A 72,089-nucleotide genomic window follows, 5' to 3' on the forward strand; every position below is an offset into this window, starting at 1 on the left:
CAAGGGCATTCCAACATATAAACTACGTTCTCTGTTGTACATGTGATGAACGTATCAATAGGGTAACTCTTATGTGTAACTCTAGAGCAGAAGGATAGAACCTTTCGTTCCTTAATGGCATTTGTTCTGCAGACCACGCACCGCCTACAGGGGAAAAATCCCTTAATTTCAGGAAAGAGGTGAGTGGTCCTAACAGGGGGATCCACAATATTGGGCGCCACCCTGAGTCTCAGTGGCGGAGCGCCCTTGAACACCACTGTGGGACGTTCTCCAACCACAGGGGCCAATACCCTGTCGTTCCTCAATACACTCCAGTGTCGGTTGAAGATCTTTCTAATATCCCGAAACTGGTGAGTGCATGAGGTCACGAAGGCAGTGGTAAATCCTGTATTTGGCTCCCTGTTTTCCCTGGAACCTAATAACATGCTTGTTCTATCTAGGTCAGCCACTTCCTGAATGGCTAGATCAAGTTCTGAATTGGAATACCCTTTATCCAGGAACCTCCCTTTGAGGACTTGTGCTTGTTGAAAATAATCGTCAATTAGGGTACAATTCCTACGAATCCTCGTAAACTGGCTTTTGGGCACCGACTTAAGCCACGAAGGGTGATGGTAACTGTCGGTGCCAATATAGCCATTACGATCCGTGGCTTTAAAAAAGGTTGTAGTCACCAGTTTATTGTCTTTAACTGTAATGTTGAGGTCGAGGAAGTGTATATTGGACGCGCTCGCCTCATGTTGCAAGCGTATCCCAAAGATGTTAATATTCAGCTCCTCGAAAAACCGGGATAGGGACTCAGCGGTGCCATTCCAAATGAGGAGGACATCGTCGATGTACCTTTTCCACATCACTAACTCATCCCGTTGGTCCCTAAAGATGAAATCCTCCTCCCACTTTGCCATGAACAAGTTCGCCATGCTAGGGGCAAACTTAGCACCCATAGCAACACCCCTGGTCTGGAGGTAGTAAGTGCCCCCAAACCAGAAGTAGTTGTGGGTCATGGCAAAGGAGAGGAGGTCCAGGACCAACTCCCTTTGGGCTGGGGTGAGTAGTGGGTCCCTTTGTAGGAAGGAAGAAACCGCCTGGTGACCATGCTCGTGGGAAATGACAGTGTAGAGGGAGGCAACATCCGCGGTGGCCAGCAGATAGCCTTCCCTCCACACTATCTCATCCAGGAGTCGAATCACCTGCGTTGAATCCCTCAGAAAGGTGGGAGTGGAGACCACCAATGGCTGTAGGTACCCGTCAATGTACTTACCAACCCTTGAGGTCACAGAATCTATCCCACTAATGATGGGACGGCCCGGTGGGTTAACAGGATTCTTGTGAACCTTAGGGAGGTAGTACATGACGGGTACCCTTGGGGCCATGGGAATCAGAAATAATTTCTCCTTCTTATTGAGAATATTATCCTCAAAGGCTTTCTCTACTATCGTAGTAAGCTCTTTTTTGTACTTGCGGGTGGGATTGGATCTTAGAAGAGAATAAGTATCTCGATCTGACAGAATATTGGACATTTCTGCCAGATATGCTGCCTTATCCAAGACCACAATCCCCCCTCCTTTATCTGCTGGTCTAACCACCAGATCATCTCTGGACTGCAGAGATTTTAATCCAACATCAAACCTCTTATCTGCATACATGCGCTTGACCTCCAGTTTTTCTAAGTCCTTGATCACCAGGTCCTTGAACATACCCAATGAAGGGGCCAAGGGACCAGGGGGGTTAAACAAAGAAGCATTGGAAAGATTTGAGTGTCTGATGCCTTCTCTAATCTGAGTGGAATTTCTAACCGGGTTAGAAAGAATATAGCGTTTAACATTGAGTTTACGCATATATTTTTGGACGTCCATAAATGCACTGAACTTGTCCAGGGGCTTGAATGGAACGTGCTTCAAACCTTGATCGAGGACAAATAATTCGTCCTCTGTGAGTGAGGCCGAACTCAAATTAAAGATGCCCGCTCCTAGTTTGTTCTTTTTCTTTTCTTTCCTGCTCCTTCTGCCTCCCCTGGTTCCTCGACTCGTCCTGCTGGACGGTCGTAGTCGTACCTGTTCCTCAGGAAAAAATCTGGGTATCTTTGAGGGTACTGAGGTCCCCTAGGTGAATCATATCCACGTTCCCTGGGATAGTTGTTCCTCTGAGGGGCCGGTAAGGGATGCCTAGTGATGAATCTATCATCATAGTGATCAAAATACTCCTGATGATTCTCCAGAGGCGCATAGGAGTTATAGGTGGAGGTATAGTACTGGTTATTTTGGGGCTTTTTCTGTTTTTTCTTTTTGTTCTTGTTCTTATTCTTTGGGGGTCTCGTTGGAGTATTACCATTAAATGGTCTCGAAGTATTAGACCCAGAAGGTATTTGGTTACCCCTAGGGCCAGAAGCTCTAACCGACGAGGGTGTGCCAGGCGCAAAACGGTAAGGAGTACCACCAGAGACCATACGTGGTGGTCTACTGTCGGTAATCCCACCAGTTGAAGTGCTAGCACCTTGGTTGGTTTCCATCTCAGATCCCAACAATTCTGAAGGTGGCACATCCCCATCAGCTGCCTCTGCTCTCCTTTTCTGCCATTTAAACACGAGATCACTCCCATAGTCACTAGCATCCCTGAAGTATTTTTTCCTTTTCTTATACTTCTGTTCGGACTCCTCCTTCTCCAATAACCTCTGAAGGTCTTCAGATCTGTTCTTAAATTCAGGAGTGTCCTTATATGGGATTAGTGACTTTTTTAAGATGGTGAGCTCCTCATCCAATCTGGTAAGTTTCAACTTTTTCCGAGTGATGAGGAACCTCAACATATTGAGGCCTGCATCATTAAAAAACTTAAACCAGAGGGTGAGGTCTTTTTCATTGTCTTGGTGATTGACCTCCCATCTCAGGCTACGTGGTACAAAGCCCTCCTCCAGATATTTCTCGAGGAGAGCTATGTCCCAATTGGTATGGGTCTCCGTAACCATGATATTACGCACCCTCATAAATAAACCACCAATATCAGACCTATCAGGGTCTGGAGAGCCCTCAAAGGCATCCTTATAATTGGAGGCGGAATTTTTCCTGAACGGGAAAATATCCATGTTGTAGTGAGAATTAACCACTAATTGGCTGCAGCTCACAGATGATAAATCAGATAATGCAATAATGGGAAGAAAGCTGCGCACAAAGAAATTGATAGGCTAAAAAAGGCTGCTCGTACAAGGTATATCAGACCATGAATAAATGAAGGGAAGGTACAGCGCCACTAGATTAAATAACTAACTAACTGAACTTGCAGAGGTATAACACTCTACTCATTAGCTGAGACAGCAGCACTAGCCATTGGCTCCTACTGCTGTCAATCACAGCCAGTGAGCCAATGAGGAGAAAGCTGGGGGGACGGGACCAAGCCGCGGCTCTGTCTGTCTTATGGACACATAGAGCAGGGCTTAGGAGCAAACACTAACAGCTTGCTGTTGGGGGCACGGGTAAAGGAGGAGGAGCCAGGAGCACTGGCCCGTGAAGAGGAGGATCAGGGCTGCTCTGTGCAAAACCATTACACAGTGCAGGTAAGTATGACATGTTTGTTATTACCGCTTTAAGAATGGCTTTGCAGAGCTCCCTGTACACACTGCTCTTAGGGCACTTCCACATGGGTGGCCAGAGGGCTGCAAAATATAAACTTGCCATTTAGCAAGAAAGGATCAAATTGGGAAAAAAAAGTGTCAGAATATGGCAGAACGCCAGAATAGCCGCTGCTATACCACCCTCCGAGAAGAAATTCACCACATATTGCTTTTCAGAGGACAGTAAGCCAATCAAAGGTAAACCTGTTGTGTCTCCTATGGGTAATCGCGAATTACCCCTTTCACATGTGTGAATGGGGTCCAATACATGCTGAAGCCTATGTGAATAGGACCTGAGAGTTTATCTTCATTCATAAATTCCTCCCTCTGCTGGTCTAAAGTAATACTGCGACAAAATAAATTCTGCCCCCGACCACTTCATCATTGTGTGTCTGTTTGTAGCACTGTGTCATCTCCAATGGTAAATGTGCTGTTAGGGCTCATTCACACAGCGCCAGACGCTAAAACCAGGCTGCGTTCAGTTCAGTGGAAGTGCGATGCGCGTTTAAGCGTAGCACGCTGTAGTGAAGAACTCCCGCAAGCTGCACATCGCTGCAAATCCTAATGAAATAGTATGTGGCAGTGTCAGCTTGGGCTCTGGCTAGGCCACGCCCCCAACACATTTTACTTCACAGCCATGGTAGGAACTGTACCCCTGCTGGGCATAGTGCCCGCTGAGCAAAACCCATTCAAATGAATGGGACCGCTCTGTAAGCTCCCTTCAACTGCATGCAGTGCGCGGTCCAAGACGTTAAAATGTGGTGAGGAGGCGATACATTTTCTCCTCACCGCCTGTCAAATACTCTCTGAAGAGCGATCAGAAAGCAAATCAGTCCTCAGAGGCCAAAGAAAGTGTGAATGAGCCCTTAGATCATGTTACATGCTATTCCCATATTTAGGGTGCATTAACCACTTCAGCTCCGGAAGGTTTTACTCCCCTTAATGACCAGGCCGTTTTTCACGATACGGCACTGCGTTCCTTTGACTGACAATTGCGCAATCGTACCCAAATAAACTTGATGTTTTTTCCCCTCACAAATAGCGCTTTCTTTTGGTGGTATTTGATCACCTCTGCGGTTTTTAATTTTTGCGCTATAAACAAAATGTCATCAATTTAGGCCAATATGTATTCTGCTACATATTTTTGGTAAAGAAAATCCTAATAAGTGTATATTGATTGGTTTGTACAAAAGTTATAGCGTCTTAAAACTATGGTATATATTTTTTTTTTTTTTTTATTGTTTTTACCAGTAATGGCTAATCAGCAATTTTTAGCGGGACTGCAACATTGTGGCGGATAAATCCGACACTAACTGACTCTTTTTGGGGACCAGTGACACCAATACAGTGATTAGTGCTAAAAATGCACTTTTACTGTATAAATGACACTGGCAGGGGAGGGGTTAACATCAGGGGTGATCAAGGGGTTAAGTGTGCTCCTAGGGAGTGCTTTCTAACTGTGGGGGAGTGGATGTACTATAGGAAAAGAGAGATTTGTATTTCAGCTTAGCAGAAACACAAGATCTCTCTTTTCCTCCCTGACAGTATGGCATGTAACGGTATTTAACCACTTTACCACCGGAGGATTTTGCTGTCTTCCGTCCAGGCCACTTTTTGCGATTCGGCGCTGTGCGACTTTAACTGACAATTGCCCGGTCGTGCGATGCCGTACCCAAACGAAATTTACGTCCTTTTTTTCCCACAAACAGAGCTTTCTTTTGGTGGTATTTGATCACCTGTGCGATTTTTACTTTTTGCGCTATAAACCAAAAAAGAGCGTTTATTTTGAAAAAATAACAATATTTTTAACATTTTTCTATATGAAATTCCCCCCCCAAAAAATTTAAAAATCAAATTTTTTAAAAATTTTTGGCCAATTTGTTTTCTGCTACCTATGTTTGGTAAAAAAAATCGCAATAAGCGTATTTTGATTGGTTTGCGCAAAAGTTATTGCGTTTACTAACTAAGGGAAAGATTTCTGTCATTTTTGGTGTTTTTTTTTTAACGCGTAATGGCGGTGATCTGCAATTTTTTTTGCGGGACTGCGACATTGCGGTGGACAGATCGGACCCTTGACTGACATTTTTGACACTTTTGGGGGTACCAGTGACATTACTGCAGTAATCAGTGCTATACATATGCACTGTTATTGTAAAAATGACACTGGCAGTGAAGGGGTTAATTTTATTGGAGAGGGAGGGGTTAATGTATGCCTGGTGCTTACTGACGTGTGGGGGGGGGAGGTGACTTTGTGAGACAGGGACAGATCGGATGTCCAGCTATGCTGAACACTCCGATCTGTCACTCCCTGTCACTATGGAGATCCGCCCGCTCTGTTTACACAGGCGGGCGGATCTCCTCACTCGATTCCCCGACGATCGGGGCAGAGCATCGGCGATCGCCGCTGCTCCTCCCCTGGCCCGACTCCCGCTGTGAATGAAAACAGCGGGAGCGAGCCTCCGGCGGCGCGCGAGCGCCGCCTACAGGGGGAGGAGTCCAGCGACGTAGGTCTACGTCACTGGAAGGGATCGTGCCACTTTGCCGCAGTACGCTCCATGTGAGCGGTGGGCAAGTGGTTAAACAAGGCAGACGGACGTTCTGTCATTCCTCCAAACGATCTGCGGGTCCTGGCTGCCGAAACTGAGCTGATTGGCTCTCGCTGTGTACAATCACAGCAGAAGCGGCGCTCTGATGGCACGTGCGCGCTTCTTACATCTCCTGCACAAAATCACGTATATGTATGTGATTTTGTGCAGCCAGGCCGCCCTGCCGCAGTATATATGCGGTGGGCGGTCTGGAACTGGTTAATTATGTTTTTGCAAGAGTTAAAGTATAACTAAAGGTAAAACTTTTTTGGGGGGTTTTGGATAGTGTGAAGAGGGATTAGAACACCTGCCAGGTTTTTATTGCTGTCTATGTCCCTTTTAGGGATATTCACTCACTTTATTTAACATGTTTACCGTTAAAGAAGCCTACCGTGTGTGTGAATGTGAGTTAGGGACCTTAGATTGTAAGCTCCATGAGGGCAGGGACTGATGTGAATGTACAATGTATATGTAAAGCGCTGCGTAAATTGACAGCGCTATATAAGTACCTGAAAATAATAATAATAATCACCAAAAGTAAAAGTGATGAAAAATCACAAGTTTTGGGTTGTCAACAGATCAGAAATAGAGGGGAATCTTCCAAAGGGGACACCAGTTCTGGTGACAACCAGAGACTCCCTTACTTTGGATGGATTTCTTCTCACTTCCTGTTTTGGCTTTGGGACAGGAAGTGAAGGGAAATCTCCCCAATTGGGCACAGATGACAAAAAAAAAGTGGTTATGACCTTCCCTTACTCAAACCAAATTAAAGTAGAACTAAACACAATTTTTTTTTTTTTTTTTTTTTAAAGTTGACTGCTCAGGATTCCGGGGGTTGAAAATGCACAAAATATCCTCTCACATATAGGCCCCTTTCACACATACGGTCGTTCAGTTCATCAGTTCAGTAACGTCAAAATGTATCAGTTTTCCATCTGTTTTTCATCCATTTTCATCCGTTTTTCATCCGTTTTTCGTCCAATCCGTTTTTTTGACGGATGAAAAATAGGGCATTCATTATGGGCTCTTTCACACGGTCCGCCTCCGTAGGCGGATCCGTGCTGCTCAGCCGGGATCGATCCGCCGATCCCTGCTGAGCCAGCGGATGACAGCTCCGTCTCCGCTTGCAGTGCGGAGAGGGAGGTGTCACAGCTCCCGCTGCACTCTATGGGGGATCGGATGAGAGCGGACCGCCTGCCCGCTCTCATCCGATCCCATCCGATCTGATCCCCAGGACGGATGGAAAATAGGGTTTCCATCCGTCCGGATTTCACGGACAGGATCGCATGCGGATGGCAGCGGGTGTCAGCGGAGGTGTCTCCGCTGACATCCGCTGCTCCATAGGGCTGAATGGGCATCCGATCAGATCCGCCTAAAAAACTGATAGGCGGATCTGATCGGAACGCCCGTGTGAAAGAGCCCTATCCGTTCAAAAAAAACAGACATTGACGGAAGCGAATGAAAACGGATGTTAAGGCCCCTTTCACACAGGTGGACCGTTCAGATCCGCCTGTCCGTTTTTTTGGCGGATCTGAATGGTCCCCCCATGCATCTCTATGGGGGATCGGATGTCAGCGGAGACATGTCCACTGACACCCGATCCGATCCGTCAAATCTAGACGGATGGAAACCCTATTTTCCATCCGTCCAGTGGATCGGATGGGATCGGATGAGAACAGACCGACGGTCCGTTCCCATCTGATTTCCCCCATAGAGATGCATGGGAAACTGACAGCTGTGTCTCCGCACACAGCGCTGAGACACAGCTGTCATCCTCCTGCTCAGCGGGGGATCGGCGGCTCGATCCCCCGTTGAGAAAAACGGGATCCGTCCGACGGACGGATAGTTTGAAAGGAGCCTTAAGGCCCGTACACACGTGCAGATTGTCAGCCGAAAAGCTTCGGCCGACGACCGATCGGCCGATTGTAGGCTTGTTATGCCCCGTACACACGTGCAGATCGTCGGCCGAACGATCGGCCGTCTTTTGTCCAGGGCTGTCGGTGTCTGTTGAAAACTGCAAAAGACTGCACAAGAATTTTGTCCACCGACTACAGCCGACTGCAGAAGTGATGTCATGTGATGGTTAACTTTCCGTGTGTTTTTTCTTTTCTGAGCATGCCCAGTCTTGCAAATCTGCTGTCTGTCGGCCGAATTCTGTATTGACTGGCGAACAATCGGCTGCTCTGGTGTCGGCATACAAAAATTTTAATGCTTGCACGACAGATTCTTTTCGGCTGAAAGTGCGCTGTCGGCTGTCGGAAGCATCATACTAACAAGCCGAAAATCGGCCGAACATTTTCGGCTGACAATCTGCACGTGTGTACGAGGCATTAGTATGATGCTTCCGACAGCCGACAGCGCACTTTCGGCCGAAAAGAATCTGTCTTGCAAGCATAAAAATTTTTGTATGCCGACACCAGAACGGCCGATTGTTCGCCAGTCAATACAGAATTCGGCCGACAGACAGCAGATTTGCAAGACTGGGCATGCTCAGAAAAGAAAAAACACAGGGAAAGTTAACCATCACATGACATCAGTCGGCTGTAGTCGGCGGACAAAATTCTTGCGGCCGACGATCTGCACGTGTGTACGGGGCATTACTGATGATCATCTGTTGTCATTCGTTTTTACATAGAGATACATTGATGTCCGTTTTTCATCCGTCAATGGATGGATGAAAAACGGACAAACGGACAGCATGTGTGAAAGGGGCCATACTTTGCTAAATGATAAGCAGTCTGAATTGCAAATGTGTGGCTAATTTTCTTGATAAAGTTCCCCTGAGATTGTATCAGGTGATTATAATGAAGGTGAACCCTCCCAATCAGAGATCAGTGTGTTGGGTGATCTCCATATATAAGAAGGAGCTCAGATTGTTGGGCTCACATGCACTGATCACCACCGATCTTTATTCAGCGCTGCACTGAGGCTTTACATTGTAAGTATATGGAAGAATCCTTTTGTAGTGTCTTTTTTATACTGTAGAATGTAAATTCTAGGTGTTGGACATGAACAAATTATTCATCTGTTTAGTTTTGGTATTTTACATGGATTTGTTCATGGGCACTCTTGTATAGTAGGAGTAGAGCCAATATGTTTTTATGTTTACTTCATCTGCTTGCACTCTATTAGACAAGTGTGTCCTGGCTTCTGTCTGACTCTTGTAGAATCCACAAGGTAAGGCCTAGATGTGGGAACTGCCATTACTATATTGTTGTGGGTAACCAGTGGTGTCTGCAAAACTCTTGTTTCTATTCAGAGATCTTGGGACAAACCAACCTACACATAGCTATTTTCACTAGGCTGTCCATGCTCTGGCCACATATGCACCATTATTGCTTTTGGAGGCCATCAGTATATTGATGGAGCACAAAGGCTAGGATAACCCCGTGGAGAGTTGGGAGCCCACAGTTTTGCCCCAGTCCCCCCCAAATAATGCCAGTAACTTGTAGCAACCAATCAGCATTCTCTCTTGTACTGGTCTGGCGTTAGCAAAGTGACTTCTTCTGATTGTGCACATGTATAAACAAAAAGGAAACCTCCTCTGGGGAAAATGTGTAGCTTGCCAGTGCTAAGCTTCTAATGAAAATGCCAGTTGCCTGGCGCTTTCTAGTGTCTGTGCCACTGACTGCAGATCAGATTGTAGTTGTGTCTGAGATCTACCCACACTGTGTTTTCAGTTGTATGGCACCTACAATTGTTTACTTTTTGTAAGCCAAGGACACTCCTTTTGCCATTGCGTGTTTCATAAATGAATGCACAAATGGTTTAATGTAACACCTTTCATGGACCCATGCTAAAAGGGTTTAAGGATATGTAACTGTGGAAGTTCTATATGAGTTCTGAAAGATCACAACAGATCTGGGGAAAAATATGGACTCTCCTAAAGACCATAGCATACAATCAAAATGTTGGGGGGTCGAGTTCATGTTTGCATTCCCTTCCTTTACACCTCTTGCAACTCAGTAGCTGACACTTATTAGAACTACAAATGATGTAGATTTTCCTCTGCCAAGTGCTTTGATAGTCTGAACAAGGAACATATAGCCATGTAATACTCAACAACTGTCACTGACTGGGGGGTTCCAAATAGGGGGGGTAATATCACTACAGCCTAGCATACTGTAATGGCCTGGGAATATATACCCCATTTACCAGCCCTGTCCTCCCCTCTAACCAGAGTCATAGTACAAACCCCCCCCCCCCAAAAAAGGGTGGGTGTCACATGGTTAATGGGTACATCTTGTTTCATAATTCTTGTGTTCTTCCTTCCAGCATCTCAGCTATGATTGTCCCGAAGAGCAAAAGCAAAGCAGATTTTTTGGGCATGGACAAGTATTACTATATCATCCGGCCAGACCTTAATTCTTACATGAGATCAACAGACTTTAATAATGGAAAAGATCTGGAGATCTTCAGCTTGCACCCATCCTACAGGAATGGAGATCATTACTTGGCCCATAAGGATGAACACTTCTACATCATCAAGTCAGACCATTACCATCGAGTTACAAAGATGACCAAAGATGCAAGTGCGACCAGTGCAAGTGCGACCAGTGCAAGTGCGACCAGTGATGCAAGTGTGCTCAAAGATGAAAGTGCAAGTGTTTATTCCCTACACCCCAACTGTCAAGGTGGCGATCATTATTTTTCGGCTTTTGGATACTTCTATATCATTTTTCAGGACCGAGGAGTCTATCGCCAAACAAAGAACATGAACAAAGATGAAGAGTCTGAAGAATTCACACTACACCCAGAATGCAGAAATGGGCTTTACTATTTTGGTGTGAAGGATTACTACTATTTTGTGAACCCAGAGGACAAGCAGGGAGGGATTAAGTACACAAGATGTACCAACTTAAACAAAAATGAGGGTGCTGAAACCTTCTCGTTCCATCCCAGCATCTATAGCTTTCTGCCTGGAGGTCTGGCTCTTGCCAAGGGCCCGTCTTTTGGTGAATGGACATGCATAAAGACCGTCAACAATGACTCCCAGACCTCCCTTGAATGGAAGAATGGTGTTGCCAAGAAGGTTGGATATGAGAAGATGTCCAATATAGAGCACAACTGGAAAGTGTCAGCAGCTGTCTCAGATGAGACAGGAGGATTGAGTGCTTTGATTGCTAAGGTCCAATTTTCCCTTCCGGCTGAATATGGTGGATCTAGTACAAACACAGAGAAGGAGAATTGGAATGAGGCCACTGAAGTTGAAGAGACAATAACACTTGCTGTGAAGCCACAACAAAAAGTCTACATCTATGTCTACCAGATGGGCTTTGGAAAAAAGCCTGTGCTATATTGCCAGGATATGAGAATTCTTGACAACCCTACTCCACCTACTGATAACCCCCTGCCACATGCATGAAAGTTTATTTCTGGATATCAAATGTTGATGTGGTTTCAGTCACTCTTATTAGCACTGTATCATTAAAATGAACCTGTTTTCTGAGCAATGTAAGGCTTTCACAGAAGTCTTTGGCCAGCTTTTACTTGCTTTCCCTTTGATCAATGCTCTGCCATACCATACAATTTGAGATTCCTGTTTTTGGTGTTTACCCACCTGGGCATCAAGCACTTTTTACTGTGGGGAGGCAAATGTTCTAACTTGCCACACCAATCTCCTGTTACTAGGTTACCAGTACCAGAATAATACCATGGTTCACTTTAAAGTATAATTTTAAAATGGAAAACCCTTGGCAGTCAGACTGGTGACCATTGCATTTGTACCCTAATTCAGTTTAATAAAAATGCTTTGAAATTGCATGTTATTTGTCTTGCTTTTAATTTAAGAAATTCCTTAAAACACAGCTGCATTGATATACAAAGTTTTTAATGATGTAACTTTTAGTGCAGTTACTCATGGTTTAGAAAAATGGCACATTACCCTGGTTCAGCAATATCTTGGCGGTCTGTCAGAATATTATTCTGCCATTTTAATTGGGCCAAAATGACAAGGGGTCGGCCTTTGCTTTTCTCAGTTTTGTGCTATTAAAACTGATTAACCGGTGAGAGCAAATGGCTCCCTATGAGGTAAGCTATAATAGTATTAGCATCTTTTGGTGGTCTGACACATGATGGGACATGTGTTCACATGAGAGTAATTGATCCTACAGGTGTGGCTTACTGCATAAGTAGCCAGGTGGCAACTATCGTGCAATACTTGAACCTTGCGCAATTGATCACTTCAAGATGCCACTTGAGTAAGCAAGTCAGATTGTTTAGTGATCAGTAGTTTCTAGTTAGGAGCACGACTGAGCTACTAAAATCTCCTGTTCTTGCTAAATGGTGATACTCCCAAGAAATGGCAGGGGGGTTAATGCAGTTTAATTTTGCAATAAGGAGAACTGTTTAGGAGAGGGGAGAAATGAAAATCTGGTTGATGCTGTCCTGCCAGCATAAAAAAAAAAAAAACGAATTTGCTAGGTTTGCCCTCATATTTATATGGTTTTGGTACATTTTAAGGAACTTTTTTTTTTTTTTTTTTGAGTTCACTACCACTGTTTGCCCATTCGGGAGATAGGTAGACAGCGATCTGCTGACCTCAGGTACAATACTCTTTAGGCTTTATTTATTTTTTTTCTCATCCTTTTAATTCAGACGCCTATACTTTGCTCATCAGTACTTGACCAAAAACTTTTGTATGCAGCATGTGGCTACAAATGTAGGATGGACTCGGAATGGCGTGGCTTGGTCCACATGGTTATCTTTGTCCAGCAATTTTAAGAGGGATTCAGTGGTGGGTCTCTGGCCTTTTTTGGAGGAGCATAGTTGCCTAGCAAGCAAAGCTGCACTCTAATTCATCCACAGCTGACCCCCCCCCCCCCCCCACCCTAACCAAAATGAAACCCACTGCCTTTAAGTATCTGGGGGAGATGGCAGTATGAATGAGATCAGTATTGTTGGAGCAGCGGTGCCTTTTCAGATGTTTGCCGGACCATTCAGGGCACTTTGCAGGGATGAACATGGCAGCTTCTGGCTGTCAATTGCTGCTTGCATGAGCTGTGTCTTTAAACGACTGATGGCACCTGGGCAGAGGCGGCTCTAGGCTTTGTGAGGCCTAAGGCAAAACTTGGACATGAGGCCCCACTCACGCCCATAATGGGAAAAATAATTCAAACGATAAAAGTTAACTGTATAAATTGCATATATTAAGAGCCTTAACCTTTTGTACTATGAATTCACAGTTTCTAGAATTTTCTCTAACCAATTCTTCTTTAATCAAAGATCATTCCCTGAACTCTCCTTACATCAGAGTTTCCAGCATTCCCCCTTAAATCGGGGTTCCCAGAACTCCCCTTACATCAGAGTCTCCAGAGTTTCCCCCTTACACTGTAAGAGGGAACTTTGAAGACTCTGAAGTAAGGGGAGTTCTGGGAACCCCGATTTAAGGAGGAATGCTGGAAACTGATGTAAGGAGAGTTCTGGGAACCCTGATTTGAGGGGGAAAGCTGGGGACTCTGGTGTAGAAGGGAAATCTGTGGTCACCAAAGCTCCCCCTTGCATCAGAGTTTCCAGAGACCCCCTTACACTTCCCTTCCTTAGTCCGCCACAGTCTAGGGCACGACAAGTCCCACTGCAGAAGGCTGCCATACCTGAGTCCCCACAGAGGGCACTGTAAATTCCAGTATAGTGCACTGCCATTCCTCCCTGAGGAATGGAAGCCTGCTATGCTTGGACTCGTACTGCTCTCTGTAGGGAACTGAGGAACTACTGCCTGCTATGCTAAGACTTGTAGTGCCCTCTGTGGGGACTAAGCCAAGGCAGCCTGCTATTCTGGAACTTGTGGATTCCTCAGTCCTCCACATTCTAGGGCACTATAAGTCCCAGCATAGTGGGCTGTCATTCCTCAGTCCCTCATAGCTGGGGGGGACTGAAACTACCAATAATGTACAGAGTCCATATGCTATATAATGTCACAGCCCCGCTACCCCTCACCTTCCCCCTTGGGTGCTGTCATTGTGTAGGGCAAAGGGCTCCAGCTCCACCTTGTTTGGCTTTGATGTCAGATATGCAGGATTGGCTCAGCTCCACTCTCTTCCTGGCAACTGACTCTGGCGTCAGGGGGGGCCTCTCCTTATCCTCCAGCCACCCAGGGGCCCTTTCCTTCTCCCCCAGCCACCCAGGGGCCCCTCCCCTTTTCCTCCAGCCACCCAGGGGCCCCTCCCCTTTTCCTCCAGCCACCCAGGGGCCCCTCCCCTTTTCCTCCAGCCACCCAGGGGCCCCTCCCCTTTTCCTCCAGCCACCCAGGGGCCCCTCTCCTTTTCCTCCAGCCACTCAGGGGCCCTCTCCTTCTCCAGCCACTCAGGGGCCCTCTCCTTCTCCAGCCACTCAGGGGCCCTCTCCTTCTCCAGCCACTCAGGGGCCCTCTCCTTCTCCAGCCACTCAGGGGCCCTCTCCTTCTTCTCCTCCAGCCACCCAGGGGCCCTCTTCTTCATCTCCTCAAGCCACCCAGGGGCCCTCTTCTTCATCTCCTGCAGCCACCCAGGGTCCCTTTCCTCCTCCCTCAGCCACCCAGGGTCCCTTTCCTCCTCCCTCAGCCACCCAGGGTCCCTTTCCTCCTCCCTCAGCCACCCAGGGGCCCTCTCCTCTTCCCTTAGCCACCCAGGGGCCCTCTCCTCCTCCCTTAGCCACCCAGGGGCCCTCTCCTCCTCCCTTAGCCACCCAGGGGCCCTCTCCTCCTCCCTTAGCCACCCAGGGGCCCTCTCCTTTTCCCCTAGCCACCCAGGGGCCCTCTCCTTTTCCCCTAGCCACCCAGGGGCCCTCTCCTTTTCCCCTAGCCACCCAGGGGCCCTCTCCTTTTCCCCTAGCCACCCAGGGGCCCTCTCCTTTTCCCCTAGCCACCCAGGGGCCCTCTCCTTTTCCCCTAGCCACCCAGGGGCCCTCTCCTTTTCCCCTAGCCACCCAGGGACCCTCTCCTTTTCCCCTAGCCACCCAGGGACCCTCTCCTTTTCCCCTAGCCACCCAGGGCCTTCTTCTTCTTCTCCTCCTCCACCAACCATTCTAAGACTCTTCCAACTTCCCTGGGGCTACTCACCCCCTTTGCGTAGTAGACACCACAAATCTATGACCAGCCTGCAGAGTGACATGTCGGGGGCCTGGTTACCTGTATGTTCCTGGGCCAAGGCAGAGCTCTCCTCCCAGAGCAACAACCGATGATAGCAGAGTGAGCTGACCGGGCAGTCACTTCCTACTGATGCAAGTACACGCCCACCGATTCCTCCACATCTTAGGATTACATGATCAGACGGCCAATCCCCAGGCACAGAAGGTGGGGTGAGTGCCAGCGGACAACAGACACCTGGCAGCCGCAGTGAAGGGACTGCAGCACACTGCTGCAATTTTTATATCCGAGGATTTAAAACAATCTTTTACTTGGGAGATTTCCCTGACTGCGCCCTTCTAAATGTTGTCGCTCCACCACAGGCCGTGAGGCCCCTTGAGGTGCGAGGCCTTAGGCGACCGCCTAATTTGCCTAATTAGAGAGCCGCCTATGCACCTGGGCCTATTCACTTGGCTGGGATTCCTGACCACAAACAAGTGGACAGAGAATGGTGTGTTACAACATTGCATGTTTGGGAAATAGGTTACCCCCCCTTTTTTTTTTTTTCTTTTTTTTTTTTCCCCCCCCTTCCAGAAATTGCTACAGCTAAACCCACAGTTTTTGCTGGCTACATACAAAAGACAGTCCCTCCTACAAAACATATACTTGGTCTTTGGGGTCTGGTTTACAAACCAAAAACAGATGCGAGAGGCCAGCGATTTAAAAACTCATTTCAGTAAATGTCAGGAGTAAGTAACACATTGCCCCATTTACTCCCACCCACCCTCTGCCACCACTGCTCACCTTTTGCACCCTCTCTCCACAACTGCACCGCCAGCACTCCTGAATACCTCTTTCGACACTGTCTCCCATGAGCAGATATTCCCTCTCTGCACTGCTCTGCTACCACGGTTTCTTCCCCAATACCTTTGCACAATTGTGCCCACCTTGCACCCCTCTGATAACACTATACCCCCCCCACACGTTTTGCCACCAATGTTCCCAAGCACACTTCTGTACTCCCCCCCCCCCCCCCCCCAAAAAAAAAACACTTCCGCTACCACTCTACTCCCTCACACCTCTGCCAGGAATGTTTCCCTCACACACCCTATACAATTAAAACACCACCTCCACTACTGTACTGTTTCCACACACATCATCAACCACAGAAAAGGAAATAGAGGTTTGATCAATTAAAAGATAATGCCCACATCCCAACTATGGAGAAGAATGGAACTTTAATGGTCAATTGTACAGGTGACCCAAAGGTCAAGTAGAAAATATCAGCGTATAAAATGCAATATCACTTCATTACAATAGATTAAAATTCAAAACATGATAGAGCTGGCATGGTAGGTGAAGGTGCAGAACTATTGAAGACAGACATGGCAAAGCACACAAATCTCAAATAGACACTGTATACTCCAACCCCCCTATTGCCAACATCTGATGCGTTTCAGATTTCTCCTTCCTCAGGGGTACAGGGTGCAAATGGGACACAGTGTCTATTCAATAGATTGCACAACCAAAAACAAGAGGAGCCAGCTCAAACCATAAAAACAGACCCTGTCGTCCCTTGCGCTTGCTCAGTCAGAAGTAGTACTGCAGCCAAAGAATACATTTGCAGTAGATAAATGGGAACCAAATCTGGTCCAATGATCATTGGATTTGAACAAGACTTTAATGGCCAATTGTACAGGTGACACAAGGGTCAAGTAGAAAAAATAGCTGTCCTGGCCTTATCTACTTGCTATCCAGCACTGTATACTTCGGTAAAATTTCAAGTACTCATATCTGGTATGTCCATCACTCCTGTACCTCTTGTATTGGTCTTGTTCAAATCCAATGACCATTGGACCAGATTTGGTTCCCATTTATCTACTGCAAATGTATTCTTTGGCTGCAGTACTACTTCTGACTGAGCAAACGCACGGGACTCCAATGTTTCTGTTTTTATGGTTTGAGCTGGCCCCTCTTGTTTTTTTGGTTGTGCAATCTATTGAATAGACACTGCCCCATTTGCACCCTCCTACGCCTGAGGAAGGAGAAATCTGAAATGCGTTGGCAATAGGGGTTGGATTGAGTATACAGCGTCTATTTGAGATATTTGTGCTTTTCCATCTATGTATGTCTTCAATAGTTCTGCAACTTCACCTACCATGTCAGCTCTTTCATGTATCATGTTTTGAATTACAATATCACTTTATGGCAATAGATTATATTTCATACGCTTTGATGCTTTCTACAGTTTTTTTTTTTTCTACTTGACCTTTTGTGTCACCTGTACAATTGGCCAAAGTCCCCTCCAGAGGCATTCCTTCCGTTCTACATCATCAACCACTGTTGTCTCATACACCTACCCCCCCCCCCAAAAAAAAAAAAAAGGTATAGTTGTGTCACGCCAACAGTAAAGCATCATGAGACCAGTCATGTGTGGGTTTGCTCACAGTTTTGCCTAAGAACACAGCCACAAATAAAGAATGGTATGGAAAAAAAAAATCATCCTCTGAGAGCAACTTCTCTCAACCATCCAAGAACAGTTTGGTGAGGAACAATGCCTTTTCCAGCATGATGGAGCCCCTTGCCATAAGGCAAAAGTGACAACTAAATGGCTTGGGGGGACAAAACATTGACATTTTGGGTCTATGGCCAGAAAACTCCCCAGACCTTATTCCCACTGGGAACTTTTGGAACAAAAACCCCCAAAAAGTCTAACAAACTTCAAGCATTGATTATGCAAGAATGGTCTGCCATTAGTTAGGATGAGGCCCAGAAGTTTATCGACAGCATGCCAGGGCGAAAGGCAGAAGTCTTGAAAAAGAAGGCTCAACACTGCAAATTTTGACACTCTGCATAAACTTAATATAATTGTCAATAAAAGCTTTAGACACTTATGAAATGCTTGCAATTATACTTGTATACCATAGTAACATCTGACAAAAAGATCTAAAAACACTGAAGCAGCAGACTTTGTGAAAATTAATATTTGTGTCATTCTCAACTTTTGGCCACGTCCTGTAGTGAGTATTCAAGTTAAAGTGCACCAAACTCCACTTTCCATTGATTAAAGTGCATCCACGTACACATTTCCACATCTTTATTACATTTTGTTAATAAGCCGCCCCCCCCCATCATGTCTGGGAGGCCAGCAAGGAGAGGCAGAATTTCCCATGGCACTGTGAGGGGGGCCAGCAGTGTATGTGTCCGCAGCCAAAGGTGGACGTGGTCCGTCCTCAGGCAGGGCATTATTTCCTTTGTTTAGTGATGTTGCCCATGCTATCCAGTCACAGCATGCAGAAGGAGGTGGTGGACTAGTTTACTAAACCATCATCATCCTCCTCATTCTCTGTCACCCAAGCAGAGACTAATATGCACCCCACTGCAGCTGCCAGAGTGGCTTATTCTGCTTCCTTGTCCACAGCTAATCCCAGAGATGTATAGTAACGAAGTAGAACTACTTAAGTACTGTACTTAAGTACCAAAATGCGGTATCTGTACTTTCCTAGAGTAGAATTTTTTCCTCCTACTTCTACTTTTACTTCACTACATTTTTTCGATGATTTCGATACTTCTACTCAAGTATTTTTTTTTTGTGCTGCATAGTTACTCGTTACTTTTAAAAAAATTACCACTGCCAGAACAGTAGATGGCAGGTTGCATAAAGCTCAAAAAAATGTGTATAATGTCATTTGTAAATCAGCGCATACGAAAATAAAGGCTGTGTATAATAAAAGCTGCTATACCAAATCTTTCCAATAAAAAGAAAATATGAAACAAACAAATAAATGGTGCTACAGCGCTTAAAGTGCATCAAGAAACTACTAACAAACACAGGTTAATCATTTGAAATAATAAAAAACAATATGATGTTCAAACGTTTGACTTCTTTCTTTAATAACTACATAACACAGTACTTGTACTTCTACTTTCAGTACTTGAGTAGAAATTTTTTTTCAAAACTACTGGTACTTTTTACTTTTAGTACTTAAGTAGCAATTTTTTTTAAAAAACTACTTGCAATACTTAAGTAAAAAAAATGTTGAATACTTTAGTACTTCTACTTAAGTAACTTTTTCTGCGAGCACTTCCACTTCTACTTAAGTCACTTTTTGATCGAGCACTTGTACTTTTACTCAAGTAGAACTTTCGAGTACTTTATACAAGTCTGGCTAATCCTGACATAGCCCAAGCATCAGGCATGGAGGAGTCAGCTAAGTTTTTTGAAAACAGAATCAGCCACTTGTTCTTTGACGATGCACATCCTTTACTCGATTCAAATGGTGGTTCTGAGGTTGAGGAAGGTAGGTGATGATGATGATGGGGTCACTGATGCAACCTGGGTGTTGGATAAAGCAGAAGATGAAAGTAGAGCACACCCCAAAGAGGTAAAGAGGTAGCCATCATGGAAGAGTAGAGAACAGCCACCCAATTCCACCAGATTGTGGAGCTGTTATCTCCCAGGCCACTTCCCACAGCTTAGCTATTTGGGCCTTTTTTTATCACATGTGCAGCCGATCGCACTGTTGCAATTTACAAATTTTGCCTCAAGCACATCAAGCGCGGCAAAAACACCAGCCATTTTGGTACCACATGCTTGACAAGGCATTTAACCTCCCACTACCCAGCCCGATGGCAAGAGCACCTGAAAGCCACACAAAAGGGACCAGATAATATGAGGTCAAACCTAAACACTTTCAATTTGTATGCAATCTGGCAGGCCCTTGCACCAGTGCTGCATCTTGGCCTAGGCCAACAAGCCACAGGCCTAGGGCTGCACTTTGCAGGGGGGCAGCAAAAAAACTGCACCCCACATGGAAAAAAAACAGCCTCCTCCTGGCTCCCGCACGAAAAGGGTCCCCATTGGCTTGCACTACACTTTTAGTATAGTGCCAGTCCTATGGGGCAAATCAGTCTGGCATCCCCATAAAGCGGTCACACTGCTACCTGCTGGTACTGATGGGTACTAATAGGCTTCACTGATGGCCACTGAGGAGGTGGCACTGATAAGCTGCACTGATGGGCACTGATAGGCTGAATTAATGGGCACTAATAGTCTGCACTGGTGGCCACTGATCGGGCTGTACTGATGAGACCGCACTGATGGGCACTGATAAGGCGGCACTGATGAGGCTGGACTGATGGGCACTGATAGACTGGTTGTGGTCTGTGGTTTACAGATGACAGGGTGGTTCATAAACATGAAGGGGTGTGGCCTTTACAGGAAGAGGTGGGTCATATTTAAATTAGGGGCTGCACAAGTTTAGTCAGGCCTAGGGCAGCACAAAACCTAAATACACCACTGCCTTGCACTACATAGAAAAGGTAAATCTGAAGGAAAAAGTCTTCAGAAACTCTTATAGTGTGTATGGCCCTTTAGGCTGGCCATACATGTTCAATTTTTGTTGTACAATTTTCTGATAGATTTACCACAAACCACATAATGTGAGGTCAAAGCTAAACAACACTTTCACTTGTATCCAATAAGGCAGGCCTTTGTACTACATACTTGAAGGTAAATTTCAAGAAAATTGGACAGAAAACTGTAAGAAAATTGGATCATGTATGGCCAGCCTTTAGTCTAAATGAAAAAGCCACTTTGTGCTCATGCTGAGATTATTGAAAGCATTTCTTATGTGTAAAAAAAGAATAGAAAATCAGTGCAAATATTCTAAAATTGGTGAACTATAAATATACGTATAAAAGTAAATACTATAAATACTATAAAATCTTCATCAATCTTCAAAAATAAATATCAAAGTGCTCATGTGCCGAATAAATATCAAGGAAGAATGATAGTGGTGCAATTAAGTGATCCAAAGGTGATCAATATGAGTAAAATAAGATGAATTAATTGCAACTGAGTGAATATCCTGTGCAAGGTGAACCACTGTGATTTAATTAGTTGCAAAGGTATAATTCCGATCAAGTGATCAAAGAAAAAGAGAAAAATGCAAAAAAAAAAAAACAAAACAAAAAAAACAAACAAAAAAATGAATAAGTGCCTTATGAAGAGTGAACCACTGTGACTCTTCAGTTGCACAGCGGAATAAATGAATGAATCAATTAATAGTGACAAAAGGTGATGATCATAACATATAGTTCCAAGTGCTGAAAGAGTGGAAGAAATAAAAAATATATATAAAAGTAAATAGTAAATAAGTGCCCTATGAAGGGCAAACCACTCTTCAGTTGCACAACGGGAAAAAAAAATCAATTAACAGTGACAAATGTGATAGTAATAAATAGCTCCAAGTGCCAAATATATACACTGTGATCAGTGTGAAGATATTGTGTAAAGGCCCGTACAGACGTAGCAATTGTCGGCCGTAAATATTCGGCCACCGTCCGATCGGCCGATTGTAGGCTTGTTAGTATGATGCTTCCGACAACCGACTGCGACTTTTCGCCTGAACAGAATCTGGTGTGCAGCCTTTAAAATTTTTGTTGGCCAACACAGAACGGCTGATTGTTCCTCAGTCAGTACAGAATTCGGCCGACAAACAGCAGATGAGCAAGACTGGGCATGCTCAGAGAAGAAAAAACACACGGAAAGTTAACCATCACATGACATCACTTCTGCAATCGGCTGTTGTTGGCCGACAAAATTTGTGTGCAGTCTTTAGCACTTTTCAACCTACAGGACAGCACCTGACAATCGGTACGTGTGTACGGGCCTTAACAGTCCCAAAATGAGATACAAGGACTGTACTCAATGCTGACAGGTATAGAGGCAAAGTTCATATGCAGTGCAGTGATCAAATGCTTCCGGTGACCCCCAGTGCGGACTTTGGTGAGCTATGAATTCATAAATAAGTGTAATGGCCAACAAACAAAACAAAACAATAAAACAATAAAAACAATAAAATATATAAATTATATTTTGGGGATATATATACATATATATATATATATATATATATATATATATATTTTTTTTTTTTAATTCTGAGTTCTGGGGTGCCACTGCATATGCTCAATCAATTTGCAAATTCTCAGATTTGCAAGCTCAAACACTGCTATTTTTCAGAGTGTAATGTGGCTCTATATAGGAAGCAACACTAAAATGGCTCCCCACTCAACCAACCAACAAATATATTAATTTCACACATATACAATGTTTTATTTTTGGGGAGAAGCCATATTAGTGTTGCTTGTCATATATAACAACAGACCGTTGTAGGTAGTTCAGGGATTTGAACACCCAAATACACTGCTGCATGGCAGATGCGCTAACCACTTGGATATTTTGGTCAGTTTATTTAATCAAGCTCAAGCTCAATACATATTTGCAACATTTTGCAAAACACAATTTACACAAACATAATCACTTTGTTACATTTATTTCATAATATATGCCACTGATAGTTTCTTAGCCTATCAATTTATATTTAAAATACTACTTTTTCACAGAAATAAATGTTTTAAACACCTATATATAATTTCCAGCATGCAGGATTATTTTTAAAAAATTGTTGATTTTATACAGTTTCACTAAACTAGGTTAATTATTTAGGAATTGTGGTCGCTGGCATGGGAGTAGGAACCGGGGGGGACGGGGGGGGGGACACATCCCCCCCAGGAAATAATGCGGGGGGGGGACAGGTATGGTGAAATCCCCCCCAGTTTAGTGGGTTTTACGACCCAGAAAGGCGCCGATTGGCTCCCTTCTGGGGGCGTAACTTGGGCGCAGGAAAGAGCGCTTGGCCACCCCCACCTTCGTGATGTCCTGGCTGTGATTGGTCCAGTCTCCAGCCTGGACCAATCATCATCCAGGACATCCGATCGCTGAAGTCGCAATGGGGGCGGTGCCGGTGCGTGCGTCAGTCACTCACCGTCACCGCCGCTCACCTTCCCGCCGGTTCCCGCCACAGAGAAGAGGAGAGGCCGCCCGACGGTTCCCGCCGAAGAGGACGAGGGAGAAGCCGCTCACCTTCCTGCCGCTGCCGATAGCCGAGCCGCCGCCGCCAGGTAAGTGCATTGGGTTGAAGGGAGCACGCACGCTGGTCTCTGCATTGATTGGGGGACAATGCTGTGGCACTCTGCAATCATTGGGGTACAATGCTGTGGCACTCTGCAATCATTGGGGTACAATGCTGTGGGCACTCTGCAATCATTGGGGTACAATGCTGTGGGCACTCTGCAATCATTGGGGTACAATGCTGTGGCACTCTGCAATCATTGGGGTACAATGCTGTGGGCACTCTGCAATCATTGGGGTACAATGCTGTGGGCACTCTGCAGTGATTGGGGACAATGCTGTGGCGCTCTGCAGTGATTGGGGACAATGCTGTGGTGCTCTGCAGTGATTGGGGACAATGCTGTGGCGCTCTGCATTGAAAGGGGCTCGCGCGCTGAACTCTGCATTGATGGGGGCATGGAAAAGCATATACCTGGCGAGTAAAAATGCTGTCCCCCCCAGATTTGTGTGGGTTCCTACACCCTTGGTCGCTGAGGTTTTATTTATTTATTTTTTTGTTATCTTTATACCAAACATACATGCACTGGCACCTTAAAAATTAATATAGTTTGATTTGATTAGTCCATCAAAAAATTGGTCTAAATCGAATATATATATATATATATATATATATATATATATATATATATATATATATATATATATATATATATATATATATATATATATACATATATAATTATTTTTTTGGGCATATATATATATGTGTGTGTGTGTGTATATATATATACACACACACACACACATATATATATATATATATATATATATATATATTTTGCGATTCATATATATATATATATTGTAGGGATTAGCTCGGTGGTAGGCGTGGATGACCCCTTGGGTTGCGTTTTCACAAGAAGATAGCCGAGAAATGCTTGCAAACAACAGTTTGGTTTATTAATGCATTTTTCTTCACCAGACTGCAAGCGTCAAAACCAGCAAAATAAAATAAAAGACAAAATAAATCCTTGCCTCTGTGGGCGGCTACCTTCTCACACTGGAACCTACCTAAGAGTCTGTCCCCAACCTACTGTTGGGCAGACTTGGCTGATCACACAGCAGACTCTCAATAGTCCATGTTTTATCTCTTCACATTGAACATGTCCCTTTTCCTCTTCACATTGAACATGTCCCTTTTCTTTTCACATTGAACACAGTTCATCTATTTCTTCCCACATAGAAATAGTTCAAGACCTCACCTTGAGTAGCCTTCGGTCTTACATAATTTCCCCTTCACACAGGAAATGTCCATTGGTTTCTTTTCACCTAGAAACGATCCAAGACCTCACTTTGAGTAGTCTTCACACTCGTTTACCCTCCTTAGCGCACATCACTTCAGGGGGTCTTCTCCCATGCTCACCAGCTTGTCGGGAGGCACTCGTCTGTCTGTCCTCCTCTCCCAGCCCATTCGGCGACAGGAGGCAGCAGTCCTTCTCCCAGGCTTCCTCAGCGTCGGGAGGCACACATCTGTCTGTCCTCCTCTCCCAGCCCACACGGCGACAGGAGGCAGCAATCAATAGGACTTCCTTTGGACAAATTATAGAGGCCTTCATTTCCTCATTCTGAACAGCTGAAGTCTGTTCAACTTCCTGCTGGCTAGCTCTGTAGCTAACACCCTATAGTAATTGGTGAACTTTCTAAATCAGGTGGAAATGTATCTCCTGCCTGTGACTACATTCCCAGATTTACCTAACTTCCTGTCACAATATATATATATATATATATATATATATATATATATATATATATAGACATACATAGATATGTGCAAAAAAAAAAAAAAAGATATGTGCATTTCTCTCATTAGCGCCGGAATAGCGCCGTTTTACTGCAAATTTGCGGCGGTATTTGCCGCAAATCCATTATAACTCCCACTAACGTTTTCAAAAACGTTATTTTCAGCCTAATTTTTGGTATGGAGAATGCGCACATGGGCTATCTGCCAGAAATTGACTCTGGAGCTATTTTTGCATTTTACACTTTTATTAATATCTTTTTTTCTACTTAACTTTTTTTAAACAGTTTAAAAGCAGTTTAGCTCAAAATCATATAACACATCTTTCCCACACATTTTTTATTTTTTTCCTGCCATATTTTGTGATTTTGAAAAAATTAGTCCACCTTTTAGCTGGACTGTTTTTAAGTCCAGTCCTGACGTTATTTGATCTTAATGAATTTGACACTGCTCATAACGTTTCTGATGGTGTTATAGTGAATTGCATTTGCACCTAAAAGTCAAAATGGAGGTAAAATAGAACAAAATCAGCGTTGGAAGTACAATGAATTAGGCCCTGAGTCACCACTGCCTCTGCCAGTTATTTGGGATCCGCTCTCTCATGGCCAGTTTTACCATCCAGCTCCAAGAGACTACTTTTGATGGCATGGAAGTTGAGAGGCGGAGGCTACCAAGTCAAGGGTGCCCAGTGCAGGTAGTGGCTACCTTGTGTCAAGCCAGAGAGATCTCCATGAATAATACTTACCAGAGAATATGGGTAAAATATGCAGATCTCACACAGCAAAAGCCTGGAGTCCTTTATCACGTAAACTAGCCAAGGTTCTGCAGTTCTTGCAACTGGGACTGAACAGGGGCCTAAGGTTCAAATATGATAAAAGCTCAGCTTTGTCTGCACTTACAGGGGTTTAAGGATTCCTTAACCCTTTAGTGATGTTTATCTGTAATCTGCTGCTGCGGGCAGAGAGGAGTGAAGGTCGGCCCAGAAAATTGAGAATGACATGGGAGACCGGGGTCCCTCATGCCCTGTTGGCTGCAGAGTCGGGGGCCTCTCCTGGGCCGTGGAAGAGGAATGCTGCGGTTCATGGTGCAGCTGGAGACCTTGCAGTCTGTCAGTGGTCCAGCCTGCAGATGGAAGGAGGCCCGAATGTCTGAGCCAGGATGGGCATGCAGGTAGTGCAGTCCTTGTCAAGACTGATGAGTTTTCAGCTAGGGATGTAGGATGAGAAGGCCGCCCCTGCGAGGAGGGTCTTCACATCAGAATTGATCCAGATATGTGACTACTATGAATGTATATAAGTGCAGAAGTGCCTAATCATTCCTTTCTTTTGCAGGATGCCTAACGTTATTATAGTTAGTTAGTTGGGATGTGTCGTTAACCACAAGAGCACAGTTTGCTTGGTAGGGGGTGCATTGCTTCAAATGCACCCCAAAGATTGTAATATATTGAACAAACAGAATGCCTATATTTTTATACACATAAATTATTCTGTACATTCGTTTCTTCCCTTTTCCCCCTTTTCAGGTGTAGCACCTTACAAGGTAGGTGCTAGGTAAAGTATAGTGGACCTTGGCTGCCTAACAGCAGGACCATGATTTTCAGCTGGGCTGTCATTTCTCCCAGATGTGGCTGAGAGGGGAGTCTCCCCACTGACTCCATGAGAGGATTCTCATTGGGTAGTTGAGGAACCCAATCAGAGGCACATTCAGGTCTCTATCTACCCCAGAAGGCAGATTCTGCTGCAGAGGATTCTGGAAGTGGGTATATGTTTGAGGGGAGCACATGATGCAGCATCTTTGGTGGGAAGCAGTGTCCCAGGAGGGAGCGTATGGCTGTTTCTCCTCCTGTCAGAAGGATTGGTTGTCTCTGGTGGCTTGCCTGAGAGTACAGAGAGAGAGCTGAGCTGAGCTGCAGAGAGGATCCGGTGTGCCGAGGACCAGCGGAGAAAGAGGAGTTCAGTTTCATGAAAGCATTCCAAGTTCGTGAGTACTGTGAACTACCCGTAGGGGTCTGCCCAGCTTAAAGGGGACCTCTCCGGTGAAGGTCCCTGGGATCCAGGAGCTAGCTAGCGGTAAAGGGGGTGCCTAGTGAAAGGGACCCTGAAGTGTCAGAGGGGGTGCCTAGTGAGAGGACCCTGAAGTGTCAGAGGGGGTGCCAGCGGTTGGGCCCTGAAGAGTTAAGTGTACAGCGTGCAGTGTGCAGTGTACAGTGTTGAGAGTTGCAGCAGCACAAGCAGTTACAAGTAGCTACCTCAGTCAGTGAAGGGCTGGAGGGAGCTGTTCACCGGACTTTTGAGCTAAACAGAGTGTCAAGAGTCAAGTGTATTACAGTCCTGGATCTTCTGAGTTTACCTGAGTGTTAAAGTTGAAGTTCTAGCACAGTTCATCAAAACAGTATCTTCAAGCGCCAGGATGCGTTGGTCGGCATTCAGCTGGTGTCAAAACAGCGCTAACGGGCATTTTTCTGTAAGGAGTCCCAGTTAAACCCAGTTGAGCCAGAGGAGTATCCCACTCATTTCCTTCTCCCATCCCCATTACAAAATAAACAAAAAAAAACAAAGATGCCGGAATGGTCATTGTCTCCAATCTCACACTGGGGTATTCAACTTAAATGTGTTGGAAGTGTTACCGGTAACAATGGCAGACCCATATCAGGCCCAATGCCTGGAAAACCTGCTACACAGGTTTTTGGGATACTCCTAAGTTTTTTTTCCATTAGGGATTTTTGTAGGGGGCGGCTGCCCTAGAGCCAGTGGGGACATGGCTCATTTTGGTGGGGGGGGGGGGGGGGGTGGATGTAGCACCCTCCTATGTAGGTGCTAGGTAAAAGCATTGTTTGCTCTATCTGCTTATCAGGTGAGCCTGATCAGTAGTTTTGCCTGTTACATTTGTCCATGTGCGATTCACTTGGTCTGAGGGAGTGTCCCCACTGTATCCAATAGGTGAGCCTGTTGGACAGTGAAAGAATCCCAGTCAGTGACACACAGGCTTATGTGGCTGTCCCAGTGGGAGGGCACAACCACAGTGCATCCTGGAATCGGTTATAAAGGCCAAGGGCACATGTGACAGGGCGTCACTGGGCGGGAAGCCAGGTCTCAGGAGGAGGGTGAAAGCTGCCTCTCCTCCAGCAAGTGTGGAAGGTGGTCACTGGCGGTCGGCCTAGTGGACCAGAAGTGTGGTGCTGAGCAAGGAGGTCCAGTGGATGCTGACCAGGTGAGCCTTCAATTTACCAGGTGAGTTGAAGGCAGAGCAACCTGAGGAAAAACAGTGTCAGTGAGTACCAGGGAGCTTGCCAGGGGTCTGCCCAGGAAGGGGACCACTCTAGCGAGGGTCAGTGGATGAGAACTAGTACACACAGCAGAGTGAGAAAGGGGGTGCCATGCATAGGACCTGGAAGGTTCAACACAGCAGGATCATTTTCATCATCTTCACTTCAGTGTCAGTGTCAGGGATCCACTGCTATACACAGGCACACTGGTGCCGCAAACCGGCAAACGCCTATACGCATGCGTGTACGAAGAGGCGCCTTGAATAGCTAGAGGCTACCTTAGTATAGCTAGAGGCTACCTCAGTATGGTTCGAGGCTACCTCAGTATAGCTAGAGGCTACCAAATTGGCCTATTTAAACACAGCTGTGACGACAGGAAGTTGCTGTGTTATCTTCAGCTCTTCCTTGTGATCCTGTGTACCTGTTGTTCCTGATTATTTGACCCGGCTTCCTCTTGACCTTGCTACTTGCTGCCCGCCCTGACCTTTGGCTCGTCTGACTACTCTCTTGGTTAACCCTTGTCTGCTTCTCTGCTTCTGGACCAGAACCTGCGCTCTGCCTGGCTGGGTGATCCTGGGGACCGCGACCTGGTGTTAGCTTGCAGCGTAGTCTATCCCCACCATTAGGGGCCCTGGTGAAAACCAGCTAACACTTAGACTCCGCACCTCAGGTGAACCTGTGTCCTTATCAGAGTACTTACCTTGGTGTCCATCCAGCATCCAGCTCTGCTACCACGGCCTTCTCATCAGGTGAGAGTTCTCTCTATTAGTCAGGCTCCACCTGCCATCCTGACAGTATAACACAGCCATGACCAAGCCTGCACGAGGGATCTCTCCGATGGATGAGATATGTCAGCATCTGGCGGCTCTTACTCAGGCCGTGAAATCCCTTCAAGAGGTGTATACCCAGTTGGAAGGACGTGTGCAGTCCCTGGTCTCTTCTGCTGACCCTACCGCAGATCCAGCTTCCTCATCCGCCACACCTCCCACGGGGACCACGCCAGGACCCACGGTGGTCATGTTGCCCCCGGAACCGAGAGTCCCTACACCAGAAAGATTCGGTGGAGACCGCAGCAAGTTCCGTGCATTCCGCAATGCATGCGAATTATATTTTTCCTTACAACCCCCGGACCTTCTCGCTGGAAGCCACAAAAGTGGGTTTCATCATCTCCCTCCTCCAGGGAGAACCCCAGGCTTGGGCTCATCATCTGTTAGAAGAACGCAGCATGCAGCTTGACTCCTTGTCGTTGTCATGGTCTTACCTTCTTGCTGTTCTCCTTCGTTTGACATGTGCTGGCGGCCATCTTGGTTTCTGGGTTTCTTGTAGCCTCCCACCCTGCGGCTCCTCCTTCCCACTGGGAGGAGCTGGATGCCTAGCTCATATATATAGGAGGTCTGTGGCTTCAGTTCCTTGCTTGGTCCTCCTGTGTTCACATGCTTCTAAGACTGCTGCTGCTTCTGGTGCCTGATCCTGGCTTCGTCTGACTACCCTGCTGGTTCCTGATCCTGGCTTCGTCTGACTACCCTGCTGGTTCCTGATCCTGGCTTCGTCTGACTACCCTGCTGGTTCCTGATCCTGGCTTCGTCTGACTACCCTGCTGGTTCCTGATCCCGGCTTCGTCTGACTACCCTCCTGGTTCCTGACCTCTGGCTTCGCAAGGACTCTGCCTCGGTTTCGCCATCCCTTTGGACTTCTGCTTTACAGCTTGATTTTCAATAAAGCCTTCTTATTTTCACTTATCTGTTGTTGTACGTCTGGTTCATGGTTCCGTGACATTAGGACCAAGCCATGAATTCTGACGGTACAGGGCCATCCTCGCTACCCACGCTGGTTGCCAGACTTGATCAGCAGGATCACCTGTTGGGTCGGTTCGCCGTGGCGTTGCAAACCCTGCTTGAACGCACGGCTCATTTCGCTCCCGTTGCCGATGGGTCGGTTGTCGCTCCTGGGCCTGCTCCTACTGCTGCTCCGGTTGTTGCGCCAGAGTCTACCCCGACACCTGTTGTTGCGCCTGCGGTGTTTGGGGGTATGACCGGTTCTGCCCCCCTTCCACAGCGCTTTGGGGGAGAGCCAACTCAGTGCCGAGGTTTCCTTAACCAGGTGGGCATTTATTTCGAGTTGCTGCCACATGCCTTTCCTACTGAGAGATCAAAGGTGGGCTTCTTAATTTCGCTGCTCTCGGACAAGGCCTTGGCCTGGGCCAGCCCTTTATGGGAGAACAACAATCCGGTGGTTGCCGAGTTTTCCGGTTTTGTTGCTTCTCTTCGGAGGGTATTCGATGTGCCGGCTCGTGCTGCCTCTGCTGCGAAGCTCCTTATGTCCATCAGACAGGGTTCACGATCCGTAGCTGAATACGCCATTGAGTTTCGTACCCTGGCAGCAGAGGTGGGCTGGAATAATGAGGCTCTGGTCGCTGCTTTCTCTCATGGTCTCTCGGATGCCTTGAAGGATGAGGTTGCAGCTAAGGACCTACCAGTGGAGCTCGAGTCTCTTATTTCTTTCTTGATTTTGATTGACACCAGACTCAGGGAGAGACCTTCCTTTAAGGAGAGTCTGCGGAGGCCTCCTAACAGATTGGCGCCTACCTTTGCTGTCCCACCCGTGCCTCCCTCTCCTCCCACGCCTCCTGGGGATGACTTGGCTGGGGGTGAACCCATGCAGCTGGGCTTTGCTCGCCTGTCCGAGGGGGAGAGGGTACTCCGAAGACGCGAGGGTCGATGCATGTACTGTGGTCTCGGTGGGCATTTTCGGTTGGCATGTCCGAACCGTCCGGGAAACGCTCGCACCTGAGATCCTGTCGGGGGCAGATCTTGGGTGGAGTCTCCTCGTCCCCGGTTTCCCGTGTTGACAAACCACTGATCACTGTTGTCCTCTCCTGGGTCGGGGGCTCAGTGACGACCCAGGCGTTGGTGGACTCTGGTGCTGGTGGTTTGTTCATTGATAGTGTGTTCGCTGCCGCCAATTCCATTCCTCTGCAGGCCCGAGGTTCTCCACTGGCTCTTGAGGCGATAGACGGCAGACCCCTTCTGCCGCCACACGTGACTCATGAGACCCTTCCAGTGGGGATAGCCATTGGTGCCGTTCACAGAGAGTCGGTCTGCTTCCAGGTTATTTCGTCTCCACACTACTCGGTGGTCTTGGGGTACCCCTGGCTCCAGAAGCATAATCCGACTTTCGATTGGAGATCGGCCGAGATCCTCTCGTGGTCACCGCAGTGTGGGGCTAGTTGCATCCATGGGCCTGTCAAGTTGCTGTGTACTTCCTCGGACTCTCTGTTGCCTCCTGAATACGAGGAGTACCGGGATGTATTCGATAAGGTGAGCGCGGTTGCCCTACCTCCGCACCGCCCATACGATTGTGCCATCCAGTTACAACCTGGTGCCGTTCCTCCTCGTGGCAAGGTCTATCCACTGTCGGTAGCGGAGAATGAGGCCATGGAGGAGTACGTGAAGGAGGCGCTTTCACGCGGACACATTCGCAAATCCTCGTCCCCGGCAGGGGCTGGATTTTTCTTTGTGAAAAAGAAGGGCGGTGAGTTGAGGCCTTGCATCGATTACAGGGGTCTCAATCGCATCACGATCAAGAACGCTTACCCGATACCCTTGATTTCCGAGCTGTTCGATCGCCTTAAAGGGGCCACGGTCTTTACCAAACTCGACCTGAGGGCGGCATTTAACCTCGTAAGGATCAAGGCGGGCGATGAGTGGAAGACCGCGTTTAACACCAGGACCGGTCATTATGAATCCTTGGTTATGCCCTTTGGGTTGTGCAATGCGCCCGCAGTCTTTCAGGAATTCATTAACGATGTTTTCCGTGACCTGTTGCAGCAGTGTGTGGTGGTCTATTTGGATGACATCTTGGTATATTCTGAATCCATGGAGACCCACATTCTGAATGTCAGACGAGTGTTGCAACGGTTACGAGAGAACAAGCTGTTCGGTAAGCTTGAGAAATGCGAATTTCACCGATCCCAGCTAACCTTCTTAGGTTACATCATTTCCGCTGAGGGGTTCTCCATGGATCCTGAGAAGGTTTCGGCTGTCTTACAGTGGCCCCAGCCCAGTGGTCTTCGCTCCCTGCAGCGCTTTTTGGGCTTCGCCAATTATTATCGGAAGTTCATCAGGGACTTTTCCATGCTAGCCAAGCCTCTCACGGATCTGACCAGGAAGGGCAGTAATTCCCAGGTCTGGCCGCTCGAGGCCATCCGAGCTTTTGAGGCTCTAAAGTCCGCCTTTGTGTCGGCTCCGATTCTGTCGCATCCCAACCCTGGGTTGCCCTTTGTCCTCGAGGTGGACGCGTCTGAGACGGGAGTAGGCGCCCTTCTGTCTCAGCGTAGAACACCAGAGGGTCCTCTGCTTCCTTGTGGGTTTTACTCCCGGAAACTGTCTTCCGCGGAGTGCAACTATCAGATTGGTGACAGGGAGTTATTGGCCATCGTGCAGGCCCTTAAAGAATGGAGGCACTTGCTCGAGGGTTCGGTGGTTCCGGTCCTCATCCTGACGGACCACAAGAATCTGACCTACCTTTCTGAGGCCAAGAGATTGACACCACGTCAGGCCAGATGGGCTCTGTTCTTGTCACGTTTTAATTACGTGGTCTCCTACCTACCCGGTTCCAAGAACATCAGGGCGGATGCCTTATCACGGCAGTACTCCGACCTGTCCAGGGAGGAGTCGATTCCGACTTCGGTCATACCTCCGAATCAGATCCTGGCCGCCATTCGCACCAGCCTGACCTCTCCCCTGGGTGAGCAGATTTTGGCGGCTCAATCTGGTGCTCCCTCTGGGAGACCCAACGGCAGATGTTTTGTGCCTGAGGAGTTGCGCACTCGGTTGTTGCGAACCTACCATAACTCCAAGACCGCGGGGCATCCTGGAAAGAATCAGCTGTCCTGGGCTGTTTCACGTCTGTTCTGGTGGCCTTCCCTACGTTCCGACATCGCCGCATATGTAGCGGCATGCTCCGTTTGTGCCCAGAGTAAGTCCCCTCGGCACCTTCCGTTGGGCCTTCTGCAACCCATAGCCACCGGGGAGCGCCCATGGTCACACCTGGGGATGGATTTCATTGTGGACCTCCCTGCATCCCGAGGCCATACGGTCATTCTCATGATTGTGGATCGATTTTCCAAAATGTGCCACTGTGTTCCTCTCAAGAAGTTACCCTCTGCACAGGAGTTGGCCACGATTTTTGCCAGGGAGGTCTTCCGGTTGCACGGTCTGCCCAAGGAGATTGTGTCGGATCGGGGGAGTCAGTTTGTGTCCAGGTTCTGGCGCGCCTTTTGCTCCCAGTTGGGGATTCATCTCTCCTTCTCCTCGGCCTACCACCCTCAGTCCAATGGGGCCGCAGAACGATCCAATCAGGCCTTGGAGCAATTCCTTCGTTGCTATGTCTCCGATCACCAAGACAATTGGGTTGACCTCCTGCCTTGGGCTGAGTTTGCCAGGAACACGGCGGTGAACTCTTCCTCGGGGACGTCTCCCTTCATGGCCAATTATGGGTTCCAACCTGCCGTGTTACCGGAGGTATTCTCTCCCCAGGATATTCCGGCTGTGGAGGATCACCTTTCCGTCCTACGTGCTTCTTGGGTACAGATCCAGAAGTCCCTTGAGGTCTCTGCGCAGCGCCAGAGACTCCAGGCTGATCGAAGACGAGCGCCTGCTCCTTCCTACCAGGCCGGAGACCGTGTATGGTTGTCCACCCGCAACCTCAACCTTCGAGTGCCCACTCCCAAGCTGGCGCCTTGCTTTGTTGGTCCCTTCCGAGTGCTTCGCAGGGTAAACCCGGTAGCCTATGCCCTTGCGCTTCCCCCTGGCATGCGGATCTCCAACGTGTTTCATGTCTCCCTGTTGAAGCCACTGGTGTGTAATCGTTTCACTTCCTCGGTTCCTCGGCCCCGTCCGGTCCAAGTGGGCAATCGTGAGGAGTATGAGGTGAGCAATATCCTGGACTCACGCCTGGTCCGCGGTCGGGTGCAGTTTTTGGTTCATTGGCGTGGTTATGGTCCAGAGGAGCGTTCCTGGGTTCCCTCCGCAGATGTCCATGCTCCTGCCTTGCTCCGAGCCTTCCACGCACGCTTCCCTCAGAAACCGTTCTTTACTCCGCGGAGGAGGGGCCCTTGAGGGGGAGGTACTGTCATGGTCTTACCTTCTTGCTGTTCTCCTTCGTTTGACATGTGCTGGCGGCCATCTTGGTTTCTGGGTTTCTTGTAGCCTCCCACCCTGCGGCTCCTCCTTCCCACTGGGAGGAGCTGGATGCCTAGCTCATATATATAGGAGGTCTGTGGCTTCAGTTCCTTGCTTGGTCCTCCTGTGTTCACATGCTTCTAAGACTGCTGCTGCTTCTGGTGCCTGATCCTGGCTTCGTCTGACTACCCTGCTGGTTCCTGATCCTGGCTTCGTCTGACTACCCTGCTGGTTCCTGATCCTGGCTTCGTCTGACTACCCTGCTGGTTCCTGATCCTGGCTTCGTCTGACTACCCTGCTGGTTCCTGATCCCGGCTTCGTCTGACTACCCTCCTGGTTCCTGACCTCTGGCTTCGCAAGGACTCTGCCTCGGTTTCGCCATCCGTTTGGACTTCTGCTTTACAGCTTGATTTTCAATAAAGCCTTCTTATTTTCACTTATCTGTTGTTGTACGTCTGGTTCATGGTTCCGTGACAGTCGTCCTTTCTTAATGCAATGGCCCAGCTCTACGATGAGCCACAGCGGACCTCCACCGCGGAAACCGCACTCCACATGCTCCAACAAGGCCGAAGAGCTGTGGAGGACTACGTTACCGACTTCAGGCGGTGGAGCGCAGATACCTACTGGAACGATGCGGCCTTACGTCACCAGTTCCGTTTGGGTCTTTCAGAGGGGCTGAAAGACGAGCTGGCCCGTGTGGGTGTACCAGAAACTTTGGAGGAATTAATCGCACTGGCGATTCAGATTGATCGTCGGCTCCGCGAACGCAGAGCGGAGCGATCTACCCAGCAGTCTCGCCCAGTCTGGATGCTGCCCCGACTACCCACTTCCGGACGTCCTTTTCCCACCAGTTTTGTCCCTACAGATCCGGCTCCTGCTACACTGGTACCGGACACCCCAGAACCCATGCAGCTTGGACTCATGCGACCTTCCCTGACAGCAGAAGAACGTCTTCGCCGGAGACAGAACAATCTGTGTCTGTACTGCAGGGAGGCCAGTCACTATGTACGCTCCTGTCCTGCAAAGCTGCGTAAGTGCTTCTCCATCTCGCCCTCAAGCTATCCGGTACCCTCTTCCAGCACTACTCACCTGGCTCTGTCTGTTATTTTTCAGCTTCCGGAAGGTATGGTACCAGTCACCGCAATAATTGACTCTGGAGCATGCAGCTGCTTTATTGACTTGTCATTTGCAGCACAACAGCACATTCCCCTTCGACCCAAGTCCCAAGGACTCTCCGTATTTTTGGCAGATGGTTCACGCATCAAGTCTGGATTGGTGACCCAAGAAACCCCTCCTTTACCCGTAACTGCTGTTGGAAATCACAAGGAGCTCCTGAGCTTGGACGCCATTGCTTCCCCCCTATTTCCAGTCATTTTGGGGCTGCCTTGGCTTCAGGCACATAACCCATCGATCAACTGGGCCTCCGGAGACATCCAATTTCAGTCTTCCTACTGCCAGAACCACTGCTTGCCGATGCCCCTCAGTTCCCCCAGTATCTTGCTATGCACAGACTCTGATGAAGAGACACGGTCTCTCGTACCTGAACCCTACCACGAGTACCTGGATGTTTTTAGCAAACAAGGGGCTGAAACTCTCCCCCCCCACCGTCCCTATGATTGCCCGATTGAGTTACTCCCAGGAGCTGAGATTCCCTTCGGTCGGATCTTCCCTCTATCAGAACGTGAGTTGGGAACCCTTAAAGAGTACGTGGAAGAAAACCTGAAGAGAGGGTTCATCCGCCCATCCACCTCCCCGGCAGGAGCAGGAATCTTCTTTGTAGAGAAGAAGGACCATTCTCTTCGGCCCTGTGTTGACTACCGGGAACTGAACAAGATAACAGTTAAAAATCGTTACCCCCTTCCACTGATCCCCGAACTTTTTCAAAGACTGAGGTCCGCTTCTCTGTTTACTAAACTGGACCTGAGGGGAGCCTACAATTTGGTCCGCATTCGTGAAGGGGACGAGTGGAAAACGGCCTTCCGTACCAGGTTTGGCCATTACGAATATCTGGTGATGCCTTTCGGCCTTTGTAATGCCCCGGCGACTTTTCAACATTTTGTCAACGACATTTTCAGAGATTATCTAGATGTCTTTGTAATTGTTTACCTGGACGACATCCTAGTCTTTTCTGCTTCCCTGGACCAACACCGGGAACACGTCAAGAAGGTCCTCCACCGTCTTCGGCAACATAGGCTATACGCCAAACCAATAAAATGTGAGTTCGAACAACGGAGTATGCAGTTTTTGGGACTAATAATTTCTTCCACAGGCATCAAGATGGACCCACAAAAGGTCTCTGCCATCCTGGACTGGCCAGCACCCTCAGACAAAAAGGGGGTACAACGTTTTATTGGTTTTGCCAATTTCTATAGGAGGTTTATTAAAGGATTCTCCGCCATCATTGCTCCTATTACGCAGCTAACCAAGCAGAACAATCGTTTCTGTTGGACCTCTGAGGCACTGGCCGCCTTCAGTACTTTGAAGGGACTATTCACCACCGCACCAATCCTGAGCCACCCTGATCCCACTTTGCCCTATCTACTTGAAGTGGATGCCTGAGAAACGGCTGTAGGTGCAGTAATTTCCCAACGTCAGGGTCTTAAAGATTTAGTCCACTCTGTGGCTTTTTTCTCCCGCAAGCTTTCACCAGCAGAGAAAAATTATGATGTGGGTGATCGGGAGCTCTTGGCCATCAAGGCCGCCCTGGAGGAATGGCGGTATCTATTAGAAGGAGCAGCATACCCTATCCTGATCTATACAGATCATAAAAACCTTGAATATTTAAGGACAGCCAAGCGCCTGAAGCCACGCCAAGCTCATTATTTTTCTCCCGATTTTCTTTCCACATTACGTATCGGCCTGGATCAAAGAACATTAAGCCTGATGCACTCTCCCGGATGTTTGACGACCCTAAGGAGACTTCAGTGCCAGACACCATCCTATCCCCAAACCACTTTCTGCTGCTTCAACCTGACCTGCTGTCCCTTATGCAACAAGCCTCGAGGGATGTCCCCTGCCTCCCTGGAATTACATCATCTTCCCGAGATGGACTATTATGGCGGGGTAACAAGATTTTTGTCCCTGAAAGCACTCGAGTGATGATCCTGGGCCTGTGCCATGACCACCCTTTGGCGGGTCACTTTGGGGTTCACAAGACTCTGGACCTGATACAACGCACGTTCTGGTGGCCTGATTTAGAAAGGGACTGTAAACAGTATGTAGGAACATGCCCCATCTGTAACCGGAGCAAGACAATTAGAAGCAAGGCCTGCGGGTTACTCAGACCACTGCCAGTCCCAGATAGGCCATGGAAAATGATTTCCATGGATTTCATTGTTGAACTCCCTCCGTCTGAAGGCTGCTCTGTCATTTATGTAGTGGTTGACCATCTATCAAAAATGGCTCACTTTCTGCCACTAAAGAACACCCCCTCCGCCTCAGAGACTGCTCAAATATTTATCAAGGAGATAATCAGGCTTCACGGGATCCCAGCGGACATCGTTTCCGATAGAGGGGTCCAATTCACCTCCCGGTTCTGGAAATCCCTGTGTGAATCCCTAAAGATCAAGCTATCCATGTCATCAGCATACCACCCTCAGACGAATGGACAAACAGAGAGGACAAATCAAACTCTCGAACAGTATATTCGGTGCTTTACCACGTTTGTCCAGGATAACTGGGTGTCATTATTACCTTTAGCGGAATTTGCCTATAACAACGCCAAACACTCAGCCACAGGCCAGTCACCATTCTTTGCCAACTACGGGTTCCATCCATCATTTTTCCCTTGTGTTGTCTCTGAGTCCACGGTCCCTGCAGCTCGGAATGTCGCTGATTTCCTCAATCTCAACAGCAAACTGCTACAGGAAGCGATGGTCAAGGCGCAGGCAGCTAACAAGGTGACAAAAAGAGGAAAGGTGAATTGATCCTCCAACCAGGGGACAAGGTTTGGCTATCAACAAATAACCTCCGCTTGGCCTGCCCCTCAAAAAAATTGGCACCCAAATTTATTGGGCCATTTCCAGTAAAGAGGAAACTTAACGAGGTATCCTACGAACTGATCTTGCCTGAGTCACTTAAAATCCACCCTGTATTTCACGCTTCGCTGTTGAAGCCTGCCTTACCTGACCCCTTTCCGGGTAGGGATTCTAGGCCTCCTGACCCTGTGGTGATTAACGGTGATGAGGAATTCGAGGTGGAAGCTATCTTGGACTGCAGAAGGAGGAGGAACCAAATACAATTCCTGGTAAAATGGAAGGGCTATGGCCCAGAGGAGAATTCCTGGGAGCCCGAACAGGATGTCCATGCCCAGGAATTAATTCAGGCTTTTTTCCGCAGCAATCCTCAGAAAAGGAATCTTTTGGGCACCCGGAGGTTGCCCATAAGGAGGGGGCAATGTCAGGGATCCACTGCTATACACAGGCACACTGGTGCTGCAAACCGGCGAACGCCTATACGCATGCGTGTACGAAGAGGCGCCTTGAATAGCTAGAGGCTACCTTAGTATAGCTAGAGGCTACCTCAGTATGGTTCGAGGCTACCTCAGTATAGCTAGAGGCTACCAAATTGGCCTATTTAAACACAGCTGTGACGACAGGAAGTTGCTGTGTTATCTTCAGCTCTTCCTTGTGATCCTGTGTACCTGTTGTTCCTGATTATTTGACCCGGCTTCCTCTTGACCTTGCTACTTGCTGCCCGCCCTGACTTTTGGCTCGTCTGACTACTCTCTTGGTTAACCCTTGTCTGCTTCTCTGCTTCTGGACCAGAACCTGCGCTCTGCCTGGCTGGGTGATCCTGGGGACCGCGACCTGGTGTTAGCTTGCAGCGTAGTCTATCCCCACCATTAGGGGCCCTGGTGAAAACCAGCTAACACTTAGACTCCGCACCTCAGGTGAACCTGTGTCCTTATCAGAGTACTTACCTTGGTGTCCATCCAGCATCCAGCTCTGCTACCACGGCCTTCTCATCAGGTGAGAGTTCTCTCTATTAGTCAGGCTCCACCTGCCATCCTGACAGGCAGAGTGAAGTAGCGACCTTGCCACATACTCGATAGTTAGATGTCCTCTACATTGTGCATAGTTCAAGTTGGAGTATCCCACTCATCCCTTCTCCTATCCAAGTTCTAAAATAAAACAAATCCCCTGGACTGTTCATTGACTGAGCCAAGTGTTAAAGTGATAATATTTTACAGACTGTTGCTATGGGTAACCCAGGGGAATCCATTCTCAGCTTTCCCTAGGGGGCAGTGCTACAGATGCAATTCTTAAAAGGCTTGTATGAAGTTATAGATCTGCCTGTAAACCATTGTTCCCTATGTGGGACTTTCTTATGGTCCTCAGCTCTATCAAGGCCTCATTTCTATCCTACAGAATTGAATACACTCTGCAACCTAACCCTGAAGACCATATTCCTTGTTGCTACAACCTCTGTGAAAAGGGTGTCAGAGCTGCAGGCTTTGTACTCAAGGAGCCTCACCTAAAATTCTACCTGGACCAAACAGTCCTAAAACCCCAGACTTTTTATCCATGGGGTATCTTTCCCCTTCCACTGTAACTAGGAAATCAATTTACCACCTTTCTAGGTTGAGTGAGAGAACCACATCCCCTGGATGTTGATCTAACTCTGATGACCTGCTTGGCAGCTATCTTTTCATTCAGGAAAGCTGAAATCTGTGCTTGGTTCCGGCATGGCTTAATGCAGGATCAGTCAGCATCAACACGTATAGTCATCTCCTAGATTGTTTAGACAATTTAAAGAGCCTACTCTTCACAAGACCCTCCTGTTCCAGAGGACTTAAGAGCACATTTAACTAGGGCAGTGCCAGCTCTGTGCGCAGAGCAGTGCCGAGTGTCTCCTGAAGCTATTTGCAAGTCAGCAATATGGTCCTCATAGGACACCTTCATTACACTTCATTAGGTGAAACCTGCTCATGACAGTAAAATTTGCATACTTACGCTACTGACCACTACAAAATTTTCTTGCACCCTCCTATAGGGTGAGTTATTTCCTATTGTATTGTAGCACCACCCCCGCAGGAGCTGCTGATTAGATTATTGGGTCTACGTCTATAGTCTATAATACCAAATGGCTACAGGAGAACACAATTCAGGATATATCACCCCAATAAGTAATAATAACTTGTTACCTTTCTCCAGCCGCAGTCCCTCTGGGTGACACAAGGTGCAACACACAGACTTTTGCTTAACCAAAGTAGCTTTACTGAGAGTTAAAGTACAAGTTGACTCCAAAAGACATCACAAGAGTCAACTAAGAAAGATAAAGTTATTGACACAATAATAAACAATATGATTAAGATGGCTATTTTTGTATACTTATGCAACTAAAAGATAACTCATAGGCTTTCTTTTACCCAATTCAGGCTATACTTTACACACGTCTAGTCTCTTGTATCAGGTAGGCAGAACCTATTTGAATCCCACACACAGTTCCTTCCTTTTGGTTTGGAATCTTCGCTAGCAATCGTTGGTGCACAAGCTATTTGTAATCCAAAAGTAAGGATATATAGTCAAAAAGGGTGAGAAAAAAAAGGTTACAATCACCCGCAATGTTACTGCGTAATTGGGCGTATGAATCTTCTTAGTGGTACATATATAGGCCCCTGACACCTTATGTACTTGTATTTAAATGCTTAGTCTCCTGGAAGGTGCACTAGGCCGCTGAGTGTACTGCGTACTATCTGAAGTGTAGTTAGCACTGGCTAAAGTTACTTTCTTCCAAGCGATAATCAGATTTGGGCATGTGCCCTGCTCACCAAACGGCCTCTTTCTTCAGGAGCTCTCCACCTCCGATTTCTGTCACCAGCCGCGCTTGTGTTTAGATGTTGGCAACACCAGTCTCTGCAGAGCATCAATGGGTTCTCTGGGAAGGCTCCTTTACTGAAGATGAAATGCTTCCACTCAGTCACTTCAGGCCCAGGCTTCAGGCCTAGTCCACAGCATCAGCCCACAGCACTTGCTTCCTTCTAGCTGTTGTGTGTGGAGACAAGAGACAGAGCCTGGCTCCTCCCTTCCTTTATAAAGCCTCCCCCAAAAGGCTATGTGGTGAAGCAATGCACCCTGGTATTCCAACTGAATTGTGGGTATCGTAGTATCTGATGAAAATCACCAAGCTGCAGTGTGGCAGTTTGGCCACTAGATGGAGCCGAGTTCCTTAAAATGTCCAGCAGCAGTCTTTTACAAATTGTATAAGGGAAAACCTCGCTACAGTATGATGCCATGATGCGCATCATACGCATGGCAGCATACAGATTCCCACCCATATGGTGAGAGTTAGAGAATGCTGCGAGCTGGGTCTGTCTTTGATCTATAGGTCACCAGTCCTATCAGCTTGTGGGAGTGGATCCACAACCCATTGTATGCTGTCATGAAGATGCAACTGGAAAGGAAAATTACAGAGAGGTGAGTATACAATTTTCCATTTTTATGGCTTATCCACACTAGCAATTGCGCCCAAGGAAGCCTCCCCTCCTGCCAATCCCCTCTTGTCCCTGACAGAAGGGTCTATACCCCATGTTGTTTTTGGTGGGCATAGCACCCACTGAGCATGAGGTATTCAAATGAATGGGGCTGCTCTGTAAGCTCCCAGACATCTCAAGTCTCCCGCAAGTTGCGAGAGTCTGCCGCATGTCGCCTGCATCATGGACACCCGTGAGCGCAGGGCGATATCCCAGCAGGGCTGAGGACGGCAGTGTAAGAGGCGAGCTCAACTGTCATGAGTGAGAATGGAGCCGCTATTTAGGTCTGGCTCACAGGCGGAGTGATATCAAGTGCACTCTACCTGTGGGAGGAGGAGCCATACAGAGAAAGCACGTGGCTCTGCTCTCTACTGTAGCCGTGTGCTTCCTCTGTATGACTCCTCCTCTCACAGGCGAAGTGCACTTGATATCACTCTGCTTGTAAGCCGGTACTACGGAGGAAATAGCGGCTCCATTCTCACATTCTTGACATTTGAGCTTTGACACTGCCGCCTTCAGCCCTGCCAGGATATCCACAGCATACCACAGAGACCGGCACCACAGAGCCCATCACCACAGAGACTGGCCCCACAGAGACCAGCATACCACAGAGACCAGCATATCACAGAGCCCGGCTCCACAGAGCCCAGCATACCACAGAGCCCAGCATGCCACAGAGACCGGCACCACAGAGCCCAGCATACCACAGAGCCTGGCACCACAGAGACGATACCCTAGATATCACAGAGCCCAGCATACCACAGAGCCCGGCACCGCAGAGACCGATACCCTAGATATCACAGAGCCCAGCATATCACAGAGCCCGGCACCACAGAGCCCAACATACCACAGAGCCCAGCATACCACAGAGACTGGCACCACAGAGACCAGCATAACACAGAGACTGGCATCACAGAGACCGATACCCTAGATATCACAGAGCCCAGCATACCACAAAGACCGGCACCACAGAGCCTAGTATACCACAGAGCCCGACACCACAGAGCCCAGCATACCACAGAGACTGGGACCACAGAGACCAGCATAGTCTGAAAAATAAGTAGAAAAGGTATGTGCATTAGTGTGTGTAAATTATTGCAATGTGTTTTTTAATACCTAGCTGTGTTCATAATAAAATGTCACGTCCTTGTTCATACATGTATGAAGAAGGACATGACATTTTCTGGCTGCCTAAGTCATATGTGCTAGTAGTGCAACTATCCCCCAGCACATAACTGTAAATATCCCAACATGTGCAGTGTTTCTGGTGGTTAGAGTGTTCCTTTAATATCTCCCAGAAGAAGTAAACCTCCGTATACTAATTACATTTCATTTCCTTATCCTCTGGTTGTGTTAAATTGGGAAGGGGAAGTAGGGGGGAGGGGGGCGGGCGGCGCAGAGTGCCACCTACCGGAAATGAGTTTGCCACCTCCCTGAAATGAGTTTTTGCAGGTTGAGATGCCTGAGCTCCCCGCAATCTTATGCAGTGAGGGGTTCAAATAGTTAAAGCAGATGGTGAGGTGCCAATACATTGCCTCCTCACCATCTCTCAAATGTTCTCTGAAGAGTGATCTGAATGCAAATCGCTCCTTAGACACCAAAGCAAAGCAAGTGTGAATGAGCCCTTAGAACATGTTACATATTTGGGATACATATGGGTACGTTAATTATGTTCTTGCAAAATGTGGAGTTAAAGTATAACTAAAGGCAAAACTTTTCTTTTTAGATAGAGTGAAGAGGGATTGGAACATCTGTCAGGTTTTATTGCTGCCTGTGTCCCCATTAACCACTTGCCGACTGGCGTCAGTAGATTTACTGCGGCAGTCAGCCCCTCACAGGCAAAGCGACGTAGGTCTACGTCGCTAGCCTGTGAGGCTCTGGGGAGCGAGCGCGCGCCGCCGAATGCGCGCTCCCGCTCCTGCTCATTCACGGACCCCCCCCGCGCGTGTGCCCGGCGGACCCGATGTCCGCCGGGCACTCGCGATCGTCCGTGACACCGGGAGAAAGGCAGGCAGCTAATTTAAACAAAGCCGCCTGTCATTCTCCCCTGTGTAAAAATGGTGATCATACGGTTCTACTATGTAGAACCGTTGATCACTGTTCTTATACAACTAGCCACAGCCAATCACAGTAAGAATCACGCCCCTAGGGACACACACCACCCCTCCCTCTCAAAAAAGTTAACCCCTTCACTGCCAGTGTCATTTTTACAGTAACAGTGCATATGTATAGCACTGATTACTGTAGTAATGTCACTGGTAACCCCAAATGTGTCAAAAATGTCAGTCAAGGGTCCGATCTGTCCGCTGCAATGTTGCAGTCCCGCAAAAAAAATCGCAGATCGCCGTCATTATGCGTTAAAAAAAAAAACAACAAAAATGACAAAAATCTTTCCCTTTGTTAGTAAACGCATTAACTTTTGCGCAAACCAATCAAAATACGCTTTTTGCAATTTTTTTTACCAAAAATATGTAGCATAAAACAAATTGGCCTAAAATGTTAAAAAATTAGATTTTTACATTTTTTTTTGGGGGGGGGGGGGATTTCATATAAAAAAATGTGAAAAATATTGTTATTTTTGCAAAATTGACGCTCTTTTTTTGTTTATAGCGCATGATCAAAAAATCGCACAGGTGATCAAATACCACCAAAAGAAAGCTCTGTTTGTGGGAAAAAAAGGACGTCAAATTTGTTTAGGTACAGCGTCGCACGACCGCGCAATTGTCCGTTAAAGTCACGCAGTGCCGAATCGCAAAATAGGCCCTGGTCAGGAAGGGGGTAAAATCTTCTGGGGCTTAAGTGGTTAAGGAGATTCACTCACTTTATTTTACATGTTTACCGTTATCACCAAAAGGGAAAAATCAATAATCTGTGTTGTCCCCACAACAGGAATATAGGGGGGAGATTTTCCAATGGGGACAATAGTTCTGGTTACAACTGGGGTTCTTTCATTTTGGAATAGATTTCCTCTCACTTCCTGTTTTGACTGTGGGACAGAAAGTGAAGGGAAATCTCCCCAATGGGGCTCGCATAGCAAAAAAAAAACCTGACAGGGGTTATAACCTTCCCTACTTCCTTACAAAAATTGGAAAAAAACAGTTTTAGTGCTGCTTTGGCTGCCCAGGATACCAAGGAGTTAAAAGTACACAAAATATCCTCTCACATATACTTTGCTAAACGAGAAGCGTCCGAATTACAAATGTGTGGCTAATTTTCTTGATAAAGTTCCCCTGAGATTGTATCAGGTGATTATAATGAAGGTGAACCCTCCCAATCAGAGATCAGTGTGTTGGGTGATCTCCATATATAAGAAGGAGCTCAGATTGTTGGGCTCACATGTACTGATCACCACCGATCTTTATTCAGCGCTGCACTGAGGCGTTACATTGTAAGTATATGGAAGAATCTCTCTCTCTCTAACCTTTTATAGTGTCATTTCCTTAGACTAAAGGATGTAAACCAGGGCTCCTCGCACTATGGTCCTCCAGTTGTTCAGGAACTACAATTCCCGTCATGGCTGTGAATGTCAGAGTTTTACAATGCCTCATAGATTGTGTAGCTTCACAGCAGCTGGAGGGCCGTAGTTTGAGGATCCCTGATGTAAACTATAGATGATGGCTGGCTATTAATGAGTTATTATTTAGTTTGTTATTATACATGGATGCATTAATGTACACTCTTGTATAGTAGGTGTAGGGACTCCAAGCCTCCACCTTATCTGCTTGCCCTCTATTGGTTAAGTGTGTTCTGCCCTTTGGGTCCCATCTGCTCTGGCCATGGTTGACTTTTGAGGCCACCTGGCATGTTAATGGGGATAGAAAGCATTGTAGTAGGTTAGGATACTCTGTTGGAGCTCAGGGCATTGCCCCAGTCCCCCACCTAATGCCAATAACTTGTAGCAACAAATCAATCTTGTACTGGTCTGGCTTTAGCGAAGTGACTTCTGATTGCATATGTAAGCAAGAACCAAGTCAACCTACCTTGAATAAAACTTGTATCCTGCCAGTGCTAAGCTTCTGAAAATGCTAGCTTCCTGGTGTCTGTAGTCCCTGTACAGAAGGGATTGAATCTGTATGACAGCCAGTTAACATGCATTATAAAAGTCATTAATGGAGGGATCTGTAGCTTTTTCTTTAAAAGCTGCTTTTTAACTTTTACTCTCTGCCTAGTGATGGGATGGACCATTGATTTGTTAGATTGTGGTCTCTTAGATCTGCCCAACCCATGTTTTAAGGTGAGTATTTTTGCCCTGGAATGCATATAAGCACAGGAACGCACACTTTAGAGAGGAAGTAAAGTCCCATGCATAGTTTGCACCTCTAGGTAAGGCTTACTTATAGGTACTGCAAATATCTCCTAAACGTGCATCATTTAGGAGATGTTTACTACATATGCAGTAGATGACCTCATTGGCGCATGCGTTCTGGAGGAACAGCCATTCTTCAGAATCCTGTGCTGTGAATGATGGTTCCCCCTGTGTATGCGTCATTGCAGCTCCAGCCAGTCACTGAGCCAGAGTCTGCGAACCCGGAAGGAAGACAGGTGAAGATGGATGCTGCGTCCAGCGACGGTTTCACTTTATGTGATGCATACTAGCACATTATGCCTTTACCTTCCAGTTTTCTGGGGGGGGGGGGGGGGGAAGAGAATAAACTCCCAGCAGTTTAAAGCCGCTTTATGACACTGGATATGAGGATTGTGGGGTAAATGAAGACCTACTCTAATTTTAAAAAGACCCCTCTTGGCATGATTTTTGAAAGACAGGGAGACCTTTGCCATTGCCCAAGCTGTGTGTTCCATAGACTAATGCACAAATGGCTTACTGTAACACATATTTCGTGAACATATGCTAAAAGGTTTTAAGGAATGAAAGAGTTATATGAGCTGAAAAAGATCACTACAGCTCTGGGGGAAAGAATGGATTCTCCTATTAAGACCATAGAACAATCTCAGTGATTAACCACTTCAATACAGGTACTTTCACCCCCTTGCTGCCCAGGCCAGTTTTCAGCTTGTAGCGCTATTGCATTTTGAATCGACAATTCCGTGGCCATGCAACACTGTACCTAAACCAAATTTATGATTTCCCACCCCACAGAGCTTTCTTTTGGTGGTATTTGATCACTGCAAGTTTTTTATTTTTTGCTAAAGACCAAAAATTTTGGGGGGGGGGGGGGGGGGGAGAGAATTATTTTGATTGTTATAAAATGTTCTAAGTAGTTTTTTTTTTTTTTTTTTTTTTTTTTGCTGCACTGGTGGGTGGCACTGATCTGTCCCCCCCCCCCCCCCCAAGTGTCTGAACTGGTGATCTAATGCTCAGCACAAACCCCCCCCCCCCCCCCTTCAGGACAGCAGACCAGTTCTCCTCTACTTGTGCCTGTCATTCGCAAAGCCGATCAACAGCACTTCACATTTACTATGTGACCATCTGTGATTGGGACACAGCTGGTAAAATGGTAAAGACCCTACGTCATAGGCTCTTTACCGGGATTGGAGATGCGGTGTGTCGAGTAACACACTGCACCACCGATTGCCGCTCTGTGCGCAACCCTTAGAGAGAGATTTTTTGCTGGCCTGAGCCTTGTTGGCCTAGGCCAAAATACAGCACTGACTACAACTGACATTGGTGCTGGAGGATTTCCTCTGTGCAGTGCTGTGATGGGTCTGAACAAGGAATGTAAGGCTATGGCCAGCAGCTGTCCCTGACTGGGGGCTCCCTCTGAGGAAATGTGTAATATCACTACTTGGGCCACCAGCCTACTGTCGGGGTTATTGGGGGTTGATTAAAAGAATAATAGGTAAAAAGAAAAATGATTTTAAAAGCCATGTATATTTCATATTATGCATATAAGAGATTCTGAACAGGATGGCGTCCATCTTGTTTTTAAGGTGAAACAAAGTTCATATATACTTGTTAAACAAAATGTCTCTCACAGGATTACAAAGGGTCTATGGTCTCAACAGAGATATTTGTATTTCTATGTAATCGTAAATAAGATTTCTTTTGACATCTCGATCAGATAAAACTTAGTCAGTCTGACGCTATGTTAAGGGGGGATATCTCAGTCTGTCTATAAGTATATAACAATAGACAATGGCTCAGTGTTTTTCAGCATACATTTAAAGATGAACCATATAAGTTTTTATAGATACATTATCATATGTGAGAAGATATTAGCCATAATTATGTCATTATATTATGTAAGGCATATACATATATATTTAGGAATGTTATATCACATTTTGGGTTTATATTCTCAGTAATAATCTTACTTAGAATTCTTTTTCTAATAAGTGTAAGGACATATGTATCTCGTCACTAGTTACCTCATTTCAGAGAAGTTTCTGTGTAGGTCTGGTGTAAGTTTTTATGACACTATAGATCTTCCTATCCTAGTCTGGATGTCTGACAGTTGTGTCACAAGTCAAATAAGTAATTGCTTTTCACTAGCCGACAGGTCAATAGGTCATCAGATAACAAATTGTTTTAATTATATTAAATACAAAATCTAATGAACGGTACAATACTGCCCTCTGGAGACGAAATACCAGGTGCAGTCTTGAGATAATTTGAGATATTCCAATATAAAAATATTATATTGTCTTAAATAATATAATTATTGAAATGGCATTACTTGCCAAGATGAATGATGGAAATACAGGTGAACATTTATGTATGTACTGGGAGTCTGGATAAAGTTTTATGTTGTGTTTTATGATTAATCTTACATATAGAGGAATCATCCTTAATTTTATTAGACCAAGTATGGGGTTAATTATAAAAAGGGGTGTGTCTCTGACCTCACTAGTTTAGGTATAGAATATCCCGACCAATTGGGATAATGTTTCATCCCTCTGGGTTTTACTTATGGTAATTTTTATAGCTCTTTGTTCTTACCATATAAAAGACCAACCCAGATATGAGAGATGACACATGACACTTTACACTACTGACAACACACCTCGCACTTACACCACACACGCTATTACATTTTTCGATAGACTCATCCAGACATACTCCCTGATCCACATCATTCATCTGAAACTTGGAGGAAACTCCTCCCTCACTGGCATCCATCTTAGGACTCTGGTAACACCATCTTAAGTGTGGTAATTATGCCTTGCTGTATTATTTGATTTTATTCAACAATTGTTTATTCTTTCCTTATATGTTTTATATTGCATATTTAAGGGTAATGAGATTACAATCCCAGCCGTATAAGCCATGGTATATTTTTCTCTAAAAAGCTGATTTTTGTTTTTATACATTTTTATTAATATCAGATTCAGTGCATTATTTGCAATTTTAAGTCTTCCGTTTTGCATGGCTTATTCTCATTCCTTCTGCAGTGGAATGACTTTGGGCTATGTGATTCGCAGACCATTGTAGTCTGTTTATATAGAACATTAGTTTATGGCTTATACTATACCTGGGAAGAAATGGTAATCTTGCTTTTACTTTGGTTTCACTTTCACTTTGTTTTAGTTTCACTTTGTTTTACTTTCACTTTCATTATTGAGCTAAACATCACATTGCATTGATTATTTGAAGTTAGTATTTTTCTGTAGAAGTTATCTTTTTGTGTCATTTCCTGTTTGATCATATATTGTGTTTACATGTCTTGAGAATAAATATTTTATATATATTCCACGCTGTAGACTGTACTCACTAAGATTGGTATATGCTTTTAAAAAGAAATTAATCAATTAAAAAGAATTCACGACATTGATTTATGGCATAAGTGGAGACTCTCCTTTCTCACAGATCTTTGCTTATTAACCATAAATAAGTACACTGCTTTATTCAGAGAAGTATAAATATTCTGACATAAGTACGAGCGCAATATATTTATTATTAAATATTCTTACATATAATGGAGGCCCCAGCGAGATAATTATTGATTTCTTACATATGCCAATCATATATATTGATCAGCTGACATAATCAATAACTTAAAAAAAAAAAATTTTTTTTTTTTTTTTTGGAATTTTTTTTTATTAATTGTGAATGTAATAGAAATGCCTTAAAATGTCCACAGCAGGTAATGTTCACGCTGCCAACTCTGGCAAGGTGTCAGTCCCTAGTGGTAATGCCACAACTCCAGTAGATTTGGCACAGATCATAAATGTGTGGAAACACCTCTCTGAGTCTGAAATGGTGGAATATGTAAATGCTGGTTAGAGTCATATATCAAAATCCTCAGAAAGTCGGGCCAATAAAGGGCATCTGACATGGGTAGAGGACAACCTGTATGTATGAACTCACCAATAAGCTTATTTAACACCAAAAGATATCAGGAAGTGTAATCACATACTTTTTGGTCATGGCCAATCTTACTGTATCTTTATGAGGAACTGCACCAGAAGGCTCAGCAAAAAGGAGTTTAGTAAAGTTTCAATCTCCACTCCAAATAAATGAGAGTATGAGATTAGGAACCTCCTTGAGCAGGTGAAAGTAACCTCTATTGGGACACATAAGTTAAGAGAATGTAGCGTGAAACTGCAAAATAAAGTAGAACTGTGGCAGAAGTTTTATCAAGGAAGCTGTAATGAAAGTAACCATGTGAAAGTGAAATGTAAATGATTAATGCAATAATTAGGAAGTTTTGAGCAAGGAAAAATGTTTTCTAGCAAAAAGTTGCCGAGTAATCAGCAGTGGAAACTTTTGAAAAAAATAAAAATAAATAAAAATGTAACAGTCAAGTCAAGAAACGGAACTCATAAGTAAATACATAGGAGAGTTCCAAAAGGTCATGGTGTCCATACAAAAGGGCAATGCTTTATTAGTCCTGCTTTAAATATGATGTAATTATTCACAGACCCAGATATGATTCCCAGTCTGTTGGTTATGACCCAGACAGGGGGGGGGGAGTCAGGCAGAGAGTCCATGTCCTACCCCAGCCATCTTCTAAATATAGGAGGGCAGAAATTGGGCAGCCATGTATAAATAGGTATGAATCATATCAGGTCACTACAAAAAGACTAGCACCCCTAAAAAGACACCATGCACCTCCAGAATTTAAAAAGTTTTAAAAAGAGTACTGTTCCGATTTTTTTTTTTTTTTTTTTTTAGAAAAGGTCCTTAGATATTATTGACCATCTTGAGGCCTATGAAAACAACTGTCTGTGTTGTGCCTGCAGGATGTCATTTAAAAGTCAGCCCATACAAAAACCTAAATGCTGCTAGAGTTGTTATCTACAATTTAAAATGTACACAGCACCAAAGCCCCATTGAATTTTTTTTTGTCTGTACTCAAAAGTGCCTAACACCCTTCAATGAAGGAGCTGAGTACAACCACCTGTAATTGAAATCCCTATGCTTTGAGGCATTGCCCATGTACATAATAATAAATTTGGCAAAGGAGCAAGATATGCCACCTAGGCCCCAAGGGGAACACCGGATACCTTAAGGAGGACACCGGACATCCCATCAACAAGGGGGGGGGACACCCACAAATAAATAGGGATTTGCCCCATCCTAGGGTTCCCCAAAATCCTCGGGAAGTTAGAGTGACATTAAGGCCCAGACCTCATGCCAGAACCGAGTAACTGGTTCTGATGGGGATCTGTCCCATCTGTCTAAACCCGAGAGACAAAGGCACCGCAGGAGGCGGAGCCAATAATTCAACTCTGTAAAGTTTTCAACATAATAAAAGCCAAATTGATCAGCTGATCACTTGGTTCACTCAGGGCACTGTAGCCCAGAACTAAAATAATTCCTTTTTAGGAACAAATCCTGTGGCCAGCCATAGGCCATAAAATCCTTTAATGCCCAAATGGCAGGAATCAGAAGGGATACACTGAATAGAGGCATAGGATGCAGAGGTTCTAACACCCTTTTATCCCAGGTCACAGCATTGAGGATCCTGAAATCCCTGTCAGGGGGGGATCTTGGTTGTGAGATACTAACTACCCTCCTATTTTTCAGTGGTCACTTCATCCCTCTGACTCAAACAGGTCGCTTAAAGCGGGCACATTTTGAAAAATCGCCAATGACGGTGATACCAAGGAGGATCAAACCCTAATGACGTAATGCAGTCAAGAGGTTAAAGGTTGTATACGGTAACCAAGAAGGAATCCTCAATGCCAGGTAGTTTTATTGCCTACAATAAATTGCATTGATGCCCCATAGGGGGAGATATATATATATTTTTTTTTTTTTCCTAAGTAGTAGGTAAATTTTAACAAAATATTGTATCAATGTACAATTGTCCAATGTGTAGTATCCATGGCGATGAATACATCACCAGGTTAATAAGCCCCTGAAGTCAGTCGCCCTAGGAAAGGTCGCATATATAGTCTCACCTTCCCTGGTGGTCATATAAAGGACTGATCACACGGTGGATTAAAGGAGAACTCTGAGAAAGCTTAGGGTACCAACATCGCATTGAAATGTCAATTGATAAGAATGTATATTCATACTATATGTTTCATCCAATAGGAAGAGATTAACTTTCCATGCCAGGTCGTTGATTGGTACAGACGATGATGTTTGCCAAAGACACAGCGATTGGATGGGTCATCTCTCCTTAGAGTCCAGTTCTGGATGGAACCCCTCATTGAATCGGATCCCTCTTCAGGAATCAAGCTGCGAGACGCCCCAGATTCTTGTTGACGGAGAGGAAGATTTGTTTCTACAGATCTTTGTGCATTTGATCCGAGGAAATCCATTGAGAGAAATCGCACTACCTCCTATTTTCGGTTGAAGGAGATGTGAGAATGGTGCATTGCACATGTGAGCAAACCTCAGTCTAGGTGTATGACACTCTAGACCGTGCTGAAACCATTCATTATCCAACCAACATCCAAGGTTGAACGTCCAAACAGATTTCTCGGATTCCTGATTGCCAACATTGTTTTACTGCGCTTTGAATGGTAATTGTCAATGCCATTGCAGCAGTTAATTTCTGTCTCCATCAAGACTTTGCAAGCTGGAGATGCAGATTTCAAGGAACATTTGTGTTTCTTTACCAGGAGATCAGAATTCAAAGAGACTAAATAGGAACAGTTTGTGACATAGCTAACACCAGCAAAGTCGCTACGAACTGACATTTTGAACTGATTTTTTTTCTCTTTTTTTTTATCGCTTTACTTAAAAGTTATGAACAATTCCCAATATGAACTATTCTCTTACAAAAAGAGAACAAGACATTTTTTTTTCCACTACTCCTTAAAAAGCTTTCTTTCCAGATAGGCCTAAGTTGCTCACTTGTCTACTGGGAAGAAAGGGGGGGGATATGTCGGGGTTATTGGGGGTTGATTAAAAGAATAATAGGTAAAAAGAAAAATGATTTTAAAAGCCATGTATATTTCATATTATGCATATAAGAGATTCTGAACAGGATGGCGTCCATCTTGTTTTTAAGGTGAAACAAAGTTCATATATACTTGTTAAACAAAATGTCTCTCACAGGCTTACAAAGGGTCTATGGTCTCAACAGAGATATTTGTATTTCTATGTAATCGTAAATAAGATTTCTTTTGACATCTCGATCAGATAAAACTTAGTCAGTCTGACGCTATGTTAAGGGGGGATATCTCAGTCTGTCTATAAGTATATAACAATAGACAATGGCTCAGTGTTTTTCAGCATACATTTAAAGATGAACCATATAGGTTTTTATAGATACATTATCATATGTGAGAAGATATTAGCCATAATTATGTCATTATATTATGTAAGGCATATACATATATATTTAGGAATGTTATATCACATTTTGGGTTTATATTCTCAGTAATAATCTTACTTAGAATTCTTTTTCTAATAAGTGTAAGGACATATGTATCTCGTCACTAGTTACCTCATTTCAGAGAAGTTTCTGTGTAGGTCTGGTGTAAGTTTTTATGACACTATAGATCTTCCTATCCTAGTCTGGATGTCTGACAGTTGTGTCACAAGTCAAATAAGTAATTGCTTTTCACTAGCCGACAGGTCAATAGGTCATCAGATAACAAATTGTTTTAATTATATTAAATACAAAATCTAATGAACGGTACAATACTGCCCTCTGGAGACGAAATACCAGGTGCAGTCTTGAGATAATTTGAGATATTCCAATATAAAAATATTATATTGTCTTAAATAATATAATTATTGAAATGGCATTACTTGCCAAGATGAATGATGGAAATACAGGTGAACATTTATGTATGTACTGGGAGTCTGGATAAAGTTTTATGTTGTGTTTTATGATTAATCTTACATATAGAGGAATCATCCTTAATTTTATTAGACCAAGTATGGGGTTAATTATAAAAAGGGGTGTGTCTCTGACCTCACTAGTTTAGGTATAGAATATCCCGACCAATTGGGATAATGTTTCATCCCTCTGGGTTTTACTTATGGTAATTTTTATAGCTCTTTGTTCTTACCATATAAAAGACCAACCCAGATATGAGAGATGACACATGACACTTTACACTACTGACAACACACCTCGCACTTACACCACACACGCTATTACATTTTTCGATAGACTCATCCAGACATACTCCCTGATCCACATCATTCATCTGAAACTTGGAGGAAACTCCTCCCTCACTGGCATCCATCTTAGGACTCTGGTAACACCATCTTAAGTGTGGTAATTATGCCTTGCTGTATTATTTGATTTTATTCAACAATTGTTTATTCTTTCCTTATATGTTTTATATTGCATATTTAAGGGTAATGAGATTACAATCCCAGCCGTATAAGCCATGGTATATTTTTCTCTAAAAAGCTGATTTTTGTTTTTATACATTTTTATTAATATCAGATTCAGTGCATTATTTGCAATTTTAAGTCTTCCGTTTTGCATGGCTTATTCTCATTCCTTCTGCAGTGGAATGACTTTGGGCTATGTGATTCGCAGACCATTGTAGTCTGTTTATATAGAACATTAGTTTATGGCTTATACTATACCTGGGAAGAAATGGTAATCTTGCTTTTACTTTGGTTTCACTTTCACTTTGTTTTAGTTTCACTTTGTTTTACTTTCACTTTCATTATTGAGCTAAACATCACATTGCATTGATTATTTGAAGTTAGTATTTTTCTGTAGAAGTTATCTTTTTGTGTCATTTCCTGTTTGATCATATATTGTGTTTACATGTCTTGAGAATAAATATTTTATATATATTCCACGCTGTAGACTGTACTCACTAAGATTGGTATATGCTTTTAAAAAGAAATTAATCAATTAAAAAGAATTCACGACATTGATTTATGGCATAAGTGGAGACTCTCCTTTCTCACAGATCTTTGCTTATTAACCATAAATAAGTACACTGCTTTATTCAGAGAAGTATAAATATTCTGACATAAGTACGAGCGCAATATATTTATTATTAAATATTCTTACACTACCATACTGTAATGGCCTGGTAGTTTATGCCCCTCTCCTTCCTTTCCAGCCTTGTCCTCCTCTGTAATAAAATGTTGTATTCAAAACCAGGTAGAGCCTTTGTAAATTCTATGTAGCTTAACTGGTTAATGGGTGCATCTTTGTTTTATAATTTCATGTTTTCTGCCTTCCAGAATCTCAGCTATGATTGTCCCCAAGAGCAAAAGCAAAGCAGATTTTTGTGGCGTGGACAAGTATTACTATATCGTCAGGCCAGACCTGAATTGTTACATGAGATCAACAAACTTTAATCATGGAGAAGATCTGGAGATCTTCAGCTTGCACCCATCCTGCAGGAATGGAGATCATTACTTGGCCTATGAGGATGACCACTTCTACATCATCAAGTCGGACCATTACCGTCGGGTTACAAACATGAACAAAGATGAAAGTGCAATTGTTTATTCCCTACACCCCAACTGTCAAGGGGGCAGTCATTATTGTTCGGCTTTTGGATACTTCTATATCCTTTTTCAGGACCGAGGGGTCTATCGCCGGACAAAGAACATGAACAAAGATGAAGAGGCTGAAGAATTCACGCTGCACCCGGAATGCAGAAATGGGCTTTACTATTTTGGTGTGAAAGATTACTACTATTTTGTGAATCCAGAGGACCAGTGGGGAGGAATTAAGTACACAAGATGTACTAACTTCAACAAAAATGAGGGCATTGAAACCTTCTCGTTCCATCCCAGCATCTATAGCTTTCTGCCTGGAGGTCTGGCTATTGCCAAGGGCTCCTCTTTTGGTGAGTGGGTGTGCATCAAGACCATTGACAATAACTCCCAGACCCCCCTTGAATGGAAGAATCGGGTTGCCAAGAAGGTTGGATATGAGAAGGAGAAGATGTCCAGTATAGAGCACAACTGGAAAGTGTCAGCAACTGTCTCGGCTGAGACAGGAGGATTGAGTGCTTTGATTTCAAAGGTCCAATTTTCCCTTTCAACTGAATATGGTGGATCCAGTACAAACACAGAGAAGGAGAATTGGAATGAGGCCACTGAAGTTGAAGAGACAATAACCCTTACTGTGAAGCCCCAACAAAAAGTCTACATCTATGTCTACCAGATGGGCTTGGGAAAAGAGCCTGTGCTATATTGCCGGGATATGAGAATTCTTGACAACCCTACTCCACCGACTGATAACCCCCTGCCACATGCATGAAATTTAGTTTTGGATTTCCGATGTTGATGTGGCTTCAGTCACTCCTACTGGCACTGTACCATTAAAATGAACCTGCACTATTTCATACTGGGCAATCTAAGGCCTTCACAGAAGACACTTTGGGCAGCTTGTACTTTCTTTCCCTGTAATCAATGCTCTGCTGCCATACCAGTTTTCTTTGTACATCCTGACTTTCTAACGAATGAGAACTTGCTCCGGGCTGTGGAACATTCCTGGCTTTGGTGTTTGCCCACCTGGACATCAAGCACTGTTGACTGTGGGGAGGCATGGGGGCAAATGTTCATAACTTCCCACAGCTGCATGTACTGGTACCCCTAGTAACAGGTGATCAGGGATGGCAGCAAGTGCAATCTACTTCCATGTCCTGTCTGTGAAGAAATCCTGTTACTTTGCCCTGTATGACCAATGCCATGGTTCACTTAAAAATGAAAACCTTGGCAGTCTGAGTGGTGACCATTTGCATTTGTGGTGACCATTTGCATTTGTAACGTAATGTTTAATAAATATGCTTTGAAATTGCATTTCGTGTGTCCTACTTTATTTTTAATTTCAAGAATTCCACAAAGCACAGCTTCATTTAAACTACAAGTTTTAGTGTTGTAACTTGTAGTGCGGTTACTAATTGTTTAGAAAAATCCCATCCTACCCTGCTATTGTCGTCTATACCCCAGTTCAGCAAGAACTGTTGGCTGTCAATATTCTTCTGCAATTTTGGTCATAATGAAGAGGGGTTGACCTTTGCTTTTCTCAGTTTGGTGCTATTAAAACTGATAGTTAACTGGGAGAGCAATTTGGCACAGATTAACCAAATGGCTTCTGATGAGGTAAGCTACACAAATAGAATTAGCATCTTTAAGTGATCTGACACATGATGGGACACGTGATCGCAGAAGATTTAATTGATCCTACACGTGTAGATTACTGCATAGTTTGCCAGGTGGCAACTATTGCAATACTGTGCAATTGATCACTTCAAGATGCCACTTGAGTAGCTAAGTCAACCTGTTTAGTGATCAGTAGCTTCTAGTTGGGAGCACAACTATAAGGCCCCTTTCACACTTGTGCGACTTCAAAGTTGCAAGATTTTGCCGTGATTTTGATGCAAGTTTGACTAGGCTTATAATGTCTTACTTAAAAAGCATCAAAATCATGCTAAAAGTAGTGCAGGGACTACTTTGAAGTCGGTGCGACTTCAAGTCCCACAGATATGAATGGGGCTCATTGGAAATCATGGAGAACGACTTGTCATGCTGTTTTTTTTTTTGTTTTCCCCCCCAGTCCCAAACTGCATGACAAGTCGCACAAGTGTGAAAAGGGGCCTAAGAATCTCCTGTTGCTAAATGGTGATACTACAAAAATGTTGTAATTCATTTCTGCTTTTAAGGATTGGAGGGTAAGGTGTCAAGAAGTTAGTCTGGTTGATGCTGCAAAAGATTCTTCCGACAGTAACTGGCCATACATCATACAATTTTCTTATTCAATTTTCCATTAGATTAACATCAACTATGTAGTGCAAGGGCCTGTCTGATTGCATACAAATTGAGTGTTTTAGGTTTGACCTCCATATTATGGTTTTGGTAAATTGTATTTTGTATGGCTAGTCCTAGTCCTTTTACAGAATAAAGACTGCAGGACCAACAATGCCCCAACCGGGGACTACGTTACGCTTTTCAAAGTGACTTTGTGCTCTGCCTGTGCAGGGCAAAGCCACTTGCTAGCTTAAAAGGCTAAGGCTGGCTTTACCTTAAAACATGTTCCTTTTAGATTTAACCAAAACCATAATTGGGTAAAACCTAAACACTTAATTTGTATGCAATCAGACAGGCCCTTGCACTACATAGTTGCAAATAAATCTAAAGGAAATTGAACATAAATTGTATGGCCTGTCTTAGTTCATCTTTTTAGTAACCGGTATTCATGGTGTAATAATGCAGCAGCCCTGGATTCTATTTCAGTGTGAAAACAGCACAGCTGTGCAGGGCTCCATCATGTACAGATCTGGGAATGAACTACAAATCTGCTCTGCCACCATTGCAGACTGCTGGGGAGCGCCTTTTGTAGTTCACTGACACTGTCTGCCCATTTGGGAGATTTAGGTAGCCAGCTGTACGGAGTCTGCAGGAGCCTAACATTGCACCCACCATCTGCTGATCTCGGGTGCAATGATCTGCAGGTTTTTTTTTTTTAACCAGTTTCCACCCAAGGATGCACTCGTACGTCCATGGGCTTCAGCGGTTTTATGCCTCGTACACCACGTGCAGATCATCGGCCGAACGATCGGCCGTCTTTTGTCCCCGGGCTGTCGTGTCTGTTGAAAAGTGCAAAAGACTGCACAAGAATTTTGTCCGCCGACTGCAGAAGTGATGTCATGTGATTAACTTTCCTTATATTTTTTTTTTTTTTTTCTTTTCTGAGCATGCCCAGTCTTGCAAATCTGCTGTCTGTCGGGCGTATTCTGTATTGACTGGCGAACAATCGGCCGCTCTGGTGTCGGCATACAAAAATTTTAATGCTTGCACGACAGATTATTTTCGGCCGAAAGTGCGCTGTCGGAAGCATCATACTAACAAGCCGAAAGTCGGCCGATCGGTCGTCGGCCGAATCTTTTCGGCTGACAATCTGCACGTGGCATTACTGAGATGATGCCTGCACCTACAAGCATCATCCTGGTACCATTATTTCAGCCGACTATTCTATAGAAGGCAGAAGTGATCTGAGTGGCTAATTAGCCATTCAACCATTTCTGCAGGTGGCAAAAGGGGGTCCCATCATGGAGACCGGGAGCGACGACTGCCTGGGACAGGAACTGACGTCGCTCTCCTCTCTGTAACCCTGGTGCGATGTGTATTCATCGCTTCTGGTTTTGCCTCCCTCTTTTATGTGGCCAGAGAAGCAGCCAATTGAACCGAGCTGCATGGGGGGGGGGGGGGGGGGCAGAGGAGAAATTTGGGGTGTATTAGACCCCCCCCAAAATCTCTCCATAAAGAGGATCTGTCACGGCCCATGCTATTACAAGAGAAGTTGTTCATCCCTTGTGATAGCAACAAAGTTTGGAAAAAAAAGTAGTAAAAAAATTATTTTAGCCCCGGAGAATTTTCCTGTTTCACGTCCAGGCTACTTTTTGCAACTTGGCACTGTGTGAATTTAACTGACAATTGTGCGGTCATGCAACGCTGTACTCCCAACGAAATGTACATTTTTTTTTTTTTTTTTTTTTTTTCCAACAGACAGAGCTTTCGTTTTGGTGGGATTTGATCACCTCTGCGCTTTATTTTTTGTGATATTAAAGCGGAGTTCCGGCCACAACCTTTTTTTTTTTCAATAAAAATACCCCCCGGGACAGTCAGGGCTAGTATATTCCACAATGGATAGCCTCTGAACTGTCCCGGATTGCACTTACCTTTTTAGAAGAAATTCTTACCTTGAAAATTTCTTCTCCAGCGCTGCCATCTCGGATGTGGGCAGCTAAAGCCTGAGTGTCCTCTTCTTCCAAAATGCGCCTGCACCGCTCGTCACTTCCGATGTGGGCGCGTCATCCCTCCACAGCTTCTGGGCATGCCCAGAAGCTGTTTAGCAAGGAATGAGGCGCCGCACCGGAAGTGACGAGCGGGGCCGGTGCAGGCGCATTGATTCCTGGGAGTGATGACATTCAGCTCCCAGGAATCAATGCAAAGAGGAGGTGACAGCTGAGGAGGAGGAGAGTGCAGGTTGCGGGTCTCTGTAGAAGCTGCTGCTGCCAGAATAGTATGGCTGTGTACATCTCCTGCCCCCTCCTCTGCTGTCATAGGGATGTGCCGGGGGGGGGGGGGGGGGGGGCATTGCCAGGGAGGGGAGCGCTGTCACTTGTGAATATAAATGCTAGGCTTCTGTGTTTACCAGGGGCAGTAATGAGCAGGCCTAATGGCTGGGGTACCCAATCTGCGAGAGATCACACATATTTAACAGAAGTAAGTGCAGCATATTACTTGGCAATGGCACAGTTTAGCGGCGGGATTTCGCTCAGTATTCCAGGCATAGCTTGATTTATCAGAGGATGGCGGCTAATGACTTAATGTAGCAACACTTTATTGTGCTGAAGAGGTCCCCAAATTTTGTTTTGGATAATGGAATTCTTGTGGAAAATCCAGATGTGTCCCTGCACTGTACCTACTTGAATTGAAACCTCTCCTTGCACTGGTACCCTTCCTAACAAAATGCAGTCTCTGTCCCTCACCACTCGCTCTAGGTGCACCCGAATGATGCAGCCACCCTAATATAAAGGATCCCCCCACTAAAATGGCTGCCCAAGGTAACCAAACTGCAGCATCCAATCAGACAGCTGCAACCTCTGTGACAACTACAGAGTGTCTCAAAGCAACAATTTTCCTTTGCAGATTCTGCTCCACAGGAAGCGCCACCTACTGGATGGAGGACAAACTGTATCTGGCTACACATGGTACAACTGTCTCACAAGTGGGGCTGTCCCAATAAGAAGAAATTCCAAGAAGAAATTTGAGGGGTACGAATCGTGCTACACAGAAAATTAATATTACAGAATAAAATTTTATACACAAATCAAATAGCTTGAAGGATAGGTTCACCTTTAAAAAAAAATAATAAATGCATATTTTTTTGTAGGTAGAAAATGTGCATTTAATATTTTTTTGTAAGGAGTCTGCAGAGCATTGCACCCTCAATCAGCAGATCACAGGTTGAATTTCCAGCTGCTGTAGACTCTGAGCATAGCTGTCTGTCCATACCTCTGTTACCTGAGAGCAGGATGATATATGGACTATATACTGTAGGACGCTCACCAGTGCCCTCACAACTCATTGAAAACTACAAGCCAGCAGCTGCAATGGATGATGGGCTGTCTGTCTCTTACATTGATGAGCATGGAAGAGAGGCCAATGTGACCAGCTCTTTCAAGGAACAAGTTCAGAATCAAACAGACCTGGAGTAGTCTTCATATATTTTTTGAGAGATATGGTTGATAAATATTACTGTCCCATTTGAAATAATCCAAACCATATTCTCAGTGTCCATTAAGTAGCTGTCCATCATTTTCTTGGTCACCCTGCGCCCCTAATAGGCACAGGGTGACTTACACATAGGAGGGGCCTAGGGAGCTGAGAGAGGGATTTCTCAACCTCTACAAGGTAAGCTGGGTTCCATGGGCCCCCCAACCAAAGTGACTCCCGTCACATCCTCTAGCACCAGCTTTCTTTGGGACTATGAGATATCATGAGACCAAATAATGAGAGCCAAAAAAGAAGCAGTTGCTGGAAGATGTGAAGCGATGTGTCCCAATAAACCATGTCTTTTGGGAACATTCACCCTTTAATGTGCCAAGAAATTAATGTGGCATCTTGCCATATTTTGGGTGGTACGCTTTTTATTTTTTTTTAGCCCACATAAATCTGTCCCTACTGTTAAAATAAATAGTCATTTGTCTTTGCTCCCCAGGCCAAAGGTTTCCAGTCCTTGCTTGGTCCACTGTCACAGAGCTCTGTACTCAAGTCACTGCTATTGTACACTATGCTTGTATAAACACAATATAGAAACATTGACAATACCCATAACAAATAATTTACCTGGTTTACACTCACAAAAGTCAGCATGACAAATGATCAGCCTTTGATATTTACAGACAGTTGTAAAAATCAGTGATTTTTACAACTGTCTGTTAATTTACTGACCAGTGGCGGCTGGTGCTCAAAAATTTTGGGGGGGCGCAAAAAGAAAAATGTAATAGGCATTGCTTCGCGGCAAAAAACGCGGTAAAAAAATTGCGTGACTTTGAGGTCATGGTACAGGCATGGCACAGGTCAATGTACAGGCATGATGGCACAGGTCAATGTACAGGCATGATGGCACAGGTCAATGTACAGGCATGATGGCACAGCTCAATGTACAGGCATGATGGCACAGGTCAATGTACAGGCATGATGGCACAGCTCAATGTACAGGCATGTGTCTACTCACCCTCCCTGGCTGCGCCTGCGGACTGCCTGAAGTCGACTGCCGGTCTGTGGTGGGGTGAGCTGGGATTCAGTCCTCTAGGGCCCAGGCAGGCTGTAAAGATCAGCTCAGCTCACTCATTAAGCACTATATATATTATATTTAACAGGCAGCAGGCCAACAATATATGAAGTACTACTAGTAATAATGTCACTCACTCACATGGATGGATGTCAGTACTAGTATGACAGTATTTAAATGTAATTGATTGTCAGTGACAACTGACAAGAAGACTTAAGCTGGATACACACTATCCAACTTTTGTTGGTAGATTTCCTTCAGATTTACGTTTTCTATGTAGTGCTAGGGCCTGCCAGATTGCATACAAATTGAAAGTGTTTAGGTTTGACCTCATATTATATGGTTTTGGTAAATCTAAAGGAAAAAGTCTTCAGAAAATCTTATAGTGTGTATGGCCCATTACTCTCTCTCTCTTTCTCTTCACCACTCAGGTCACACAAGTTGACTTGTGTCAGACAGACTGTCTGAGACTGTCACAGGTAACTCACAGCAGGTGACTTGACTGACTCTCTCTCACACACTCTGATTCCTGGCCGCAGCGCTGCCTCTCCCACCTCCTCTCCAGGGCACGCACGCTGTCGCTGACGCTGAGGCTCCTCTCTCCTCCGTGGGCCGCAGCTCTGCCCCTTGCTGAGCTGACTGACATCAGCAGCAGCCAGCAGGGAATCCTGGGCGGATCAGCAATGCGCTCGTGTGCTCCTGAATAAAGGCAAAAAGAATTAAAGAATTGTGTGATATTCCAGGATTCAAATCATTGAAGTGGTCATGGTGGTTAGAGTGTTCCTTTAATATCTCCCAGAAGAAGTAAACCTCTGTATACTGATTCCATTTCATTTCCTTATCCTCTGGTTGTGTTAAATTGGGAAGGGGAAGGAGGGCGCGGTGGCGCGGAGTGCACAGGGAGGGGGGCGGTTGGCGCGGAGTGCCACCTACCTGAAATGACTTTGCCACCTCCCTGAAATGACTTTGCCACCTCCCTGAAATGACTTTTTGCAGGTTGGGATGCCTGAGCTCCCTGCAATCGCATACAGTGAGGGGTTCAAATAGTTAAAGCAGATGGTGAGGTGCCAATACATTGCCTCCTCACCAGGCCCGGACTGGGACAAAAAATAGGCCCGGGCATTTTAGGCTGAGCAGCCCATTTTTTTTTTTTGACCAATGATGAACAACTACCGGTTTCCCTATGTTTTTTAGTTATATTTAGCCTGCACACCCATGCGATCCGATTCTGCAAATCGCGCTGCGTTTTGGAAACTGATTGCGGGGTGTCGTTAACCTAACATACACTCCACAATCTGTTTGCATGGACGGGTTGCTATTTAGATGAAGTCCGCATTTAGTGTGAACCCAGGCTAAGAGATAACAGGTAATTTTAGGGTACATTAAAAATATATTACCCAATTTTTGGGTAAAATATAAAAGATGAGTTTGTGTCAAGTAAATAAAATACCCAACATGTTAAACCTTAAGACTATGCATGCCCGAAAATAGCAACACATTTCAGTACCCTATATTTTCCATAGGCAAAGCTATTAAAGATAATAGAGGTCATCAGTTCAGAGTTAACCATGAAAAATGATCCTATAATTATTGCTCTCATTCCAGTGTGCAGGGTCATATATTACACGTGTAGTAAAATCAAGGTTTTTGTTCACAGGCGCCCCCAAAATTTGTATGTAGTTTCGTATGGTGGTGGTGGGATAGGGATGACATCAGTAGCAGTGGTAGTAGGGATAGAGGTGACATCAGTGGTAGTGGGGATAGGGGTGACATCAGTGGCAGTGGTGGTGGGGATAGGGGTGACATTGGTGGTGGGAATAGGGGTGACATCAGTGGTGGTGGGGATAGGGGTTACATCAGTGGCAGTGGGAATAGGAATGACATCAGTGGCAGTGGGGATAGGGGTGACATCAGTGGCAGTGGTAGTGGGGATAGGGGTGACATCAGTGGCAGTGGTGGTGGGGATAGGGGTGACATCAGTGGTAGTGGGGATAGGGGTGACATCAGTGGCAGTGGTGGTGGGGATAGGGGTGACATCAGTGGTGGTGGGGATAGGGGTGACATCAGTGGCAGTGGTGGTGGGGATAGGGGTTACATCAGTGACAGTGGGAATAGGAATGACACCAGTGGCAGTTGGAATAGGAATGACATCAGTGGCAGTGGGAATAGGAATGACATCAGTGGCAGTGAGGATTGGGATGACATCAGTGGCAGTGGTGGGGATAGGGGTTACATCAGTGGCAGTGGTGGTGAGGATAGGGGTGACATTGGTGGTGGGAATAGGGGTGACATCAGTGGCAGTGGTGGTGGGGATAGGGGTTACATCAGTGGCAGTGGGAATAGGAATGACATCAGTGGCAGTGGGGATAGGGGTGACATCAGTGGCAGTGGTGGTGGGGATAGGCGTTACATCAGTGGCAGTGGGAATAGGAATGACATCAGTGGCAGTGGGGATAGGGGTGACATCAGTGGCAGTGGTGGTGGGGATAGGGGTTACATCAGTGGCAGTGGGAATAGGAATGACATCAGTGGCAGTGGGGATAGGGGTGAGATCAGTGGCAGTGGTGGTGGGGATAGGGGTTACATCAGTGGCAGTGGGAATAGGAATGACATCAGTGGCAGTGGGAATAGGAATGACATCAGTGGCAGTGGGGATTGCGATGACATCAGTGGCAGTGGTGGTGATAGGGATGACATCAGTGGTGGTGGTGGTGGGAATAGCGTTGACATCAGTGGTGGTTGGGATAGAGATAACATCAGTGTTGAGGATAGGGTTGACATCAGTGGGAGTAGTGGTAAGGATAGGGATAACATCAGTGGCAGTGGTGGTGGGGATAAGGATGACATCAGTGGCAGTGGTGGTGGGGATAGGAATGACAATGTTCACTGCCACTGATGTCATCCCTATCCTCACCACCATTGCCACTGATGTCATCCCTATCCCCACCTCCCCACCACCACCGCTACTGATGTTATCCCTATCCCCCCCATCACCACTGCCTCATGGGAGGGGTGGAGATCAGACAGAGGGATGGCCGTGGGAGGGATGTGATCAGGCAGAAGGATGGCAGTGGGAGGGATGGGATCAGGCAGAGGGATGGCGGTGGCAGAGATGGGATCAGGCAGAGGGGTGGCGGTGGGAGGGATGGGATCAGGCAGAGGGATGGCGGTGGGAGGGATGGGATCAGGCAGAGGGATGGCGGTGGGAGGGATGGGATCAGGCAGAGGGATGGTGGTGGGAGGGATGGGATCAGGCAGAGGGATGGCGGTGGGAGAGATGGGATGAGGCAGAGGGATGGCGGTGGGATAGATGGGATGAGGCAGAGCAGAGGGATGGCGGTGGGAGAGATGGGATGAGGCAGAGGGATGGCGGTGGGATGGATGGGATGAGGAAGAGCAGAGGGATGACGTGGGATGGATGGAATGAGGCAGAGCAGAGGGATGGCGGTGGGATGGATGGGATGAGGCAGAGCAGAGGGATGGCGGTGGGATGGATGGGATGAGGCACAGCAGAGGGATGGCGGTGGGATGGATGGGATGAGGCACAGCAGAGGGATGGCGGTTGGACGGATGGGATGAGGCACAGCAGAGGGATGGATGGGATGAGGCACAGCAGAGGGATGGCGGTGGGATGGATGGGATGAGGCAGAGCAGAGGGATGGATGGGATGAGGCAGAGCAGAGGGTTGGAGATGGGATGAGGCAGAGCTGAGGGTTGGAGGTGGGATGGATGGGATGAGGCAGAGCAGAGTGTCTTGTAAAGAGTAGAGTGAGTAGAGTGTTTGTGTTGTACCCTTTCTTCCTTACCTTGCAGAGTTGCAGGCCTTGGGTGCCGGTTTCTTCGGTGCGGCTGCGCACTGTTCCCGCCAGGCCCGGATCAAGCGGAAGGGGTCCCCTCTAAGTCCACCCCCTTCACAGCCAGTCCTCCCCCACCAGTCCTGAGCTTAACCTTGCTGGATGGCGATGGCTGCGCCTGCGGAGCCGGCCGCAGTGAGCGCAGCCCAGCGGCTGCCAGCCTGCCACTATGCCTAGGACTAGGGACACTACACAGTGCAGTGACATACCCGGCCGGCCAGAAGAATATGCGGTAATGCGGCCGGCTGGCCGGCCGGCCGCGGAGAGGCCAGCTTGGGACGGGACTCATAGGGAGGGACACTGTCTGGGACTGGCACACAAAATTACATGTGCCCGAAGGTCGGCCCACCGGGCATATGCCCGGTCTGCCCTATGGTCAGTCCGGCCCTGCTCCTCACCATCTCTCAAATGTTCTCTGAAGAGTGATATGAATGCAAATCGCTCCTTAGACACCAAAGCAAAGCAAGTGTGAATGAGCCCTTAGAACATGTTACATATTTGGGATACATATGGGTACGTTAATTATGTTCTTGCAAAATGTGGAATTAAAGTATAACTAAAGGCAAAACTTTTCTTTTTAGATAGAGTGAAGAGGGATTGGAACATTGCTGCCTGTGTCCCCATTAAAGAGATTCACTCACTTTATTTTACATGTTTACCGTTATCACCAAAAGTGAAAAATCGCTCATCTGTGATGTTCCCAGAACAGGAATAGAGGGGAGATCTTCCAATAGGGACAATAGTTCTGGTTACAACTGGGGATTCTTTCATTTTGGATGGATTTCCTCTTACTTCCTGTTTTGACTGTGGGACAGAAAGTTTAGGGAAATCTCCCCAATGGGGCTCAGATGGCAAAAAAACCTGACAGGGGTTATAACCTTCCCTACTTCCTTACAAAAATTGAAAAAAAAAAACTGTTTTAGTGCTGCTTTGGCTGCCCAGGATACCAGGGGTTAAAAGTACACAAAATATCCTCTCACATATACTTTGCTAAACGAGAAGCGTCCGAATTACAAATGTGTGGCTAATTTTCTTGATAAAGTCCCCCTGAGATTGGATCAGGTGATTATAATGAAGGTGAACCCTCCCAATCAGAGATCAGTGTGTTGGGTGATCTCCATATATAAGAAGGAGCTCAGATTGTTGGGCTCACATGTACTGATCACCACCGATCTTTATTCAGCTCTGCACTGAGGCTTTACATTGTAAGTATATGGAAGAATCCTTCTCTAACCTTTTATAGTGTAAATTCTTAGACTAAAGGATGTAAACCAGGGCTCTTCACACTATGGTCCTCCAGTTGTTCAGGAACTACAATTCCCGTCATGGCTGTGAATGTCAGAGTTTTACAATGCCTCATAGATTGTGTAGCTTCACAACAGCTGGAGGGCCGTAGTTTGAGGATCCCTGATGTAAACTATAGATGATGGCTGGCTATTAATGAGTTATTATTTAGTTTGTTATTATACATGGATGTATTAATGTACACTCTTGTATAGTGGGTGTAGGGACTCCAAGCCCTCACCCTTTATCTGCTTGCCCTCTATTGGTTAAGTGTGTTCTGCCCTTTGGGTCCCATCTGCTCTGGCCATGGTTGACTTTTGAGGCCACCTGGCATGTTAATGGGGATAGAAAGCATTGTAGTAGGTTAGGATACTCTGTTGGAGCTCAGGGCATTGCCCCAGTCCCCCACCTAATGCCAATAACTTGTAGCAACATATCAATCTTGTACTGGTCTGGCTTTAGCAAAGTGACTTCTGATTGCATATGTAAGCAAGAACCAAGTCAACCTACCTTGAATAAAATGTGTATCCTGCCAGTGCTAAGCTTCTGAAAATGCTAGCTTCCTGGTGTCTGTAGTCCCTGTACAGAAGGGATTGAATCTGTATGACAGCCAGTTAACATGCATTATAAAAGTCATTAATGGAGGGATCTGTAGCTTTTTCTTTAAAAGCTGCTTTTTAACTTTTACTCTCTGCCTAGTGATGGGATGGACCATTGATTTGTTAGATTGTGGTCTCTTAGATCTGCCCAACCCATGTTTTAAGGTGAGTATTTTTGCCCTGGAATGCATATAAGCACAGGAACGCACACTTTAGAGAGGAAGTAAAGTCCCATGCATAGTTTGCACCTCTAGGTAAGGCTTACTTATAGGTACTGCAAATATCTCCTAAACGTGCATCATTTAGGAGATGTTTACTACATATGCAGTAGATGACCTCATTGGCGCATGCGTTCTGGAGGAACAGCCATTCTTCAGAATCCTGTGCTGTGAATGATGGTTCCCCCTGTGTATGCGTCATTGCAGCTCCAGCCAGTCACTGAGCCAGAGTCTGCGAACCCGGAAGGAAGACAGGTGAAGATGGATGCTGCGTCCAGCGATGGTTTCACTTTGTGATGCATACTAGCACATTATGCCTTTACCTTCCAGTTTTCTGGGGGGGGGGGGGGGGGGGAAGAGAATAAACTCCCAGCAGTTTAAAGCCGCTTTATGACACTGGATATGAGGATTGTGGGGTAAATGAAGACCTACTCTAATTTTAAAAAGACCCCTCTTGGCATACATTTTGAAAGACAGGGAGACCTTTGCCATTGCCCAAGCTGTGTGTTCCATAGACTAATGCACAAATGGCTTACTGTAACACATATTTAGTGAACATATGCTAAAAGGTTTTAAGGAATGAAAGAGTTATATGAGCTGAAAAAGATCACTACAGCTCTGGGGGAAAGAATGGATTCTCCTATTAAGACCATAGAACAATCTCAGTGATTAACCACTTCAATACAGATACTTTCACCCCCTTGCTGCCCAGGCCAGTTTTCAGCTTGTAGCGCTATTGCATTTTGAATGACAATTCCGTGGCCATGCAACACTGTACCTAAAGCAAATTTATGATTTCCCACCCCCCAGAGCTTTCTTTTGGTGGTATTTGATCACTGCAAGTTTTTTCTTTTTTGCTAAACAAAGACCAAAAAGTTTGGGGGGGGGGGGGAATTTTGATCGTTATAAAATGTTCTAAGTAAATAGTTTTTTTTTTTTTTTTTTTGCTGCACTGGTGGGTGGCACTGATCTGCCTCCCCCCCCCCCCCCCCAAGTGTCTGCACTGGTGATCTAATGCTCAGCACAGACCCCCCCCCCCTTCAGGACAGCAGACCAGTTCTCCTCTACTTGTGCCTGTCATTCGCAAAGCCGATCAACAGCACTTCACATTTACTATGTGACCATCTGTGATTGGGACACAGCTGGTAAAATGGTAAAGACCCTACGTCATAGGCTCTTTACCTGGATTGGAGATGCGGTGTGTCGAGTAACACACTGCACCACCGATTGCCGCTCTGTGCGCAACCCTTGGAGAGAGAGAGAGATTTTTTGCTGGCCTGAGCCTTGTTGGCCTAGGCCAAAATACAGCACTGACTACAACTGACATCGGTGCTGGAGGATTTCCTCTGTGCAGTGCTGTGATGGGTCTGAACAAGGAATGTAAGGCTATGGCCAGCAGCTGTCCCTGACTGGGGGCTCCCTCTGAGGAAATGTGTAATATCACTACTTGGGCCACCAGCCTACCATACTGTAATGGCCTGGTAGTTTATGCCCCTCTCCTTCCTTTCCAGCCTTGTCCTCCTCTGTAATAAAATGTTGTATTCAAAACCAGGTAGAGCCTTTGTAAATTCTATGTAGCTTAACTGGTTAATGGGTGCATCTTTGTTTTATAATTTCATGTGTTCTTCCTTCCAGAATCTCAGCTATGATTGTCCCCAAGAGCAAAAGCAAAGCCGATTTTTGTGGCGTGGACAAGTATTACTATATCGTCAGGCCAGACCTTAATTGTTACATGAGATCAACAAACTTTAATCATGGAGAAGATCTGGAGATCTTCAGCTTGCACCCATCCTGCAGGAATGGAGATCATTACTTGGCCTATGAGGATGACCACTTCTACATCATCAAGTCGGACCATTACCGTCGGGTTACAAACCTGAACAAAGATGAAAGTGCAATTGTTTATTCCCTCCACCCCAACTGTCAAGGGGGCAGTCACTATTGTTCGGCTTTTGGATACTTCTATATCATTTTTCAGGACCGAGGGGTCTATCGCCGAACAAAGAACATGAACAAAGATGAAGAGGCTGAAGAATTCACGCTACACCAGGAATGCAGAAATGGGCTTTACTATTTTGGTGTGAAAGATTACTACTATTTTGTGAATCCAGAGGACCAGTGGGGAGGAATTAAGTACACAAGATGTACTAACTTCAACAAAAATGAGGGCATTGAAACCTTCTCATTCCATCCCAGCATCTATAGCTTTCTGCCTGGAGGTCTGGCTATTGCCAAGGGCTCCTCTTTTGGTGAGTGAGTGTGCATCAAGACCATCGACAATAACTCCCAGACCCCCCTTGAATGGAAGAATCGGGTTGCCAAGAAGGTTGGATATGAGAAGGAGAAGATGTCCAGTATAGAGCACAACTGGAAAGTGTCAGCAACTGTCTCGGCTGAGACAGGAGGATTGAGTGCTTTGATTTCAAAGGTCCAGTTTTCCCTTTCAACTGAATATGGTGGATCTAGTACAAACACAGAGAAGGAGAATTGGAATGAGGCCACTGAAGTTGAAGAGACAATAACACTCACTGTGAAGCCCCAACAAAAAGTCTACATCTATGTCTACCAGATGGGCTTGGGAAAAGAGCCTGTGCTATATTGCCGGGATATGAGAATTCTTGACAACCCTACTCCACCTACTGATAACCCCCTGCCACATGCATGAAATTGGTTCTGGATTTCCAATGTTGATGTGGCTTCAGTCACTCCTACTGGCACTGTACCATTAAAGTGAACCTGCACTATTTCATACTGAGTAATGTAAGGCTTTCACAGAAGACACTTTGGGCAACTTGTACTTTCTTTCCCTGTAATCAATGCTCTGCTGCCATAACAGTTTTCTTTGTACATCCTGAATTTCTAACAAATGAAAACTTGCTCCGGGCTGTGGAACATTCCTGGCTTTGGTGTTTGCCCACCTGGACATCAAGCACTTGACTGTGGGGAGGCATGGGGGCAAATGTTCATAACTTCCCACAGCTGCATGTTCTGGTATCCCTAGTAACAGGTGATCAGGGGTGGCAGCAAGTGCAATCTATTTCCATGGCCTGTCTGTGAAGAAATCCTGTTGCTTTGCCCTGTATGACCAATGCCATGGCTCACTTAAAAATGAAAACCTTGGCAGGCTGAGTGGTGACCATTGCATTTGTACCGTAATGTTGAATAAATATGCTTTTGAAATTGCATTTCGTGTGTCCTAATTTTAAAGAATTCCACAAAGCACAGCTTCATTTAAACTACAAAGTTTTAGTGTTGTCACTTGTAGTGCGGTTACTAATTTAGAAAAATCCCACCCTACCCTGCTATTGTCGTCTACTCTATACCCCAGTTCAGCAAGAACTGTTGGCTGTCAATATTCTTCTGCAATTTTGGTCATAATGAAGTGGGGGTTGACCTTCTTTTTTTGCTTTTCTCATTTTGGTGCTATTAAAACTGATAGTTAACTGGGAGAGCAAATGGAACTAGCATCTTTTAGCAATCCTGACATATAACCGGACACGTGATTGCAGAAGATTAATTGATCCTACACGTGTAGATTACTGCATAGTTTGCCAGGTGGCAACTATTGCAATACTTGAACTATGTGCAATTGATCACTTCAAGATGCCACTTGAGTAGCTAAGTCAACCTGTTAAGTGATCAGTAGCTTCTAGTTAGGAGCACGACTATAAGCATCT

General features: G+C 45.6%; 2 protein-coding genes and 1 pseudogene across 3 annotated transcripts; all 3 read left to right on the forward strand.

Moving 5' to 3' along the window:
- Positions 1–10,411: 10,411 nt before the first annotated feature.
- LOC309558743 (uncharacterized protein) lies at positions 10,412–11,551 on the forward strand (the record flags this gene model as incomplete). Its single annotated transcript, XM_082261790.1, has 1 exon — positions 10,412–11,551. One exon carries the CDS (start codon positions 10,412–10,414, stop codon positions 11,549–11,551), a length of 1,140 nt encoding a protein of 379 aa, XP_082117916.1.
- A 33,666-nt stretch (positions 11,552–45,217) lies between these two features.
- LOC309558870 (uncharacterized protein) lies at positions 45,218–56,415 on the forward strand (the record flags this gene model as incomplete). Its single annotated transcript, XM_082261956.1, has 2 exons — positions 45,218–45,251; positions 55,386–56,415. Exon 2 carries the CDS (start codon positions 55,396–55,398, stop codon positions 56,413–56,415), a length of 1,020 nt encoding a protein of 339 aa, XP_082118082.1. The 5' UTR covers positions 45,218–45,251; positions 55,386–55,395.
- An 11,060-nt stretch (positions 56,416–67,475) lies between these two features.
- LOC309558960 lies at positions 67,476–71,169 on the forward strand (annotated as a pseudogene). The gene is made up of 2 exons (XR_014226195.1): positions 67,476–67,516; positions 70,048–71,169. The product of XR_014226195.1 is annotated as an uncharacterized misc_RNA (transcript).
- Positions 71,170–72,089: the final 920 nt, after the last annotated feature.

Source organism: Pelophylax lessonae, assembly GCF_965119305.1.
Source record: "Pelophylax lessonae genome assembly, chromosome: 6".
NCBI classification, from domain to species: domain Eukaryota; kingdom Metazoa; phylum Chordata; class Amphibia; order Anura; family Ranidae; genus Pelophylax; species Pelophylax lessonae.